This window comes from Electrophorus electricus, chromosome 8, assembly GCF_041902795.1.
Source record: "Electrophorus electricus isolate QZ-2024a chromosome 8, ASM4190279v1, whole genome shotgun sequence".
In the NCBI taxonomy this organism is placed as follows: Eukaryota; Metazoa; Chordata; class Actinopteri; order Gymnotiformes; family Gymnotidae; genus Electrophorus; species Electrophorus electricus.
The window spans coordinates 32,687,427-32,746,420 of record NC_137504.1 but is presented as its reverse complement, the minus strand read 5'-3'; the positions used below and the strand labels follow the sequence as shown (position 1 = coordinate 32,746,420).

Here is a 58,994-nt window from a genome sequence, read left to right as displayed (position 1 = left end):
AAAGTGATTAATAAAATTCATAAAATTCAAATTATTATTAGACTTAGTAGGAATAGAAATTGTAGATTATCCTGCAAGTTATTGTACCTTTAAACTAATAATTAATTAAACTGTGCAGAAAATTATTACATGGTTATTAATTTATGAACAATCATGTAAAACTGGTGTAGTTCAGTTATGTTGTCTCATGGATATTTTTTGCAAGTTAACAAATGTATCAATTTATTTATTCTGAAGGAGTCGCTTACACTCAAGAGTCTGCTGTTATACAACCTGACCATGCACAGAATGTACCAGACAGAAGAATGGTCATTATTTTTAACTTTTTTGTTTTATTTGTATGCATTTAGGATTAATGAAAGAATCTGCTGGTTTAAGTATGTAAGAGTAGTATTTTCCTACAGAAGGCTAGTGGGAAAGGAGGGAGGGATGGAGAGAGAGAAAGAGATAAGTATTCCTTTGAAATGTTTGTTTTTGCAAAACAAATTCAAACCTTTTTTTTTTCATTTTTAAGTGTCTTTGGTGAAAGCCCCCTGTTGTAGTATAACAGGTAGATCTAGATTCCCCATGGTTTCTATTTCCAAATCATGTCATTGAAAAATGAGTTGTTGTATTAGTTTTAAAAAGTATGTGTGGGAGTTAATTGAACTTCAACTTACTATCAGCACAGACGAAGGCGAGGCAGAGGGTGAACAATACAGAGCAGTAACCAAAAACCACAACAGAGCTTAATTGGAAAAGCAAACAAAGTAAACACATGTACAAAAATACAAAGCAAACACACATACACTCTATAAAAGACTAGGCTGAAAGTAACCTAATTTGGGTTATTTGGCAACCCAGCACTGGGTAAATACCGGATGGAACACATGCTGGGATTTTTTTAACACAACTATTTTAATGAATAATAATAATAACAACAATAATAACAAAACTACTAATAATTAGAATAATAAGAAGAAGAATGCTGATAATGTTGATAATACACTGAGTACATTAATGATGTACAGATGCCTGCAGTTTTTCTATTAATAACAATTACTTATTACATTATAAAATGATTGAATACATATGAAAAAATTGAAAAAAGCACATTTTGAAAATATTAAACGCATTTAAAAAACTAAACAAAACAGTCAGACTGGCAGTTGGTTCTCACAAACTGCCTTAAATGTATTATATTCACTCAGTTCACGTCTATGATCAATAAATTGAGGCCCATAAAAACAACACAGCCAGAGATTTTGGGCCAGGGAGATAGTATATGACCCCTTGAAAGAATTCTCAAGCAGGGGAACTCAGCCTAGGATAATAAACATCCCCAACTGGAGACTTAACTTTTTTTTAAATCTTCACCACGAGATTTAAGAAAATAACCCAACAACTTGTTCAGAATATTAATCTAAATGCTGGGTAACTGAGTATAGATGAAAAAAGGTGAGAAATCGATCAGTGTATAAATTAACAAATAAAACTACCTAGGTTACGAATATATTTATTTATTAACTAAAAATAAATAGATTACTGTTGGGCATAAAAGAAAATAAATATACTTGTGGTATTTTTTTAAAAGTGTGACAAAAATAAGTAAAATGTGGCATAGAAAGACAAATTAATTGTGTACTTAAATACTGATATAAATCAATGTTTTATTTATTTATAGTTTATTTGTAGATTTAATTATGGATTTTTTCCCCCTCTGGTCCATGTTAATGAAGTGTTAGAAATTCTAATTATTCTAATTTCCTCTTGCTGCAGTAATATGTAGCCCTATTTTAAATCTATGTAACCTTTTACACCAGACGTACAGCATGCAGATCCATAGTGGGAATGTTTGTGGCAAGCAGGAAATGTTGTGGGTCTATTTTTGCCACTTGTCACATTTTCTATGAAGAAGTAGCATAAAATTAAGCATTCTTGTTACATTGTGCAGTCTAAGACAATAATTAAAACAGAAAGTAGCTAGCATGGGCTGTTTTACTCGGCAGCATACTGACCTTGAGAAAGGTGTAGAGTTTTGTAATCTATTATTCATTAGTATTTGAACATTTTGAAGGAAACCTATCACAAAACTCAGAGCAGAAGCTGTTTAGATTGAACTAACAACAGAGGGGAAATTCAGTAGCTGTTAATAAGTTGTTAAGAGGGATTTTTGTTTTTGGACTAGGCTACAGTATTGCTCTTCCCCAATCCCTTTTATCAAAGCAAAGATTTTCTCATTGTGTCCCTGTACACAAAGATTAGGGCTTTCACTTGCTGTAACTTGCTGTGCTTGCCACACATCTTCTGGGGTATAGTGAAAAATAGGCCTAAATCCAAAAGCAGAATTTATATTTATCCAGAACGATTAAGCTCCTAGTTGAGGATTGTCCAGTAGGAAAGTGTCTCAACTCCTCTCCTATTGAACATTCTTGACTTTGGCCTGAAGTTGCCTGGCTAAACTGACAAATCCTGCTATGTGAACACACCCTTGGTATTAAAAGATTTAAGACGCTAACATGATTCACACTGCTTTCTGTAGGATTACCCAACAGTGTGTTGGTTTAGTTACCTTCATTGTAGCTGATAAAGAAATAGAAATATCCAAAAATGAATAAATAAATGCATTAATATATACATGTATAAATACATAAAGATATAAATAAACATGTTAATTCCATAAGTTCTACAAGTACATTTGTATGTCTAAAGGTCATCTGCATAAGGCAGGGCTTGTTCCTTATAGTATGCTTAGTACTGACCACATTCCCATGGCAAGTTCATTTGTAGTTTATCCCACAGTGTGCAACCTTAGTGTATGTATGTGAAATTTATACATAATGCTGTTAATGATGACAGCTCAGCTACTAACTGTATGCTTTCTCCTACCAGGTACATTTACATGCAATACAGATTCTCCTGGTTTAGGTGAACTATCACACACACATGCAAAAGCATACCCATTTTAGTATATACTGACATAAATTTATGTTTTGAATGTTATAGTGTGGACTTGGAACTAGAAGATATCAAATGGTACTCCAGTCTGAAGTGAGTACTGTTAAATTTAGTGTTCATTCACCATCATAGATTGCATATACAAGTGGACTGTACAATAGCAGTGACGCCCTCTGCTGGTTGGCTGTAATACAATTTTTAATCCTGCCCATTCCCATGTAAGTGAAGGGCTCAGACAAATTTTTATTTCAAATTACAGATCTAATCAATTTTTGTGGCAATTCTGTTAAATATATAAGGTCCCCTCATGTTAATATCTCTCCAAATATTTTTTTTTTTTACAATGAACGGGTTTTATAAGTTATTTGATCATACAGATGTGGCGAGGTCATTGACAGAGACAGTGTTGACTGACGGCCAATATTGACGATCAAACATAAAAGCTCAGACAGATGACTCGGCGTCAGCTATATTAAGCTGCATTTGACATCTTTTTTACTTTTCACCGTGTTAACGTTTACTGTTCGACTTGACATTTTTGAAGTAAAGCAATGTTTTGGGGTCCAGTTCTTTTCAGTTCGCTAAGGTAGCTAGCTAAGCTAGATAAGTGGCTAGCTGCTAGTGTTAAATTCCTTCGATGTTAGCAAACAAACTAGCTAGCTAGTTTGCTGAAATATCTCTGAAGGACATGGCATCAAATTTTACTTCGGGTTGAGTATATGAATCACATTGTTCACATATGGGAACGATATGTAATTAGCAAAAGGAAAAATAATAGGCGATTTAAATATCTCACCTTGAAAGACTGACTGTGGAAGTTAGGTTCAAGAAGCTTCTTGTAAACCTACTTAGATAAGAAGCTGCTATTTTGTTACCTTTGCTCCCAGAATGAGAGCGCGCATTCACTAGCAAATGTGGGTGGAGTTTGGGTGGCGATACTGCCCCTCCTACAATCTCTACTGCGCATGATATGACTCCAATTTTCATCTACTGTGCAAGCGATCCCCAGACGACAGCTCCAATATCGGCCATCCTGGTGGCTTCCAAAAAGTCACAATGGGAATCAATGGTGACGTGTTCACCATATATTTCCCCAGGACAACACATTCCAAATTCTTGGAATTCCTGTTTCTTATTTATTATGGTGTTACACCAATGGCCCGTGGCTTGTGCGATTGTTATTAATCAAGAGACATAACAGTAATTTTACAATAACATTAACATTTCACATTGTTTCATCCATTTTCCTGGATTTTTTTTTTATGTCATCAGGGAAAACGAACAGCACAAGACCAGGAGCATACTCTTCCCTCAGGTGTATGTACAACACAAACAACACACACACTGTTATCTAGCTACAGTAGCTTCTTGAAAAGCAAATCATCACCATGGCAACCACTGTTTGCGCTGGGGAAGTATGTACTTATGACAGAATGATGGTGTTTAAGAACCTTTTCTTGTGGACAGTGGTGTGTAACTAACTTTAATATTTAATGTTTGGGAAAATCATCTTTTCAGGCCAACATGACCAAATAAGTTGGTAATTATTGTATTAACAGTTACACTTTAGAAAAATGCAAACTAATATAGTCTATAGTTAACTATAAGTACAGTACGTTTTTATTGAGTAAAACCAGTTGCTGAACAGGCAAAACACTGGGGACTGAAATTATTAACATAATTAATGACAACACCTTTCCCCAATTCCTCAGACATGTTCAGTTCCTAAAAGACTTCCTGGAGTCAGCGGAGAAGCACTACATGCAGGGTTACCATGTGCATTATTACATCTTTACGGACCAGCCCGAGGCAGTTCCTATGGTAACACTGGGTGCCAATCATAGTTTGACTACACTGAAAATTTCAAGCTCAAACCACTTGCAGGAGATCTCATTACACAGGATGGAGAAGCTTGAGAAACCTTGAGAAGCTTGAGACCCAACTGACCAATGAGGTTGACTACATCTTCAGCCTTGATGTGTAAACCAAATTCTATGGTCACTGGGGGGCAGGGACTCTGGGCGAGCAGGCTAACCTGGGTGACTAGCATGGAGGCGGTGTCGTCGGATGAGGACACTCCTCCGCTTAAGGCGAAGAGCCCCAGAGCACATGTGCCTACGTCGAAGCCTCGTGAAGGCAAAAAGGCAGCGGCACCAGTACCCGCACCAGAACCGGTCAACACAGCTGGTGCGCTTCCTGACATGCATGCACCGAAACCAGGATAGTCGCCGCTACCTAAACTGGCGAGGGACACTCCCCGGCAGGCTGGTTGGTCTCCGACCCAGCCGATGAGTGGGGGACTGGCTGGAGTTCCTTCCACCTTCCCCGGACTATTGAATGTGTGTGGTGGTGTTCATGTGCCTGTCCCTGTTACCGTGTCTGTCCCGATTACACTAAATGTATCGGTCACTTTGTTCCCCTTTGTGTCTGTGCCTGTGCCTGTGCCTGTCATCGTCTTGGTCCCTGTCCTTCCCCCTTCTACCCTGCTTGCGCTGGCCCGTGGCAGGTTGTCGGGTCCTCCAACGTCACCTTTTGGAATTGGTCTCGGGGCCGCAGCCCGGGAGGCTGGTGCACCGGGAGTCGCTCCCTTGAGGGGGGGCTCTGTCACGGCACAGCCCCTCCCCCTCAAGTCTGTGTGTGTCGTCGAAGTTGTCGGTGTTTGACCCACGTAGTGTGTTTGTGTGTGTTGAGTCGTGCTTGTTACATTGACATTAAAACGTATGTTTTGTTTAACGTGCCTCGTCTTCGCATCCTCCTTAACCCATAAAACTTTACACTTTTCTTATTATTTCTTTATTACTGGGTTTTTATTTATTTCATAAAGGACCTTATGCAATAACCTCTTCATGTTCTTATATAAAATTTCTTCTTTTGTCATAAAATTAGTTTGTTTAACTGCCACGTAGAATTCAGTACATGCCTGTATCCCTGCAAGCACACAGCATTGTCAGAATGTGCATATCAGGTTTACATCATTGTAAGAATAAAATTCCTATTGTTATTCCTATTCTTGTAACAAAAATGCATAATTTTATAAATTATTTATGAGGAGATAAAGGAAATAAATCAAATAATAAACAAAATGACAAAAGGGCAGAACTGAAATCAGAGGGGTAGAACCTTTGTGCAAGCCAGAGAACTATATAGCTATGGTGTTAACTCAGCTAAAACTAGCTGACTAATGAGGGGAGGCGATATTAACCTGGACAGAATTGTCTCTATGAAATGCAACTCGCTACAGACATCCTGAGATAGCATATGAATGGAATATATGGATAGCTCCTACTTCTATTTCAAGGCACAGTTGTAGAAAAGGTCAGTCTGCCCACATAAGGGGTCAAAGGAGTTTAGTTGGGAATAACACCTGGTCCCGGATCTTCTCTGCACTCTCCACACCAAAGGTTGTGCCGAACTGATGAGCCTGAGCTTTACTGAGTGTATAGAGCTGAGATTGATGGCTCCTTGGCTTCGCAGGTGTCCATGTGAGAGCGTATCCTAGATATACTTTTGTAGAAATCTAAGGTTGGCTAATTAGCACTAATTATTGTTGGCCAAGCAGGATTTATTCTAATTTCACCAATGCTGCAAAAACAAAATTTGACGTTGGCAGACTAGTGGAAAGCAAATTAAATGGGTTACATTAGATTAAGACACTAGATACAAGACAGACATAAAATAAAACACTTGTCACGGAATGCTCACCTCCGGCGAGGCACGTGGTTTGGCCAGCCACGTGCAGTAGGAGGAATTTTGTTTGTGGCCACGCCTGCACACAACTGTACTTCGTTTTGTCTGTGTATATTTAAACTCACGTCAGGGTGTGCGGCGTTGTTGGTCATTGTTGGCGTAATGTCTGAATGTAACGTATTTATGTTAGATGTATTCTTGTGTATTGTGTTTGTTTAAATGTCAAATCATTTCATGTTTATCGTTTGTAATACATGTGAGTGCCGCTGTCATTTATGTAATAAATGTTCGTCCCTGTTGAGGAAGTCTGCGCATCCTGCTCCATGCCCTGCGGCACTCAGGCCACGCACGTTACAACACTATTCTAAGTACTTAATTCTTCTTGCGAGAGATTCCAACTTCACCTTTTCTGGATCCAAATTTAACTAAATTTTATTTCAACTTTTACCTCCTTTTTGTTTTTTCTTTAAATATATTTTTTATTGGTTTTAGGATTTAACAGTTATCACACAATGACAGTATTGTGCACATATCACAGAGTACATACACTGCACCTGCTAACATATCAAGGATAAATGTAAAGAGAAAGGGAAAAAACAGTACAAACTAAGATGCAACTGCATATTTTCTGCATACAAACTATGCAAAAGCTGCCACTGTAAAAACAAGTAAAGGAAAACAACACCACACTGAACAAACATACCCAGGAAGGGGCAGGGGTTAGGGGTGGAGAAAGGGGAAAAAAGAAAAATTCAGGGAAAAAGAAAAGGGGGGTCCTTTGAAATCTTAAATCTTACTACATAGTCAGTTAACAGATGAGTCAGAGGACAGCATAGCAGAGGGGAACTGCAGTAGCTTTGAGTACTCAAGAAGAGGATCCCATATAAAACATTTATGGGTGGAACCTTGTCGCTCTCATTTTTTCTTTCAACCAGTGAAAAACAGATGGTGGGGCAACTGACTTCCACTTGAGTAGAATGAGCCTTCTAGCTAACAAGGGGACAAAAGCTATAAAATCCACCTTGTAGCTCAACATCAAGAGGGTGGTTGGCAACACACCAAACAAGACGGTCACAGGGGTGGGATCAAGCGGTACTTCCAGAATCTTTGAAGGAACTTTGAATATGTGGAGCCAATATTTATGGAGGGAAGAGCAAGGTATAAACCTATGGATTAGAGAAGCTGGAGTTTGCTGACATCTATCGCATAGGGAACTAATATGTGGAAGTTTTCGAGAGCTTAACTTTATTTCAATTAGTGCTAAGTAAAATTTTGAATTGTATCAAGCTATGTCTAACACAGAAAGAGTAAGAGTATATGGTGTAATATTGCTACCCATATGTCATCTTCCCACTCCTCTCCCAGGTCCTTCTGCCACTAGCATTTTATAGAAGACAGGGTGGTTATACACAGAGAAAATTCTGGCACATGTTGGAAATCATACCATTCTTGTTTAAGGTCAGTTTCAGGAAGACTTCTGTCTGGGGGTGGAGCTTTCAGGTTCAGAGGGAAAATGGGGTGTGTGTGAATGGACAAAGCTACAGACTTGTAAATACTGGAAAAATGTATTGTTGGGTAACTGAAATTTATCCTTAAGCTGTTGAAATGACACAAATTTCCCTGAGTCAGACCATAGTGAAACAAACTGTGATTGTGATGTAGAAGGGCATGTAAAGAAAATTGCCTTGAAAGGTTCAAAGGGAATAACTCACCTTTGTCTAAATTTAATTTGTACCCTGAAATCGATCCAAAAGAGTCTAATATAGACAAAACCAATGGTAGTGATATCTTTAATTTGAAATTAAGAGCAAAAATCATTCGCGTAGAGCGACACTCTCTGATCAGTGTCATCTCTAACAACCCCAGATATCCTAGGATTGAAATGTAAAGCTATGGAGAATGGCTTAATGGCAGTGGCAAAAAGCTGAGGTGACAGGGAACAGCCTCGTCTAGTACCACGATCGGAGAGGTAAATAGTCAGAATGCACTATTGTTGGTTCTGACAGATGCACCTGGAGAAGAATATAGGAATCTTACCCATGAAATACAATTCTGACTAGGTCCGATCCTTTAAGGCAGTTAATCCACGCAAGGCACCTGATCCAGATGGTCTCCATAGTTGGGTACTTAGCTGGATACCAGAGCATGCACCAAACAGCTGGCTGAGGTTTTCACTGGCATCTTTATCCTCTCCCTAAGACTGTCAGTGATCCTCACATGCTTTAAGAGAGGCACCAGTGTTCCAGGTCCCAAGGAACCAACTATCACCTGCCTGAATGACCACAGCCCTGTTCCATTGTCCTCAACAGCCATGAAGTGCTTCGAACGGCTGGTCAAATATCACATCTGTTCCATGATTTGAGACAGCATGGAACCTCACCAATTTGCATATCGCCCAAATAGATGTCCAAATGATGCCGTTGCACTGAAATTACATACTGCCCTCACTCGGATAGGGAAAACATATGTGAGAATGCATATTCATTCAGCATTCAACACAATCATCTCCATTAAACTCATTCTAAAACTGACAGACTTGGGTCTGAAGACCCATCTCTTTAATTGGATACTGGACTTCCTGACAAGAAGAGTCCAGGTGGTGGATGTAGGAAACAGCATATCTATCAAATTGATTCTGAGCACAGGGGCTAACAAGGATTGTGTGATCAGCCTCATCCTGTACTCCCTGTTTATAGATGACTGTGTAGCTAAACACACATCAAACATCATCTTCAAGTTTGATGATGACACAAGCATCCTAGGCCTCATTACAAATGGGGACAAGTTAGCCTACAGAGATGAGGTCAGTGCTCTATCAAAGTGGTGCTATGACGACAATCTCCATCTCAATGTTGGTAAAACGAAGGAGATGATCGTGGACTACATAAGCGGCAAATGGGCGGTCACTCTCCCCTATACATCAATGGAGCCAAAGAGGAAAGAGTCATTAGTGTTAGGTTTTTCGGTGTACATCTCACCATTGATGTCTCCTGGTCCCTCCACAATATCACAGCAGTAAGATCAGCCTGTCAGTGTGTCTTCTTCCTAGGAGGGCTCAGGAAGTTTGATTTGCCCCCTGACATCCTCACCAACTTCTACGGATGCACAATAGAGAGCATCCTCACAGGCTGCATCGCTGTCTGCTATGGCAGCGACTGCAAGGTCCTCCAGAGAGTAGTGAGGACTGCAGAATCCATCATAGGCAACATACTTCCAGCCTGACAGGATACCTATCAGTCTATCTTTCCGCAGCTTGAGGAAAATCAAAAATATTTAGCTAGTCAGTAGCCATCTAGCCCACGGCCGGCTCACCATGCTGCCATCTGGCAGGAGGTTTCGCAGCATACAGGCCGGAACAAACCGGCTGATAAACAGTTTCTACCCTCCGGCTATCACGCTCTTAAACAGGATGTGAAACAGTTAGTCCTTCCCAGGATAAGTCTAATGTGGTACTTTATCACCATTACTATTAATATATTAAAACACACCACTACTTGAACATTTCCACATAGTCACTATTAATCTACAATGTATAGTTTATCTACAGATTACCCTTAAGAGCAGAAGGCTCCTCCTTAGGACCCTCCTGAGATCACATTGTTTATTTTGTTGATTCTATTATGTGTATATTATGTATATTTAGAATAGTCTGTATATTTTGTGTATATTTTGTATATTGTTGTCATCTTGTTATTCATTACGTACACTGTGTGCACAATTATTAGGCAAGTTGTATTTTTGAGGATTTTATTATTGAACAACTACAGTGCTCTCGGTCAATCAAAAATGTTAATAAACCTCAAACATGAAAATTTAAGAAAGTAAAAGTGGGGTTTTGTCTTTTTTAGGAGAATATCTATGTGTGCCTAATTATTGAACAACTTTATTGAACAAATTAGTGTGCAGAATTATTATGCAACTAAGTGAAAAATGGAAATTTTCCCATTTCACTTGTTTATTTTAATCTGTTAAAGTGAGAATAATAAACAAAAGAAAATCAGTGACCAGTATGGCCACCCTTCTTTTCAGTAACAGTCATAAGCCTTCCATTCATGGAGTCTGTTAGTTTTTAATCTGTTGACGAGCAACTTTTTGTGCAGCAGGAACCATGGCCTCCCAGACACTGTTCAGAGAGCTGTACTATTTTCCTTCACCTTACATCTACCATTTAAGGAGGGCCCATAATAGGGTTTAGGTCAGATGAGGAATGGAGCCTTGTCATTTTTCTTTCATCTTTAATCCCTTTACTGGCTAGCCACGCAGTGGAGTACTACGATGCATGTGTTGGAGCATTGTCCTGAATAAAAATCATGATCTTCTTGAAAGATGCAGACTTTTTCCTGTAACACTGTTTGAAGAAAGTGTCATCTAAAAACTGGCAGTACGTTTGGGAGTTGATTTTGAGTCCATCATCAACCCAAAAATGTCAACTAGTTCATATTTAATAATACAAGCCCATAGCAGTACCCCGCCTCCACCTTGCTGGCATCTGATTTAAAGTGGAGCTCTGTGCTTGTTACTGATCCAGCCACAGGCCCATCCAGCTGGTCCATTAAGATTCACACTGGACTCATCAGTCCATGAAACCTTTGGAAAATCTGTCTTCAGATATTTCTTGGCCCAGTCTTGACATTTCAATTTGTGTCTCCAGGGCACTCAAGGTAGGTTGCAGTTCTGGAATATGACAGCACTCAAGGATAATGGGTTCCTGGTCGCTTCACGTTTTGATTTTTCTCAAATCTTTGACAGTAATTTGCATCTTTTTTTGTCAACATGTTTCTTGCGACCCCACTGACTATTTGCAACAAAACATTTGATGGTTCTGTGATCACGCCCCAATATCTTTGCTTATACCTGAAAAGGTTGGTAACCACTGCTGTAAACAATCCCTTAAATTTAGGTTTGAATTCATCGCTGTTTTCTAATATTTCTTCCTTTTCATATTATTTCTTTTTTACTTGGTTTTTACATATTTAATAAAGGGCCTCATAAGGGCCTCCTCTTTGTGTTCTTATATAAAATTTCTCCTTTTGTCCTAAAATCAGGAGGGACATGCCCACTTCGGTTCGGGAAAACACCTGCCTCGCTCCAAATCACCCACTTATTGATTCACTCACCTGTTCCTTGTGTGTTTCTCATTATTTAAACCCACAGGTCCCTGGGGACAGTGCTGCGCATTTGCGGACTAAACCCGGAAGTATCGAGACAGAGTACTACGTTCATCTATCTTTATTGTTTTCCTTTAGTCATTGTACTGACTTTGTTTTTGCTATGGAGAATAAAGAGCTCTATTTTTCAGCCATGCTTCTTGCTCCCTCTGTGTTGCCAACATCACAATACAACTGTGCCACCTAGGATTCAGCACATGCCTGTAAACCAGCAGACACCCAGCATTGTCATAATGTGCATATCAAGTTGAAATCTTGTGTCCGGGTTTACATTATGTCACGGTGCACCAGACAGTGTGAGACACACGCACACACACACACACACACACACACACACACACACACACACACACACACACGCACACAGACACACACACCACACCTGACACAACTGTAATCATTAACAGATTTATGTATAAATGTTACATACATACAAAAAGGTTGCACACAGTGGAATGGACTATAAATTAACTTGACATGGGAATGTGGGCAGTACTAAGTAAACTATAAGTTGTGAGTCCTGTCTAATTCAGAAGCTCTTTTGACATAGAAATGTGCTTGCAGAAATTGTGGAATGAGGGACTCTAGTGCTCACTTTATCTGAATAAACAAAAGTTTGCTTTGTGGTGGAAGAGGTGTGGCAAGCACATCAAGTCAGGGCAAGTGCCACAGCACTAATCTGTGTGTATATACGGACACAATGAGAAATTATGGTAACATTTATGGTAGCATACTTCCATTGGAACAAAAATAAAATATCTATTAAAAACTCAGCAACAGTTACTGTGTTTCCCCTATGGCTTAATCTAACATTTTTTGATGTTAGTAATTTCACACAAACAAGCACAACAGATTGGAACACTACTCAAATGGTGCTATCCAGGCATCATCTTGGAAGTACACTTGAGTCCATCCTCACCTCCACCACATGCATTCAGTTTGGTTCCTCGTGAGGAGGAACAAGCCAAACTCCAGTGCATAATTAGTGCTACAGAGAAGATATAAACTGCCAACACACACAAATGCCTAGTATGTGTAACATATCTGGCTAATAAAAACAAATTCTGAGCACCTGACAGTGGTGGTTTTCTGCTGCCATTTATTGCTTCATGAGTTACCCTCTTTGCTATGAAAAAATATTTTTAACTTTAAAAGTTTCTGTGCTACCTTAACATTTTTAGATTACATTAATGGAAAAATAATGTTATTGTAAGGGTTCCCCCCTAAGTGGCGTCACTGTCATGTTACAGACTCTTTTATTTTCTTTTACTTAACTTGACATTACTCACGCTGCGGGTTTTGTTTTGTGTGGTTATCTCTCTGACTTGTTGCATGTTGTGTGTGTAATCCCTGCCAGTTATTGTATTCACCTGTGTCTTTTCATTGTTAATTACCTCTGTATTTAAACCTTATGTTCTTTTCTCTTAATTGTTGGTCATTTTTTTCCAGTGAAGGATGAAATGTGGTGAGTCAAAACAAAAAACAAATATAAAGAAATGAATAAATAAACAAATCTGCAACATAAAAGCTAAATAAATTAATACAGGACATAAAATATTGAATAGTTTTTTTATTGATACACTTGTATTTCTATGTGTAGGCTATATATTTATGCATTTATCTGTGGATATCTCTATTTATTAACTTTTTTCTTTCTTTCTCCACTATGTTAATGAAGTAAACTAAACCAACACATTTTTGGGTAATCATAGAGAAAGCACTTCTATTACATTCGTGTTGTTTTAGAATCACATTAGCACCTTAAGTCCATTTAACAGCAGGGGAGTATTTCACATAGCAGGATTTCTCAATTTAGTCATGACTTCAGCCAAAAGTCAAGACCGTCCAACAGGAGAGAAGATAACAGACCTTCCTATTGGACAGTGCTCAACTTTGATCTTAATTTATATAGATTAGCAAAAATCCTGCTTTGTGGAATTGGCCAATATCCCAGAAGAGGTGCAGCAAGCACTCCACTGTGACAATGGAACTGGGGATGAGCCTTACAGTAGACTATGTTGAAGACCAGAAGGCTTAAAAACAGAATAGAATTGGAGTAATAAAAAAGAATGCAGCCATATTTTTACTTTGTTTATTTTAATGTTATTTTTTCCTAAGTACTCATTACCTGATATTGCACCAAAATAAAGTCTGAGTGCGGTATCACGGTAGAATCACAAGAGGGCACTATTCACTGCAGTGATAGTGCAATGAGGTTCTGAAAGATCCTTCTCATAATTTAATACACTAATAACACTTTTCCACTGGCATGGTGCCGGTGCCAAAATCGCAAATGGTACCGTGCTTTTCAATCACAAAATCACAGGTTCTCGGCCAGAAAAATTGGTGCTGTGCTGGCCCTAGACAATACTCGATGTCAAAAACAAATATGGACAATCGTGCAATCTATCCCTGCATAATCATCCCAAACTTGCCGATTTTTAATGGAATAACGGGTTGTTATCAGTGATTATAATGAATTTAGAACCCAGCAAGTAACTGCTGAACTTTACAGCTGTTGCACATTTAAGTGCAAGGAGCTCCAGTTTTGTGCTACTGTACTTAATGTATTTCTTTCTCAAATGTCTGCTCGCATATGCAATGGCTCACTTAACAGCTCCTTGTTGCTGGTATAGAACAGCTCCAAGCCTGTTGTTACTTGCATCAGTCTCTGCTATGAAAGGCTGTATAAAATCAGACATACCATATTGATGACACACATTTAGAGAAAACAGCAGGTGAAATGCTGTGATACCTTTTAAGGACACAGACATATCTATATCATGGAAAAAAAAACCCCATAAAACTAGTTAGATGTGATTGTCCCATATTAAGACATTTAATTATATAGACTTCACACAATCTGATATAACATGACTCCTTGTGTTACTCAAAGCTAACAGACTACAGAGTGCTGGTGAAAATACAACATCTGAGACAAAGATGAAATCACTATCCATACTGATCATATGTCACATGAGTTCTCCAGAGGCCACATTAATATTTCTGCTGCTCGCAACTATGAAGCAGGTTAACAACTGAGCAGTAAGCTCTGGCAGTCTGTTCATGGTAAGTGTGATGTCTCAAGTGCTGCAGGGCGAGGAACAGGACATACGGACTCCATCGACGCAGACAGACATTTACTAGAGGACACGTATAATTGGCACTCACATGCAACATCAACGATAAACACAAACGCGGACAGTGACTGACAGACACTAACACGTTTAAAATCGATAATGCGAACAAACACTACACGACATGAACAAAGGCAATGACCAACAAAGATGCACACGCCAACAGGAGTTTAAATACATACCGACAATCACATTAAACCATGTGCAGGTGTGTGCGAACAAGGGAGGCGTGGTTACAAATAATACAAAGTGAAGCCTCACTGCACTCAGCGGACCGTACCACGTGACCAGTGGGACTGGGAGCAGTCCGTGACAGTGAGTGTGGTTTAATTTGTCTGTTCAGATTTCAAATACGTGCTTTGAGTTCAGGACATATAAGTAGTTTTGAATTAAAAAATCAACATCTTATAACAACATATAATGGAGTACAAACTATTGCACAAAAGCCTACATAAATAAATTTAATTTTTAATATACTGTCGTTTTACATTGAAACACTGCAAAACTCAAATGTCTTCACTAATCTGACACTGAAAATCCCACACTATCTTTAAATAAAATGAATAACAACAAAACAAAAGCCCTCATACCCAACAAAGACAAGAATACATATCTGGAATCATTTGTTGGTGTCTGTTTTTTTTCAAGACTTTTCAGTATCAGCAGAAGTGTCAAGTGTGGATATACAAATTTATTCATTCCAGTAGGCCATTACAAATACCTGACTGCATAGTGGTCCACTGTAACAGAGTGAATAATTTTTGTAACAACCTTGTCTAGGTAATTAGGTTGTAGCAAAAGTAGTGATGTAACACAGCTAACAAATGCATGTGGAGCAGAATAAAAACATAGTGTGTTTTCTATTGTGGATTTGTTATTACTAAGACTACCCAGAGAAAGAAATAAACACACAGGACTACACTAACTCCCTAACAGTCACAACACCTCAAACCCAACAAAAACATTAGCCACTCCCTCCTAACAGTACACCAAACCAAAACATTAAATATAGAAATTTAAAGCAATAGCCAGAGGTGCAAGTGAAACACAAGCTCAGTGTCCAGCTGGGAAGCAAAGTCATATGAGAAACAAAAAACAGCCAAAGTATCACAATCAGAATCCACTAACAGATCCACTAACACACAAACAGATATATTAGTTAGATATATTATTCACACCCGATTTACCCAGAACGTCATTGATTTTTGGCACCAGCTGAGTCCCAAAGTCCCAAACCCTGTAATCAATCATAAGGCTCTCCTTTCCTAGGCTTCCAAGTTCCACATCATTGAACTGCAACACTCTGGCCGTGTCTTTAGGAACATACAAAGTTTCACCATACTTCTGTAAGGCATAAAACACAGCACTCTGCTTAATTGCTCTTGGGTTCACAATCATCTTGGTAGACTTGAAATCATCTGGACTAATAGGTATTTTGTAAACATATTTAAGTATGTTAACTCCAGGCACAGACCTCCATTCTGGAAAATCAAATCTCCCTTCATCATCTGAAACCGATATGGGATGAATGTGGGTCTCAAAAAGAAATTCTGTAACATCAGAGTTCTGATTCTGGAGTTCTATCAGTAGCAATGGCAAGGTGGCATGTTTGTAAGGCAAAATGATCTGCTCCATGTCAGCCAGCAAAACATAACGGGACAAATCCATGTTTCTGTAGATACAGTCGTTCATGATCGTTAGCTGCCCATAGTTATGAACCTGACCCTTAAAAGACCATTCAATGTCACTCTCAATGTACTCATCTATTGGCCTTGATATAATATCTAGAGCATGTTCTTTTTGGTAGTACTGTAAGACTTTCTCCATCTCAGGGCCACAGCTATTGTTGTAGATGAGCATCTTCTGCACACCCAGATGTTTATAAATCTATGCTTTGGATTACAAACAGTAATGTCAAAAGGAAAGTCCAGGTCTCTAATTTCTTTGTTCTGAATTGGCAAAAAGGGGAGAACCGGCTTTCCACCTTGCACATATGGGATAACACTAACATGGGTTGCATTGCATGATGGTTGCTCTGGGCAAATTATGTTGGCTGCTCTGTATGGGAACCCATAATGCATGCTATGAAAAATGACCTCAGCTGCTATAGTTTGCACTGTGTCTTGAGTGCAACAGAACTTGCAGTGGAGTGGAGTTTGTAGAGTGAGGTTTATGATACTAATGACACATATCATCGCTCCTTCTCGGTGATCTCTGTAGGCTGAAATTATTAAACATCTTGCCTCCTTTATGAAAATTAGAGTCTCAGCAGATGTATGCATCGGACATTTATTGTGGTAATGATGAGTGTTTGGCTGCAGACCAAAATAAGTTTTTAAAACAATCCACAAAATAATAATATGTAGAAAGTACATAGCAAACATTTTCCAATTTTTCCTTTGAATTTGGTTTTCTTGGATGATATCATACATGTGTTTGTCTGATGCTTCCTTTCTATGGAAGTATGATGCTTCCTGTATGTGGTAGTCTGATGTTTCCTGCCTGTGGTGGTCTGATGCCTGAAGGGTATCTGAGGTGGTATTAAACTAAAAAGAGAAAAAGAGTTGCAAACTTCCTTAAGTGTGAAACATTGGGGTTTTGGTTCATGTTTCTTTTGTAGGTTATTATCATGGCTGGACTGGGAGCTACATTTCTGGAATAGCCCACTACAATTACAGTGAATCCTTACACCCAGGAAAAATATATACCCTCTACAAGCCATATTGTCAATTATACTGATTCAGAAATTTGATTAACTGAGACATGTATGAAGCCCTGTAAAAGAAAAAACTCGATAAGCAACAGTAATTACAAATTAAATTAATTACATAATAAAGCAATTATACAACCATTAAAACCAACCAACAGACAAGCTATTAAGCGCTCATAAAGCAGTTCCTATAATCTCTGACAGGTATATAAAGTGAATAAGGTGTGCATGGCCACCTGTCTGCCTGTCCTGTTAAACCACGCTGCTATATTACATGGGTTTCCAATTTTCTCAACGCTTACACGACAACGAGCAAGCAATCGCTTTTTTGGGTTGAAGACATATAAACCGAGATTCGTTCAATGCATATATGCAAGTGAAGGCGAACGTAAGGGCAAATATGCGAGGACGCATGCGGAATAACCAGTTTATGCGTTTTATGCGTGTGTATGAGTTTAGTTTTTTCATAGTTCATCAGAGCTTTCCAGTGAGTTTCAAACGTGCCCCTACTCCGCAGTTCACCCTCTGATTTTTTTTCTGAACCTAGGTTCAGACCAGCACAAGATGATGAAGGTCATAAAAGAAAAAATACATATGTGGAAAGTCACTAAAAACAAACAAAAAATGAAGTGTTTTCTTAAGATAATTTGTGTTAATGAGGATTAATCCTGTTTTAACGGTGTCTTCGTACGCATGCTTGGCAGATTGCGCGTTTCTATTCTTTTAAGGTATTCGGATAGTATTGTGAAAGTCCCAGCCTGTCAAAACTTTACTACGGAGGGTCTCCCCGCATCTGTCCCGCTAAAGAGAACTGTGTATGTGTCCTTTTCCCTCCGCATTCACGTTACAAAACGCTGACTATAGTGAAATATCAGATTTAACCTATATAGTATAATTAAACTCTAAATAGACTTATTGGTAAAAGAGTTGAGATTAGAATATTACATGTGCATAACAAAGTCTGCTGTTACTCTTACGAGTTCGTCGAATGAGATTGAAAAGACTGCAGTGCATCTGTCTTTCAAAACCCACATTCTTCGTCAAACGAGCGTTTATACTATTTTAGTCCAATTTGACATAAATAAATAGACCCTAGTCAAACTTGACTGGTTTGGCGCTTTGATCTACGCACTGACATTCACCCAGTGGTTCTTTCGGAATCATAAATTAACCATATGTGCGATCTTAAAATTATGTAATTATGCTTTTTTTTTTTAAATGACTGTCTCAAATTTTAGATTCTTCAAAGCAGCTCCTTAACCAGCTCCTGTGATGTTTTCTCTCATCCATGAAAACATTCTCACATATGCTAAATACTTGTAGGGTGATGGACTAAAGTTATGAATGAAAACTATTTGCTGAGGGAATATTTAAAATTAATTTTATGTTGTAACTTTTATGATCATTATACATATATATTTGTTTGGAAATGAATTCTTATATAAGATATCAACTTTTACTATTTATACTTCTCTTAAAAACAAATACAGTTATAAACCATTAGATGAGCCTACATTCAAACAGGTATGTCCAAGGTTTTGACAGTATATTTGAAAGTGTAGCGTTACTTACTGTCTTTGTTGTTTATTAGCAGAGCATAAAGAGCAGTGTTTCATCAACCGCGGTCACACCATATGCACTTAAGAAAAGCTCGGATATCCACATGGAAAGGTGGGGTGCGCGTCTACATCTCCCATTACGGTAGCCCGTTTTTGAAACGCCGTATCAAAAAGATGCTCCCGCTTTCGATGCAGAAACTGAAAATGTAAAAGAAACTTCCACATTCCTACACTAAAATGACAAATGAATATATACTGGGCCAAATAGACATTTCAGAAAATTGTAACATCCTATTACTCCAAATTCCTACAGTGAAAAAGGACTGAGGAGCGTTTCAAAGACAAAGTTTAAATCAAGACTGGAATATGCCTTATTAATCTGGAATAGCTAATCATGTCTTTAGGGATTTCCGAAACACAGATTAACTACTGATTACTAACACTTGGGCTATGAAGTCCTGAACTAAAGTAAACAATATTAATTTAAAACCACCTGTGCTAGTCTGAATTAGCCGAAGCAAAGTTGCCTATAAAACAATGGAGCTAGATTCTGAGATCCGGCAATCTTTGGAGAACATACAAGATGATGGATCCACACACCTACTTTAAGTAAATGAATTCATTTCGCCTTGCCATTACTTTTCACTCCTGTTTTAATTTACTGCTCTTTTGTAATTTAATCCCAGACAATTTGTTTAATTTGTGGAACTGTGCCCAGTCCTTTTGGATAAGTGTCATTTTCAATAACCATAACAGCACAAATTAATAGACATGAACATCTCTAAATAAATATACATATAAATATAAAGTGGGAGGTTACCAAAGTATAAAAACGGATTTTTTTTTCTGGGATGGACCTGCTACAGTTCTTCGCGTTACGAAGATTTTGAGAAAAGCACCACGGAATTATTCCACAGAACATCACGTATTAGTAGGGACATTCAAAACATATTTTTTTTTTTTCTTTTTCTTTTTGTCGCTATTTTCTCCTTTGGGATTCCAGTAACCTAATTTTGGGACAGTATAATTGCGCATTAAGAACTTTAAACAGTTTTAAGCAGATTTTTCCAAATTATCTGATCAGCGTCAAATAGATGTATCCAGAAAACGGATTATTATTAAATAACTCACAAATTTAGCGAGACTATACTGAAATAGCAGATCTTACTTATATAGTATAAATAAACGGTAAATACACTTAATGGTAAAGAATTGATATTAGATAATTACTTATGCATAACAAATAGCCAACTGTTACTCTTAGCACGAGAATGTAACGAGTTCGTCGAATGATGTCGTATCCTAAACGATCGAAAAGACTACGTTGTCTTTCAAAACCCACATCCTTCTTCAAACGAGCGTTTATAATAGTTTAATTTAATTGGAGATAAATAAACACTAGTCTCTGTGAACAGAATGACAGTGACACAAGTTCATGTTTCAGACATGATATGAGGTTGGTTCATGTCATATTGACTGGTTTGGCGCTTTGATCTACGCAGCGACGTTCACCCATTGGCTCTTTCTGAATAATAAATTATTCTGATTATCTAAACATCTGTGCTATATTAAGTAAATAATGCTATAACATCTGTAAAATAAAAAATAAAAAAAGGATCTAATTTAAAATGTTTATCAGTGAAAAAAAAAGACCTTTTGCGATATACACTACCTATCAAGAGTTTGGACACACCTACCGTTTTTGTTCATTTTCACTCATTTTTGGAAAACAGCAAATGTAACAAAAACAATGGCGCACATATATTTGTTTAACAAGCATTTGTAATTATGCTTGTTAAACAAATATTGGCTGTCTTAGATTTTAGATTTTTCAAAGCAGACAGGCTCTCTGCGTGCTCTGAACCAGCTCCTGTGATGTTTCTGTCAGCCATGAAAACATTCTCACATATGCCGAGCATGATGGTAACGATGACAGGGCAGCAGCACCTCGACTTGAACCAAAGTGTTTTTTGAAGGCACCAAACATGAGCTTTGTACACATATGAGCCAGGTGTAAGGCCTTTGCTCAGTTGTTGTTGGCTCCAAGTATGGCATAAACAAAAAATCCTCTGGCCGTATTTACTGTCACTAAACAATATACCATTGTTTACTTCTCTTTCAAACTAAGCATGCAGAGATGAGTTAAGGAAAATATGGTAATCATGAGTAACACCTTTGCAATGTGCAACAATGTTTGAAAACTGCAATTGGTGAGAGCATACACCCTGGACATTTATGGAAAACCAATCCATTCGTTTCCTGCATTCCTCAGAATCTGGAATAGATGGTTGTTTTATGAGAATATGGATCCCATCTATGCAGCCTAAGACTCCTGGAAAGTTCCCATTTTCATAAAATTGTTCCTTATTGTTCACCTGGATTGTTGCATCAGTGAAGTTTATGTACTGTTCTCTTAGTACACAAATGGCAAAATGTTGTAATGGGTCACTTTTGTCAGCAAGAATATGTCTAGCCACTGGCACTCATTGGTCTTCATTGACATTATCCAAATAATCAATTTGTCTTCTTTGACAAATAACATTAATCTGAAGTTAAACCTGCCTCCTGGGAGGAGGCTACGATAAACACAAAGGCATGGAGTACAAACTTAAATACATGGGCTTTCAAAAACATTCACCAAACACATAAATGCAAGCATTCAAATAAACAATGAACCTAAGACATAAAAGCATCAAACACAATGTACAGCCAAGACACAGGGCAGTCAGCAGGCTTTAAATACACGAATTCAACAAGGTAGAAATGAGGCACAGATGTAAGCAATCAAATGAGGGGTGGAGAAAATGAAATTATCGCATGGAACAAAAATACACAAGACAGGGAAAACAGGGAAAACATGGAACACGGAAGCTGGCAGGAACTAATTGTGACACTACGACTATTTCTAGCCATGACTAGCAAAGCAGATTTCTGTTAAATTGGGTTAAAAGGCCATTTTAATCAAGGACTAGGCTTAATCTCTGTCTAGGAAACCCTCCCTGAAAGTCATAAGTATGTCCACAGCACATTTGGCAGTGTGAAATCAACACCAAGTGTTAATTTAATACTTTCTCAGTGTATATATAGGTACAGAGTTAATTTTACACTATTAAGAGTTGGTATTTTACACTACCTTCAGTGTTTGGTCCTCTGGGCATCCCACTCCCTCATCACGTCTTGTTATTATAATCTCAGTCTGACTATCTCCACATTCTTTATATTTGGATCTTGCTGGAGCAAACCAACAATGGGCATGTTCATGCTGCTTTATGAAGAACAAAAATATATCAACATTACTTATGCCTAGACCATAGCATATAGCATATTGGTGGTTGCAGTTCAGTTTTAAGAGTTCGTTTTAAGAAATATGAGCATGTCAGTTAAAATGCTAGCTCTCTCCTGACTGATGGTGTCTCCTGCTGTGGACATCATCTGCTCTGATGGTGTAGAAGATGCCTGCATGCACATAACATTGTAGAAGATGCCTGTATGCACATATACTTGCATGCAAGGTCTGACATCAGCAGCAATTCCTTCTTTTCCCACTATGCATTGGTCTGATTTGCATGGTCACTATCCTTTTCTGCAAACAGCTCCTGTAAAGCCAGAGCTCAGTCAGGGAACACCTAAAAAGGTTTTTAAAAGCATCACAAAATGTTTGTCAACATGGGTAACTGTGTTCATCAATATAAACATTAGGTATTATGATAGACTGGGATTAAATACCATAGACTTAAATGATAAACTTACATTTGCAGTAGTTTTGTCATAATACTCCCCATCATTGTGATTTTCTTTTCTCCTCTCCTTGGTCTTCAACACGAGCCACTTCCACTGTATACTACACATAAAAAGAGAAAAATGTACATCTTAGATCTCTTTTATAAGGATAATGTTAACAATTATCACACCTGAATAGAGAATCTGTTACACACTTCCATTGTAGCCCATACTGTATGTGGTGCTTTACATTTACCTGACACTTTTATCCAAAGTAACTTATAATTAAGTATGACTTGAGCAATCTAGAGTTAAGTGGCTTGCTCAGGGGCCCAACAGTTGCATCTTAACAGTGGTGAGGCTTGAACCAGCAACCTTCCAAGAACAACGCAAGTAACTTAACTACTGAGCTACCACTGCTTTCTGAGCAACTTCCTACCACCTTAAAACAAATGATCTATCCCATGTATCCTACCTAAACCAGACAGAATCAACAATTGAAAAAGGCAGCAATGCTTTGACAATAAAATTGATTATTGCTCTGTGACATTCTTCCCTCCTCTCAACTGACACCCTCAGCTTTTCTGCAATAGAGAAAGGGGTTGTTTCTGCATGGACAACCACATTAGTTTGAACTGGCCCAGCACTGTCAAAGCCCTCACCTACAACATGAAAACAGCATGCAAGTAATTAATAGGGCTCACCTATGAAACCTACGGAATTTGAATTATAATTACCGATATGTTCACTTGACATCTGAATTGTAGCCAACTAACTAGAGAATACATGCTAGTTTTGGGCTAATGTTAGCTGGATCCTAACAGGCTTTTAATGATGACAAATGTAATAGTAATGTTAGTAGTGTTAGTATTCTTTGGCAAAGCCAGAAGTTAAACGTTAACAGTAAACTGTAAAAATACCTGATGATATTTTATCATTGGAACCGTTAGTGTCTGCGTGTGGTTGTAATATATATTAGCACATAATCTCCCATCTCTGTTAACGGCGTAGTCCTGTTCTAAAATTCTGCAGTTTTCTTGATGGAGATTAATTCAGTGTGTGATCAAATATTTAATCAGATTTGATGTATTACCCGTTTTGGAAACCTTTTTGAAGGAGGGCCAGACCTTCGACCTCATCCACTCTACTAGCTCTGTGCTCCCTGCGTTTCTGTGTGTCAGAGACCCAGTCATGTTCCTTTTTGTGCATTGGTAAGATTAATTACAATAATCCCTCATGATTTGCATTTTATGCCTAGTGTCCAAAATAGGCACCGATATTTTTTTAGACTTTTTAGTACTCTGTAGTACCGAGACGCTTCGATTGGTGCTTTAACGGTATCAAATTTCAGTACCCAGCCCTGTCTGTAATTGTCACGGCCCGAGTGCTGCAGGGCGTTGAGCAGGACGCACAGACTCCCTTGATGATGTGAAACATTGAATGACATAAAACAAAGGACACTCATGGCAATCACACAAAATAACACTAATAGACACATGACACTGAGACCCTGGTTCACACCCTCATCACCTCCTGTTTCACTACTGTAACTTCATTCATCTTCACTGGCATCCATAACAAAACCATCCACTCACCTCAATATGTTCAAAACTCAGCCGCAAGAATCCGCCTTCATATAAGGAAATCGGCCCACATCAACCCTAGTCCACATCAGCTACACTGGCTCCCCACCCCTCAACCCATTCAGTTTAAAACCCTCCTCCTTACACTCAAAGCTCTGCACGGTCTGTCACCTCCCTACCTAGCTGAACTCCTACACTCACACTGCCCCACCCGTACACGTCGATCCTCTATATGCAGGTATTCCTTTCCATCCCCAAGTTTATATTGGTCTCTATAGATGGAAGATCCTTTAGTGTCATGGACCCAAAATTATGGAACACTCTACCTCAATCTCTCCATCTCTGCTATTCACTTTCCTCTTTCAAATCTCAACTTAAAACATATATCTTTTCTCAACATTTTTCATAACTTTTCCTATCCATATCTGTTAAGGTGTTGATTGTGTCAATTATTGTCTTTTTTTCTCCATCTGTGTCATTGTAAAGCGACCTTGAGTCCATGAAAGGTGCTATATAAATTAAACGTATTATTATTATTATTATTATTATTAGTAGTAGTAGTAGTAGTAGTAGTAGTAGTGTCAACTAAAATGATGTTTATTATCTGGCAAAACACAGGCATTTGACTTTGGATATAACTGCAGTCATGGTGTGCTAGACACCCTGTTCTAGACACACACACACACACACCACTCACATTCTCCTAACTACCAGCACCTGTTCCTTGTTTATTTTCTCCACTATACTTTACCTCTGGTGCAGCGCATTGCTAGCCTGTGTCTCGCTATAAAGATGTCTACAATCTCCTGTATCCACGCATTGAATACTGACGGCCAGTGTGCTTTCTTTTCATTTCGTGCATTTTTAAAAAAAAAATTATTTAGTGGAATGGAGAAAAAGAGACTCCTTTTGTGTACTTACATCTTGCTTTCTCCCTCTCAGTGTCACAACTGCATAGAATAAATCCAACTGTGTATTCTGTCCCTTCAATGTTTACCCAGCTGGAACAACACAGGTCTCTCTGTGAATCCTTATTAAGCAAAGTCAGTTTTTTTGTATATGTTTTATATGTTTTAGAGGAGAGGTCTCTCCCATGGTAGGCAATTGCCATTTGATGTGTTTTAGTGAGACAGTCAGTTTTTAAAATCTTCCAGCATGTTCTAAAATAATTAATACACCTCATGCTCCACATATGTAGCAATGAACCAACTTTTTGTATTGCTGACAGGCAATGTACCATGAAGTGATGTTTTGGTATAAGATTTACATCAGGATACAGTTACTTGAAGCAATGATGTTTTTGTATAAAATGCTTTAGATAGATACAAAGGCCTAGATAGATGGTAAGATAGATCAGACAAGTAAGTCAGACAAGGGGAAAACACTATATTCATAAGGAATAGATTCTGAACAGATAATCACACTTTGAAATAACATTCTTTGTCAGACAACAGCGTCGGCTTTAACTGTGCATGATGTCAAAAGAATAATTCTGACAAAGACAGAAAAAACTGTATTCTATTAAAGGTTATAAACTCTTCTTAATGCAGTGACGGCATTATAACTGAATCAGCTGTGATTTTACAATACATTAGCTAAAGTTACTAGAATAATAGTTATTACCCATTGAACGTATCGTAATAATAATTAAATTGCTAATCTGACATCTCATGTGACTCACTAAAACAACTACAAACCTGTTTTTTAAATCATATTTCAGATTTAAATAGCCTTAGACCTCACTTGGATTTGCGAGAGGAGATGGCAAATATTTTGCAAAAATCCTGTTTATATCTTTTGTAACGGGTGTAGGACGTGCAGGAAAAGAAAGGAAGTAAATGCGAGTGTCCAATTGAATCATTTAATGAAATGTATGAAAACAAAACCAAACATAAACACGCAACAACTAGAAGAGAACAAAGCCAACGTAACGACCACAACCAACAAACAGTCGGTCAGAAGAACATAACAACCCCCAGTGGTTGTGGTGAATGAGGCACAACACTCACCACCTAGAAATAATTGTAACTGTTGGCTCGCAACGACATATGTCCGCCACCAAAGGAAAGCCACGATCCTAATCCCCCACAGGTGTCGTCGCTCGTATATAGCTGCTTAACAAAGACCGCTCTCCATGAAGCTTTGGTGTGTCAACGTGTACCCTTAGCTCGCACGCAAGCGGCAGTAGAAGATTCTCCTGTTGGCTTTCCTGCCTGTTCTATGAGGGACAGTTGTCCCTCATGTCTGTCTCTCACTGCTGGGGAAGTGTTCCTCTCTCTCTCTGTTTTTTAGGAGGACACATTCCTTTGCAGGCAGTGTCCCTGTGATTTTATAGTTTGTCTTACCATTGTTACAATTTAAAATGTGTCATTATTTACCATTTACTACTAAAGCTTGCCATGGGTCACCATGATGACATCTTTCCAGCTATTGCGTGCACACACGCGCATACATATAAACAAAAAACTAAATAAATAAATAAATTATATATATATATATATATATATACATACATACACACACACACACACACACACACACTATACGCACACAGACACCCCTCTTCCATATGTACTTACTCATGTAGCACACTACACTGCTTGTACATAAGAGTAATAAACATGAAAACCAATAAACTGTAGAAAAAGAAAACCTACATTAGAAGATTTAGTTACAAGGTGTAATATTTACAGAACTGGGTATATTGAAACTGCACGTTCTAAAACATTTGTCATACAAATTTCAACCGGAATCCTTTTATTTGTTTCCTTTAACTGTGGAGTTTCCCATTTAGACTCCTGTAATTCTTTCTGATAGTGACTCTGCATTAGCCATGACATGATCTTATGATCTTCAACAGTACACAGTCACACTTATTGCCCCCACATGTATTAGTGTAATTTGGTTACCCACATTTGATGAATTACTCTACAGTGCTATGTGGTTACGGCCATGATGAACCCTGTAGCTGCTGGTTATGGGAAAACAGGTGTCCAGCAGATGGCGCAAAAGTTCCAATCTCCAGCTGCTCCTTTAATAACTAAATAAGGAAAGCCATTATTTTTTAGAGGAGTTTAAGGATGAATTCCTGAGATAAAACCAGGTGTGAAATGGATGGGGTGAGACCTGTGGAGGAGTGTGGCAGGTGATTGAATTGAATTGAAAAAAACTATTCATGTCTCTGTGAGGGCAATTTGTTGCTTAGGTTGTCACATGTAAACTACATTAAAAGGTACACATATAATACAAACAGAATAAATATAGACATACATATGAACTGTTAAAAATGGATTAAGATAGAAGCAAATTACCTAGATTAACCTAATAAATCCAACTGCTGTATCCACTTGTTGGGTTTGTCCTCTCAGGATCCTGATGGCTGCAGGCATAAAAGAAGCTTCACTGATGCACATTTGAGACATCGCTATGCCAACTGTGCGGCAGTAATTCAAAAGTATAGTACAGTGGAACAGATAGGCCACCTGTGATTGAACACCATTTCCTAGCAATGTTTTCTTCATAAAAAGCAGCAAGAGACCTGAGTGGGAGGGCTGTATTTTAGAACATGTGGATAAATGACTTTAGAATGTGTACTACACTCTAAAGACCTATTTTGTTTTTTGGGGGGGTTACAAACTGAAGCCAGGAGGTTAATGAAAGTAATGCTCTCATATAAGAAACTTTAAAATGTCGACAGAATGCATGTATGAACAGAAAAAGATTGTAAGTGCTTACAATACAGTATAAACTTTGGAGAGGGTGAGTATTATAGGTAACATTATTATGGTTCAATGGTTAAAATACTATTATTCTAAACCCTATGCATAAGTCTACCCCTGTCTCAGCCTTCCTTTATAAGCCTATACTTGATGTTGAGCCTTGTGCTAGTCTTGCACAAAATCTCACCTCTGTCTTATCCTAATTCAAACCCTAAAGGGTTAGTCTTAAGAATTTGCTTAAGCTTAGACGTAGTTATCTGTCTAGCAATTTGTCAATGCCAAATCCTGGCAGCACTGGATTTGAGTTGCCTTCTCTAGAGCCTGGGCCTGAGAAGGGACTAGCTCAAATTGCTGGAAATCCTGGCATAGATCTCCCAGCTCTGGAAATCCTGGTATAGATGTCCCAGCTCAGCTTGTCTGACTGAACTATCTATCATACTCTCTATCTTAAGGAAAACATTCCTGAGTTTATTGGTCTGATGTGTGAGTCCTCCATGTTTGTGTTTCAGTCATGCTGCAACACTGATGAATATCTGCAAGGAATATAGTATATTGGCATAGGAGATTTTACAACTTATCCTGTTTGTAATTACAGTTAAGATGCTGATGTTTGTGATGGGAGTTACTTCTAGTTACAGCCACTGTTTTCAAAATATTTTGCAATGCTGATTCAGTTATATTAAGATGACTTCAAAACATGAATCCATTAGTGTCCAAACTTTGTATCCATTAGATAGTGAGCAAATTCCTGAGAACAAATTAGAGTTCACCTAAGATTAAATCTGTTGTGTTGAATATTCAGTTGATAGCACTTTTTCATTCACAAGTGTTACATACTGCTGTATGTATTGTTGGCTTTGTGCATGTCCAACTCTGTCCTCTGTCCAACCCGTACCTTCCAGTGATGGTGCCATTGTCCTGCATCATCGTCCTGCAAAAAAATCAACATCCTACAAAATACAGTGACTATAAAAGAGCTTATAGAGATGCTGTTTTGCTAGCCTACAGCTCACTTGCGTTACCTTTATTCACTTGCCTTGTTACTTTGTGTTCTGATTATTGGTTTGCTCCTTTTCACTTCTGCCCCTGTACACACAGAAAGACACATACCCACACATTTGTGTTCATATATGTTTTGAGGTTGGTTAGGGAGGGAGGTGAAAGGGTCTTGTTGTGCCTTTTTGTTTTCCACTTAGTGAGATCCTCCCTTGTACAGTTGGTGTGGTTTTTCTTGTTTGTTTGTTTCCTTTTTCAGCACTGGCCAACCTGACATCTTCCTTTCTGTGTGTTTGTCTTCTGTGTATACTGTGTCATACAACACGAGAGGGCGTGGACAACACGAGAGGGCGTGGCACCACAGACTAACGAACACACACACACACACACACAGGTGTTTGAGGAGGAGGGAGGGGCCGTATCATGACACAGAGTGAAACAGCTGAAGGCAGAGTAAGGAATAATGAATTTGTATGATTTTTACAAACATAAACACACACACACTTACACACTTGTATTAATCCCCACATTTTCTGTAATGTTTCATTTCTTAATTTCCATCACTATGAAAACACAGGAATTACATTGTAGTCATGTTATGCCCCAGAGTCAGAGTGGCCTATTTCTATGGGCTGTGAGACAACGTCAGCTGATGTGACCAGTGACGCCAGCCAGATGTCCGGAGGTGGACAGAGAGACAGAGAGAGACAGAGAGAGAGTGAGAGATAGAGAGATAGAGGTCTGTGCTGGAGACACCAGCTGCAGGTTCCTACTTCCCAAGCTCTTCTTCTTAGAAACAACTTTTAGTTCCCATCCAGACATGCACCTGGGTGCTAAGAACGCTCACATTACAAAACTACTGAATGAACAAACTGCCTTTGGTTGGCTAACACAGCCAGTAATTATCAGTGCAAATTTTTGAGTGAAGCTAAACATATGTGGTACTAATACTGTTGATGAGAATGGTGATGTCAGTCATGACACTGCTGTAGGCATCTTTCCTAATCAGTTCAATACAGTAATGGAAGATGTGTTCACTTGGGAATGTACACACTTTTTAGTTTGGCCATTTTTTCTACTCATAAATACAATCCCTCTGCAAATTGAAACTGTAGGATGTGTGTGTGTGTGTGTGTGTGTGTGTGTGTGTGTGTGTGTGTGTGTGTGTGTGTGTGTGTGTGTGTTCAAGGTCCACTGCCAGGATTTCCACCCTGATTGAGACTCCACTCTGTTCCTTGCCGGGTTTCCCATCCATCTGTGTCGGCTATTTAAAGGTCCTTCCCAGAAGAGAGGAAGAGAGAGAGGAAGGAGACTGTGTTATTTTGGAGTTGTTTCACTGCGACTGAAAATTTGTATGACGTTTTGTGTATGACCTTGTTTTTCCCCATTTTTGGACTCACACACACACAATTTTTTCCCCCTACACACACACACACACACCCCTCAGAAACTCCTTGTTTGAAGCACTACCATGTAATGCTTGGTAATACTGCAAAAAGATTTAATCCTGATTTTTTTCTCATGGACAATTCTCAATTGTTTTCATGTTTTGTTTTGTTTTTAATAATGGAAAATTCAAACAAAGATTATTTTTATTAGAGTGGACTTTGGCTGTTTCTTTTAATTATCCATAACAGACAAAAATGATGCAAGTACAACAAAACTGTGCAACTATAAAAGCAATATAAGAAACCTTTCCTAAATTAATTTTTATCTATATCCATTCAAGAATAAATTTGTCAATTATTTTTCTTAATGTGAAATGCCACTACATCAGTCATTTATTTAAGTCATATAAAACAGCACTAAAATTTAGCAGATAATAGTAAATATTCACTCTGTTACAGTGTGCCACTAAGCAATCAGGTTTTTGTAATGGTCTAGTTTAATTGAAGTTTGTATAAACACACTTGACACTTCTGCTGATACTGAAAATTCAGGCACCAAAAATGATTCCAGATATGTATTATCTTGTCTTTGTTGGGTATGAGGGCTTTTGTTTTGTTGTTATTATTCTTATTTAAACATTGTGTGATTTTCAGTGTCAGATTAGTGGTCAATTGAGTTTTGCAGTGTTTCAATGTAAAATGACTGTATATTTAAAATTTAATTTATTTATGTAGACTTTTGTGCAATAGTGTGTATACCATTATTTCCAAGATTTTGATTTTTTTATCCAAAACTACTTTTATGTCCTGAACTCAAAACATGTATTTGAAATCTGAATAGACAAATGAAACCAAACTTACCATGAACAGATCTTACTGCTCAGTTGTTAACCTGCTTCAGAGTTGTGAGCAGCAGAAATATTAATGTTGACTCTGGAGAACTCATGATTTGACACATGATCAGTATGGATTGTGATTTCATGTTTGTGTTTCAGATGTTATATTTAGACCAGTATTCTGTAGTCTGTTAGCTTTGATTAACAGAAGAAGTCATGTTGTTAATGTGAGTTTGTGTGAAGTCTATATATCTAGTTGTCTTAAGATGGAACTATCTAATCTAACTAGTTTTAGGGATTTTTTCATTATATAGATATGTCTGTCCTCATCAGAGAATTGCTGTTTTCTCTAAAGGCTTGTCAACAACATGGTATCTATGGTTTCTATGTCACATGATTTTTAAATTTGGTCTCATGAAAGATAATGATGCAAGCAATCCTATGTATTCCAGTTACCTTCCAAGTGTTTTGAGTGTTTTCTTTTTTATCTGTGTGGGCGTGGACCCCAGCAGATTGATTGACAGCCTCAGTGTTAAACGTAACCGCCCAGTTAGACAGTATGGAGTCAGTATGGATCAGGCTGGAAATCAGATAGCATCAGTGTGGCTTTACTTGTACCTTTACTTGTACAAATTCTTTCGTGAAATTAGAACACGGCACAGTTCATATTTTAAGAACTTATTTTTTATCTGTGCATTTCTTATATATTAATCACTTTTACATTAAAACTGTTGGCTAACGTTTGTTAGCTAGCTATCTTATATTTGGCTGGTTTACCAGGTCTAGCTAACAGGCTTTGATTATACACAACAGGAGCAAAACATGACTATTTGCAATTTCAAAATTACAAAATGACCAGTGTATCGTATCATGAAACATTATTGTTACGTGCCAGATGTGTTTTTGGGTTGGTTGTTTTTTTCCTCTTTTCCTTTGCTATATCTTATTGCAGGTATACCAGTGAGAAGCCTTGTTTGTGGAAATCAAATCTCTTTCTTTTATTCCTTCTGAATTGGTGTTGGTCATACAGTACGTGGACCCTTGAAGCTTTTGTAAGAGTCTTTTTTGGGTACTGATGTCAATGTGTTTCGTGAAAGGTTACATAAAGCGTGGGATTGTTGCTCAGTCAGCACAGAGCATGAAGGAAATGAAGGAAACTTTCGATAAAATGGCAGTGTCTTGTAGTTTTAACCAAGGAGTCTGTGTGTTGGCTGTAATGGAAAAATTACATTGCATTTGTGTTACAAGAATGTGGAGCAGTTCTTCTTTCTCCAAAATCTGTGCATATTGCTAGAACATCACAACTATACCTAGTATAATCTGCTAATTTGGTTTCTGAGAAGAATGCTCCAATGCGGGGCAGATAAACCAGCAGGGAGCAAAATGACCCCTTTTTAGGTTGAAAGGGTTGAGAGGGCAGAGAGTAGTATAAATAAGCACAAAGGAAAAGAGGATCCTGCCTCTCCCTTACTCAGATGCCCTCATGCTGAGACAAATAAGATTTGCTTTTGCTTTATCCAGTGGTGTCTGACTCATCTTTATTTTAGGATTTTAGATTTTCATCACATTGCCTTTACTGCCTGTGTCTGGTTTGTCTGTTGCAACTTATTCATCTGAACCGTATGTTGTAGAGACAAAGCTGAGTGATACAGATTATTGTTACAACTCTTGCTAGGCTCCAGAGCATGGGGGAAAAGGATATAATGAAGTACAAGTGGTATTTATTCGTAGAGGGTTGTACCTCGGGAGATGACAATGCCAAAATAACAAACAAACAGTTCTGAAACAAAAACAAATAATATAGCTTGCCTAATGAGAAAAAAAATAAACAGAAAGGATCAATAAAAATGTGCCCTAACTCCCTAAACCAAAACAGAGGAAAAAGAAAGTACCCAAAATAAATGGCGTCATCTCCCCACAGACATAACTGAACTGTACAGACATAACCGAACTAAACACAAAATCCTTGCATACTCACGACCCAAAAACAAAACTGTTCAGTAACAAAGGTACAAAATAGACACAATGCCAAGTATGCGAAGGTAGCGCTCCAGGCTCTTCTCCTCAAATGGCTGTATATGAGGTGGGGTAAGGTAGGATCACCAATCAGGCCAGACGTTGCAATCACCGTCAATCATCAGCACCTGGTGCGGCGATGGAAATTAGGACGACAAGACAACCTGCAACAAAATACATAGAAACAGACAAACAATATGACCCACCAAAGGTCGTAACATTATGTTATTAAGACTCCTGAACATCTGAAAAGTTCTTGTGTCTGTCACATCAACATGTTGAAATCATATAATTATAGAAATGTTCCAATAACTGATAGTGTGCCCAATTCAGTTTCTATGGGAGTTCTTGCAGCTTTGCTTGTGCCTGATACATGTAATACAGATGAGAACATGGACTGACTGACCTTTTGTAATAAATCCATTCCCACTGCCAGGATTCCTAATTCCGGGCTGTGTTACAGATATCTTCTCAAATTAGTCATTTGTCGGAAGAACAGCAGAAAGATATCATTGGTTTAATTGTTGAGTTTTGCACGATATTTGGTGATGTTCCATCTCAAACTCATGTGTTGCAACATGATGTTAAAGATACTGTTGGAAATCAGCACTCTTATCGTGTTAATGCTACCAAAAGGGCTCTCATAAAGCAAGAAGTGAAGTACCTAGTGGATCATAGCTTTGCTAAGCCCAACAATAGTCTGTGAGGTTCGCCTTGTTTGTTGGTTCCTAAGCCAGACAGAACATTTAGTCTCTGCACAGACTATTGGAAAGTAAATGCAGTCACCGTTTCTGGTTCATACCCTTTACCACATATGGATCATTGTGTTGATAATGTTGGTGCTGCTTGTTTTGTAAGTACGGTCGATATGCTGAAAGGGGTCAAAGATCCCTTTGACCCCTGAGGCTTCAGAGATTTCTGCTTTTGTCACTCCTGATGATTTTATGTAGTACACTTTATGGCTTTTGGACTAATAGTTTAACATAGGATATTTTTACTTCTTATCCTTTGTATATGTACGATGTACAATCCCTCAATTTATACCACTGAATTCTAAACATGCTTACAAAAGAAACAGTTTTTAGAAACCCTATTTTATATAGTTTACTTTTCTTTACCAGTAGCATATAAATTGTTTACAACTAGATTTTAAGCATTAAAAGCTGGTCAACTAATAATGGCTATCAATATTCTCTAAAGTTATTAAAAAAGAAAGAAAGGTGTTGCAACCTCATTTGAATGATGATGAAGTTATAAACAGATGAGTCACGAGGTTTTAATGACTTGCGGTTGCTGAATTCACTGTACGGGCTGGCCAGAATAACAGCAAAAATAAATAAATAAATAGATAGAGAGATAAATAAATAAATTACTGAGATTTTACACTTATGGGTTGTTCACTTATATCACCGCAAGGGGGAGACAGAGGCCCACATAAACCTAAAGTGAAAACATTACTTAGCTTTACATCAGTTATTGTTGAAGTATTATATAACCACTAATGCACATTAGACCAACTTAACAAAATGTTAACCAAAAGGACAGACAGACAGACAGACAGACAGACACACACACACACACACACACACACACACACACACACACACACACACACACACACTCTCTCTCTCTCTCTCTCTCTCGCTCTCTCTCTCTCGCTCTCTCTCTCTCTGCGCTTATTTGTTGAGTATTTATTGCTGTTGACTTTACTTTCTCTTTTGCATTTCATAGCCAGCTCACCACTGCGCTCTTGTTTTGTATTGTTTTTATGCACTGGCTTCTCGCTCCCTCCCTATCACTGTCGCAAAAATATAGCAATATTTGTAAAAAGATGAGCCTGTTCATTTTTAATTTGGGTTTTATGCAAGAACCACTACTAAGAACATATTTATTGAGCAATTTAGAAGAACTCACTGCATTCACCATTTTTCGTGCATTTAACTTTTTCTCTCGGCATGAACAACATTTACAAGTGGTCTAGACATGTTGTGGCTAACAAGTCATGTTGTCATAGGGTTAGCATTAAGTTTCAACAATGACGTTCGAGTACATCCTGACCCTAACAATAGAGTAGACATTAATTACAGCATCAAACGTTAGTGCTGTTTCAAAATAACATGATAACATGTCTGTACTGGATAACATTGTTCATTTACACCTGTCTAAAATTACTTCAGTTTAATATTGTTTATTCAGAATCTTTTTGTTTTTCTTCAAATGAGTCAAAGTTAACAACCTCATAGCTATCTAGCTAGCTTCATTCTCTACTACATGACAGCATATTTCGATATAATGGGCCTTGTCCACGTCCAGGTTTTAGTGAGTTTGTGCACCTCTTCCACTCGACCACCAATCACCGCACCGCCACAGTAATAATCTTCCATCCCCTGAGGAATGTAGGCCTGTGACTCAGGCCTCCTCTCATATGGGAACTCATCACTCATAACTGTAATAACCAGGGTGTATCACAGCAATAATATCACCCAGAGTCTCTGCCCCCAGTGACCAGAGAAATTCTATCTACATCGAGGCTGAAGATGTAGTCGACCTCAGTGGTCAGTTGGGTCTAATCGTAAAGAAAAATGTTGGGATAAATATTAACGTGAGTGTTACATTTATAGAATTTACAGACCAAGTGAGTGTTGTATTTATAGAACTGATAGAACACAATTGCCGAAGTGTCATTTGAAATGAAAGTTTATCGTCTGACCCGTTCACATACATGAGAATGGGCGGGATTAAAAGTTGTAGCGTTACTGCACACAGCCACTAGAGGGCATTAGAAACACAGTGGCTTCAATTTCCCCCACTGTCGTCCAGTCCACGAGTGTATACAGTCTATGATACAGTATGTTATCAGCACACTGAGCAGCCTCCTCTGTGTCAGGCAGTACGTAACGTATTTGCAGGTACCGTGAACGTTCAGATAGCTCCCTCTCTTTCAGCGAGTCAAATGCTAGCATGTCTAAACCGGTCATCTTTGAAACGCGCAATTACTGGTAGGAACAATTCTGTCCTCCCAAAATATTTGTAGGAACATGTCCATACCATATACAAACCTACGCTCAACTACATGTTTCATTTAAAAAACAATATATATATATTTTTTTCCTCACGTAAGTGTGTAATGGCCTCAGACTTTTCTGTCGAAGAGCTGGAACCCATTTCAAAACTTAAAAATGCGTTGTAAGTACATAGAAAGGTAAATGTGTAAAAGAGAATAGAAGAAAAATTAATGGAATAGAATAGAGTCTTCATTGTCATTATACTCAGGTAATAAGAAATCTAGCATGACTAAGTTATATTAAGGTATGTTTCATTTAAAAAAAGAATTCTAAAAAATGTTTTACCTCTCGTGAGTGTGTAATGGCCTCAGACTTTTCCCACTCCAAAACGACCAGTGCAATTTAAAACTGCGCTGTAAGTATCGGTAGATCGGTATATAAGTAAAGTAGAATAGATGAAAATGAAATGTCATAGAATGGAATAGAATCTTTATTGGCATTATACTCAGGTACAAATAAATTCTCCTGATATGAAGTTAGTTAAGGCAGACCGTATATGAGGTGATGAGTGATGTTTATTCATGGCAAATAAATTCTCATTAACCTACAGTCCATAGTCATATAATCATTACACAAAGATATTTAGCCAGAAAAAATAGGACAAAATAAAATGCATAGATATAAAGCGAAACACGGAGATAATTACAATGACCGACAACAGAAGAAAGGAAGACAAGAAGTGTAAACGGTGAATGGTGGGGGCATAAATAACACGAGAAAAGGGCGAAGACAGAAGCGAAACTAAAATAAGAGCAATGCCGCATGGGAACCACGACTAAAGATTGATCGATATGGACCTGGATTTTAAAGTCATATATGGAATAAATTATGTAAAGTGTAAGGAATGTCGAAAGACACTTACAACCAAAAGTCACAACATGATACATTTGTTTCAAGACATAAACTACGACACAAACAAAAATACAAGCTGCCCCTCAACTCCCAAAACCTCCACTGTAAGCGATTAGCTGCTTCGTTGTTAGTGCTGGTGTATTTGATTTGAAGAAATTACTGATGTAGTTATAGAAAAATGATCGACAAATTTATTCTTGAATGGATATAATTAAAAATTAATTTAGAAAAAGTTTCTTACATTGCTTTTATAGTTGTACAAGTTTTTCTTGCATAATGTTTGTCTGTTATGGATAATTAAAATTAACTCTTTCAAGATTGCCTATTATAGATTGAGCTGGTTGTTATTTTTGCACATACAAAGTACACTCTAATAAAAAGGATCTTTGTTTGAATTTTCCATTATGTAAGGACCAAAATACATGAAACCGTAATCGAGAATTGTCCGTTAGTTTGAAAAAAAAATCAAGATACTTTTTTTTTGCAATATTGCACGGCGTTACATAGTAGTGCTTCAAATAAGGTGTTACTGTGGTGTGTGTGTGTGTGTGTGTGTGTGTGTGTGTGTGTGTGTGTGTGTGTGTGTGTCTGTGTGTGTGTGCGCGTGCGTGCGTGCGTGTATCTTTGTGTGTGTGGCTGCACAGTGGCGCTTTTGGCCAGGATGCTTTCGATGGTGCTACTGTAGAACTTCACTAGCAGTAAATTAAAACATTCCTATTGTAATTGCTATTGTAAGCGAGTCACTACCAGACTGCTGATTTCTTGGTGTACTGAGTGGTTTATGAGTAAACCTCAGAAAAATGAGAAAAATAATCTTCATGTATCATGATATTGTGTGTTTGCCGTATCACCATTGCCTACTTCTGCTCAGCCTCCTTTGCTGGTCTTTTTGCATTTTTGAGAAAATTAATATTGTACTGGCTCAGGGAAGCACATGAGCATAGGCCTGTCACAAAAGCTCCTTTCATATGTTTCTGTCTTATGCATATACCCTGTCACATTCAAGCACAGCCACACCCACATGCTGTGGTCTCACACTGTATTTAAAATGCATTAGCAGCATCGGCCCTTGACTGAAATGTTGATGAAGCAGTTCTCCTTGCCTGGGGCAGATGTGCTCTCTGATACCACTGCCCTGATTCCTACTGTATACTGTCACACCAAGTTCTTCTACTAAATACAAGAATGTGAACTCAATTCATATAGCAAGTCTATCTATCTATCTATCTATCTATCTATCTATCTATCTATCTATCTATCTATCTATCTATCTATCTATCTATCTATCTATCTATCTATCTATCTAATTTGCAGCGGGATTATAATTACGAGAAAAAAAATGTGTGTACATTCCCATGAGAACAGATTTTCCATTACTGCACTGAACTGATTAGAAAAGATGCCTACAGCAGTGTCACTATTACTGGCATCATCATACTCATGAATTAGTACCACATATTCACTAAAAGATGAGTAATGATGATCACTGACTGTGTCACTGACTGTCAGTGTGTAGTCAACCAAAGGCAGTTTGTTCATTCAGTAGCTTTTGTAACGTGAGTGTTCTTAGCACCAAGCAGAAGAGCTTGGGAAGTAGGAACCTGAAGTTGGTATCTCCACCACAGACCTCTATCTCACTCACTCTTTCTCTCTCTGTGTCTCTCTCTCTGTCTCTCTCTGTCTCTCTGTGCACCTCCAGACATCTGGCTGGCGTCACTGGTCACACCAACTAACATTGTCTCAAAGCCCATAGAAATAGGCCACTCTGACTCTGGGGCATAACATGACTACAATGTAATTCCTGTGTTTTCATAATGATGGAAATTAAGAAATGAAACATTACAGGAAATGTGGGGATTAAGTGTGTGTGTGTGTTTCATTATTACTTACTCTGCGTTCAGCTATTTCACTCAGGGCTTCGATGTTGGCAGGGAGGGTGTGATATGTGAGTGTGGGAATGGAGTGTTTTAATATTCTATAATAGCACAAATTCATTCTTCTTCACTCTGCCTTCAGCTATTTCACTCAGGGCTGTGAAGTTGGCTGTCATGTCTTCCACAAGAACACAATACTCTAAGGACTACAATATCCATAAAGTTCCCAGTCACCTGATTTTTAGTAGCACCTGTATCTCATTAACCCTGATATATTTCCCTATATAAGCCCATACCGTTGATTGGGCTTGTTTGCCTTTTGATTGTGAGCTGTTGCTTGGATATTTTTACTTTGGCTTGTTTTCCTGGATTCTGCTCTCTTGTCTGCCCCATACTGGTTTTTGGATAGTACTATTGTATCTTGTTTTATGAACTCTGGCCATTTTACTATGTCTTTGGATACCCCTGTGCAATTAAAGCAAGCCTGTTTTACTGCATTCAACAGTGTCATTGTTCCACAATCTTTGACACAGGCAGGGAGGGAGGGAGATGTGAGTGTTTTAATTCTGCATAGTAGCACAAGTCAAGAAACAAAGCAGCACTAGCAGTAAGACTTGGGACATCTAAGTAGTAGCAGGACCACAGTGTTGAGTAACACACAGTACTGGACGTGTGTACCTGTGGGCTTAAATACAGGGAGAAACAAAGGATTCAAAACCAGGCACAGGTGGCCATGATTAGTAAACAGGTGATTTGGAGCAGGGAAAGTGTGTGTGTGTGTGTGTGTGAGAGAGAGAGAGAGAGAGAGAGAGAGAGAGGGCGAGGGCGAGGGCGAGGGCTTATCCCTCAGGCGGGGTGCTTGGCACACTGCCAAGACTGTTACTGCTGTCACTGCAATGTATTATGCAGTAGTGTTCGTGCTTGTGTGAGAGAGATGTGGAGTTGCAAGACACAACTAGTCACGCACCTGAGAGAGTAGAGTTAATCGTTAATGACACAACCAGTCACGCACCCGAGAGAGTAGAGTTAATCGTTAATGACACAACCAGTCACGCACCCTAGAGAGTAGAATTCATCTTTAATGACACAACCAGTCACTCACCCTAGAGAGTAGAATTCATCTTTAATGACACAACCAGTCACTCACCCTAGAGAGTAGAATTAATCGTTAATGACACAACCAGTCACTCACCCTAGAGAGTAGAATTCATCTTTAATGACACAACCAGTCACGCACCTGAGAGAGTAGAATTCATCTTTAATGACAGAACCAGTCACTCACCCTAGAGAGTAGAGTTAATCGTTAATGACACAACCAGTCACGCACCCTAGAGAGTAGAATTCATCTTTAATGTTCCACAGCAGCTCTCACAAAATGGGGCAGATCTTGACATTGGAATCTCATAGCCTTCTCCTATGTCAACAATGTAATGACAGCTGACATGCATGCATGTTTCACTGCATTTTTGTCTGTTCACCCAAACGTTACAGAAGACTTTGACAATCATGGAGTCGGTGGGTACAGGTATTTGTCGGGACACCTTAGCTGCTCAGGGCAGCTGTTAGGTCAGCATCATCAGCGACTGGAAACCTTGAGTAACATGGAAGGAGAGCTTACAAGGCAAATACAACCACATACTGCTTTGGTACCCGTGGTAACGGAATTAACGCATCATTTGGCTACCCTATCTACCAGTGAGATAAGAACTCCCAGTGCTGTCTCGCTTCCTCCAGCCGCAGCAAGCAACTCTCCTTTTCGTCTGGCTCTACCCAAAAGATACAATGGGGATCCTGCGGGCTGTAAAGATTTTTGCTACAGTGTTTGTTGTATTTTGCCCATCAGCCCCCTATGCACAGATAGAGCCCATATTGTTCTCGTCGTTTTTTTACTAAGTGGCAGGGCTTCAGACTGGGCTAACAATGCATGGACTGAGGATGCAGACCTTAATAGAGATTAAGACCTTTTTACCAGGCAGTTTTGGGCCATTTGCATTTCTGAATGATGGAGGACAACCTCCGTCTCAGCGCAGAAGAAAAGGAATACCGATACCATTTTGGGTTATGCATATATTGCGGAAAATCTGGGCATATTTTCTGTACTTGTACTGCCCGCACCCATAAAAAGTAAAAGGGAGAAGTCCCCTACATGTAATGTGGAGACATCACAATATAGAACAGTGAGTAGTCTGCCTTTCCTTACTACTCAAAAACTGTTAAAATAAAGATAAAGACTGAGCTACTCTATAAGAACTGCATTACCATTGTTCTAGAACTAAATGAGTCTGGAGGTGCTCATAGTTTTATCACAGAACAACTGGTAAGGAATTTGAAGATCAACACCGTCTCTCTGTCACCTGTATTAAGAGTAAGCTTCCTGGATGGCAAACCCATAGGATCTGGTCTCATCACTCACCAAACTGTTCCTGTTACCTTGCGTGCCAGTGCACTGCACACAGGGTCTATTTGTTTTTTTGTAGTTTCCAAGGCAATCCATTCCATGGTATTAGGCCAAGCATGGCTTCAGTCTCATTATCCCAGCATTTCCTGGAAGGATCCTGCAATTATCTCCTGGTCTACCTTTTGCAGAAAGTATGTATCAACATACCATGTCTAGTTGACGCTCAAGTGATGTGGAATGGTCTCGCTAATGTCCTGTCTGTATTCCAGAGCGTATTGAGAGACATGCTCAGTAGGTTTGTGGTTGCCTATATAGGTGACATACTAGTCTACTCCTCATCTCTTCCAGAACATGTAGCTCATGTCTGGAGGGATCTCCATCGACTACTAGAGAATCATCTATATGTCAAGGGAGAGAAATGTGCCTTCCGTCTCTAGAAGATGCCCTTCCTGGGGTATATTATAAGTGACATGGGAGTCACCATGGAGGATAAAATGGTAGACCCTGTGGTGAATTGGCCGGTGCCCCATACACCAAAAGAACTACAAAGGTTCTTGGGATTTGCACATTTTTTCAGGTGTTTCATCCAAATGGAGGACCCATGAAACAACACTGGACTCCCAAAGCAGAACAGGCCTTTCTGTCTCTAAAGAATGTATTTACTGAAGTTTCTGTGCTCAACATCCAGATCCAGAGGAACCATTTGTCATAGAAGTAGATGCTTCAGAGGTGGGAGTAGGAGCCATCCTCTCTCAAAAAAGTGGTAAGCCATTAAAGCTTCATCCAATTGTTTACTTTTCATGGAAATTGTCGCCAGCAGAGAGGAATTACGATGAGGGGAACAGGGAGCTACTGACAAGTTAAGCTGATGCTGGAGGAGAGGAGGCATTGATTGGAGGGGCTAAACATCTGTTCACTGTGTTGACGGATCACAAGAACTTAGACTATACAAAGAGTGCTAAAAGATTTGTCTTGTCAAGCCAGATGGTCATTATTCTTCACAAGATTCAATTTCCTGATTACCTTCAGACCAGGCTCAAAGAATGCTAACGCAGATGCCCTACCCCAGATCTATGATGTGAGTAATGAGAAAAAAGACATAGATCCCTTACCCATTTTATCTCAAAAGGAGCTTTATAGGAGCCATACAATGGGACTTTGATGAGGAACTGAGAGGCAAACTGTGGACAGCTAGCATATTGGTGGGAGACATACATGACTTCATAGCATCATGTGCAGAATCTAAGGCTCCCTGCACTCTACCTTCTTGTAAGCTCATGCCCTTTCCAGTACCAAAGAAACCTTGGTCTCATGCAGTGGTAGATTTTGTTACCTACTTCCCCATGTCTGATGGAAAAAATACTGTTCTAACCATTGTAGACCGTTTTTCCATGGTGGTGAGATTTGTACTGTTACCCTCTCTCCCCTTCACCTTCAAGACAGCAGAGATAATGCTCCAGCATGTGTTTAGGAATTATGGAATACCTAAGGATATCGTGTCAGACCAAGGTACCCAATTCACATCCCAGGTATGGAGAGCATTCATGGAGAAGCTGGGGGTAAACATTAGCTTGACTTCTGGTTACAACCCACAAAGCAATAGTCAGGTGGAACAAGTAAACCAAGAACTGGGAAGGTTTTTAAGATTATACTGCAGAGATCAGCAAGAGGATAATATGGGTGGAGATGGCACAAAACTCCATTATCAATTCTGATACTGGATTAACATTATTTCAGTGCATTCTAGGCTACCAACCATGCCATGGAATTCTGAGTCCTCAGCATCACCAGCAGTGGATAAATGGATGAAATGGAGTGAACAGGTATGGGAGAGCACGCACCAACAAATCCAGCAAGCCATATCTTGTTTCCAGCATCAGGCAGACCAAATAAGATCACCTGCGCCAGTCTATTTACCAGGAAAGAGTGTGGTTTTCCACTAGGGATATGTATCTTAATCTTAAAGGTAGCTGTAAGTTATAACCTTAGAGAGAGATCGTATATACTAACAGTCAAAATGATTTATTGCTTGACTTGATTGATTGATTTGACAGCTGTCAATCACCCCTCCCCCCACATATTTATATTTATTTATATTTATAAACATATTTATTGTAATAATGTTATATATATATATATATATATATATATATATATATATATATATATATATATATGATGTGACAATATTATATGAAAATAAAATAAAACACAATGAGGGATCCTCATTGACTTAAAAGAATCTTTAATTGAGAAATAATAAGGTGATTAATGTAAATAAAAGTTATCAGTCTTAAATGAATACGTAGCCCCCAGTCTTTAATGTCCGCTCTGCTCCGCTGCTGGTCATGTACTGATAATCAAACATGTGTATGGGTCTCAGTTGTCTCTCTCTCTCTCTCTCTCTCTCACTCACCCACTCACTCACCCATCCCACTCCCCTCCCATTGGCTAATTCTCTAAGAAGTCACACCTCTTCCCAAGTCATTCCCCCTACCCATGCAGGAATACACTTTCTAAGGGTGACAGTCCCCCTAAAACCAAACTCCTCCCAGGGTCAGAAATAGTCCAGAAAGTTCAGTTTATGCCGCCTTTTTTCTTTCTACCCAACCACCCAGTCTGACCAATCCTGTGCAGTGTGCAACTTCTCCCTCAACACCAGACCCTCGTACTCGCTCATTTAAGTTTAGTTGTACCCCCGATGTTTGAACAGGAATCATCAAATTAATTATTTAATAGTGAAATAATGTGATTAAAGTAAATAGATTCACCATTTATTTTTTAAAGTAAATAGATTCACTGACTTCGAAGTTAAAGTTTTTATATTTAGATAGCCATGAGAATAAGAATAGCTGTCGATCAAACGAGTTTTAGTCGATCAAAATGCTTCACGTACTCTTTGGCACAGCAGTCATATTACATATTGACCAATAATCATCAGAATAAAGACACTGACAATATCCTTTCCTAGATATCTCGCAAAAGAATCGTTACGATAGCTTGTACATAATACGTATTGATTGTTTGTTAAAATGTATGTTTTATCTAGACCTGAAATTAATTACAACACTAAGCCCCACCGAGATAAATCATACAATGCACTATAAAGTCTTTCAACCATTAGCTAAATAAATAGCTAAATACACGTCAGCCTTTTTAGTAACTTATACTAATATAAGGTATAGCATGAATTACTTAAGCATTACTGAATTGCTTACCTGTTGATAAAAAAAAAAACATATAATGGTTGATCCATTTCCATGTTTGTTCGGAGGTCTTGGCAGAATTTTCAAATGTATAGCTTACAGTTAGGGCTGTGAACTAAAGGAGTGAAGTACTGAAAACACGGCTTTAAGAAAAAGTCGATGGGGAAAGAAATGGTTTTCGGATAAAAGTTGTAAATTACGTCCCGCCCTCCTGCAACACTACTCTCAGTTGTAGAATGCATTGAAAGTGGTAAGGGTACAACGTATGATGACGGACAAAAACCTTGTGTGATAAAACTTATAGAGTAACCACATTCGTTAGAGAACAGATAAAAAATAAATAAATGAAAACTTTGTGATGTTTTCTGAAAAGTTTGCTTATTGCCCTGTTTGAGTACATCTGGCAAATAAGATGTGAAGAGGTGTCTGTGTGTGTGTGTGTGTGTGTGTGTGTGTGTGTGTCAGTCAATGACCTCTGACTGCAGAGTGTGTGTCAGAGAGGACACTGAACAGACAGAGAAAGTGGAGAAAAACTGGTGTAGTATGAGACTGAAAAGTTTAATTTTCTTTATTTCACATTATTTCACTATTAAATAATTAATTTGATGATTTCTACTTAAACATCGGGGGTACAACTAAACTTAAATGAGCGAGTACGAGGGTCTGGTGTTGAGGGAGGACCACGTGTCACTTTTGAAGCCCTTTGTGGTAGGACCGTTAATGGCTCCTGGATCTGAGAATGCTCCCCCACCGCTGGAGATTGATGGTTCCCCTGCTTACACCCAAAGACAGATACTGGAATCCAGGAGATGTGGCAATGAGATACAATATCTCATAAACTAGGAGGGTCTATAGGTAAAGAGTTCATTTTGATACTTTATTAAGTGTCGGTATTTTACACTTGTTTTAGTGTACATGCCTGATACCACCAGTGTGGAGGTAGAGATTTCTCACTGCACTGATTCTACTTGTTCACAGTTAGTTATACTCTATGAAATACAAAAACAAGGACGATGTCGCTATGCCCAGTGCTGAAAAAGGAAACAAACACAAGAAAAACCACACTAACTACACAAGGGAGGATCTCACTAAACTGGAAAAGAAAAAGGCAAAAGAAGACCTTTTCAGCTCCCTTACTAACCTCAAACCATACATGAACAAAACCCAACAGAAACAGCCACCAACCCTACACATGGGGTGATATGTATAACATAAAAAAACAAACTATGTATGGAACTAAAAAAGCTATTTGCATGGATCTATGTATATATGTACTCTGGCAGAAGTACAAAAGGGCAAAGCAAAGCTCATTCAAAATACTGAATGGGATAGGATAATCAGAAAGTAACAATCACCAAAGTAACAGTTACAAATACAAATTGTTACAAAGTAACAATCAGTGAAAATGCAAGTGAATAATGGTAACACAAGTGAGCTTTAGTGTTTCATAGAACTGCACGGGTTGGACAGAGGACAGAGTTCCAGGTCTGATGCTGTAATCATGAACAAGCAGAACATACATAAAGTCCACAACACATACAGCAGAATGTAACATGTGTGAATGAAAAAGTGCTACCAAATGAATATTCAACACAACAGATTTAATCTTAGGTTAACTCTACTTTGTTCTCAGAAATTTGCTTACTATCTTATTGTGATTTTGGATCATTTTGAAGTCATCTTAATATAACTGAATTGGAAATGCAAAATGTTGTTAATTTCCATCACAAAAATCAACAAATTAACTGTAATTACACACAGGATAAGATGTAAAATATCCTATGCCAAACCATTACTCCTTGTAGATATTCGTCACTGTTGCAGCATGACTGAAACACAAACATAGAGGACTCACATCAGACCAATAAACTCAATAAAACCAATAAAATTCAATAAAATTCATTAAAACTAAGTTGCTTTATTGAAAGCATCACATTTTCATTCACCTCCTAGCTTTAGGTCGTAGCCCACAAAAAACAAAATAGGTCTTCAGAGTGTGGTACACATTCTAAAGTCGCATGTCCACATGTCATATTTCTACATGTTCTAAAGTCGTGTTCACTTGTTCTTTTTTATTGAGGAGTCAAAGAAATTGAATGACAACAAGGCAGCAAACAATAACAATGAATGTTGTCAATAGCCCTAATCAAGAGTGATCAACAGAGCGAATGGACAACATAACATTAAATATTAACAGTGGTACAAGTAGAAAAACTAAACAGAACAATGACCACCTTAAGTAAATCAGCTTGAATTAAAGATATAACGTTTTCAGAATAGGGGGATCAGATAGTAATCAGTCGGAGATAAAACGTTCAACTTTCTGGGCATTATTTGGTTCAGCAAATAAGTTTTTCAGAAAAAAGAATTATGAAGAACAGTCTCCTTATCCAAACAGGAAAATTACTTGTGTAACGTAACATCAACATTCTTGGCCTCCTCAGGTGAAGTGCAGACACGGTACTTGCCGGCGAGTGTTATCTGGAGATGCACTGGGTAGAATTTACCATATTTAACAACTTTACTAGCGCAAACCTGTTTATGAACGCTGTTGGAGGCAGCGCGAGTTCTCGCTGTCTTGGCAGTAAATTCAAGGAAGACCAAGAGCAGCATACCAGAAACAAAGATCTAAGCAGAATACCAGAAACAATTATCTTTGCTAGTTGCCATCTAGTTCATTTGAGGATATCACTGCAGTCTTCATAATAATGCAGTCTCGCTATAATAGGGCACCATGATTTGCTGAGCTTTGGCTTGGGTGTGTGGTGGAAATCTCCAGTCCTATAATAAAAATGAGCCAGACACCAATGGGTAAACCAAAACAAATCTTATTTATTATTAATATTATTTATTATTATTATTTTTGCATCTCAGTTACACACATACAAAAAGTCTGTAAGGGAGACACAGGATCCTCTTATCCTCTGTGCTTATATATACTACTCTTGGCCCTCTCAAGCAAGCGAAAAACAACACCAAAAAAGGTTTGTTTCAATGCATTTCTACCTAAAAGGGGATTGTTTTCTCCCTGCCAGTTTATCTGCCCCACAACAGAGCATTCTTCTCAGAAACCAAATTAGCAGATTATATTAGACATAGTTGTTGTGATGTTCTATCAATGCGCACCATGTTTAGAGAAAGAGGAAATGTCTGTTCCATATTCTTGTAACACAAATTCAATGTAGTTTTTTCATTGCAGGTGCAAGGGAGTGATGGGCCCTATCTACCAGCAGACTTTTATCCAGTGAAAATGCCTCTTTCAGGAACTTAGATATGGTACAAGTAGTCAGCAAAAATTAGTCGCTTTCCGGGACTCTCACAATTCGAAGATTTTGGCGGCGAGATCTGGACTCTTAAGTCCTTATAATTAGCATCAAGCATGTTGAGCTCTTTAGTAAGAAACTCAACTTTAGCTTGTAGCACAACCACCTCATCAGTACATAACAACAAGGAGTGTTCGATGTCCATGACTGTAGTCTTCATACTAGCATACTCAGACCTCAATTTTGCAAAGTCTCGAGTAAGCTCAGTCTTCATGTCATAGAGCTCCTCTTTAATGTTGGAATGGTATTCTTTCAAAACAACTTGGAGCTCCAACAGCAAGAACTAGCTCGGATCTCTATGCCGCAGTGTCTGTAGTAGGGGCCAGTGTAACGCATGCCTCTAGTTCAGTTTGGAGGTATTGCAATGAAGATGGTCGACTTGTCAGAATTAAACAAGCGACATTAAAGACTAATGGTGTTAACAAAAGCTGTAGGAGTTTCAATAGATTAAATGTTTGTTTCACTCTGCGGGAACCACCAAACACACGTTTACTCCATGCCGAAGTTGTTCACTTGTTCTAAAATACACTCCTCCCACTCTGGCCTCTTGCTGCTGTTAATAATGAACAAACTGCTAGGAAATGATGTTCAATTACAGGTGACCTGCCTCCTCATCTGCACTATGCTTTAGAATTACTACTTTTCTTCCAGTTAGTGCATGTTTATATTCAGATTTGCTTTCATTCGTTTCATTAAATTATAATGTCTTGTAAAATGAATGCACTTTGAAACAGACGTGTTCATGAGATAGGGAGCAAAGTCCTGAGAACACAGTAGAGCACCTAAGATTAACTGCTATGTTGAATATTCAGTTGGTAGCACTTTTTCATTCACAACACTTGAAAAAAATACTTTTGATCGTATTTTAGAGCCTCTAATAACTAAAGATCTGGAGAGCCATGGTAATGACATGCCCTTTTCTGATGGTCGGGTTTATAAGACATTTCTCAGATAACTTCTGGTAAAAATTAAAAATTAAGCGTTCACTCTATTCTTGCATTGAATAAATAATTTAACTACTTTTGTCATTATTGTTTGATTGAAAAAGCAGAAGTTCAGAATGCGTTCAGTGAGAGCACTACACACAGTTACAGTCAGAACAGTGTAGATTTGACTCAAAGTTGTAGTTGTTTTTATAGCGAGGCCCAGGCTAGCAACGCGCAACACTGAAGGGGAGGTCCTGTGGGTTACCAATAGGGGAGAAAACAAACAAGGAACAGGTGCTGGCAGTTAGGAGTTAGGAGAATGTGAGGGGTGGTGGGAAGGGAAACAGTGTGCGTGTCCCTAGTCGCACTGTGATAGCTGTTATATCCAAAGTCAAATGCCTGTATTTTGTGAGATAATAAATAGAATTTTAGTTGACAATAATGTGTAAAATTTGATTACACAAGAATTTAATGAACATTATCATGCTGTTTGAGTTTTTGAACATGTGGAAAAAAATTTACTCTTTGAAGCATTACAGAAAACGTGACTTGCAAATTGCCTATTCTGGCCATTACACCATGACTGTGACAGGTACACATGTCTGTTAAAAAGGAATCCAAGTTCTCACTAATGGAAGTTTCATTGTTGTTTTCTTATATTCATTAATTTGCGGTGAAGGTAGGAGTTAATGATGTTTATAAACACTGCAATTAACCCCACTGCAGAGAAGTGGTGTTAACTAACCTGTATGGTAACTGGTGTTAACTAACCAGTTATGTGAGTTGGTGTTAACTAACTGTGACCAAGTAAAATTAATGCAGTGAGAAATCTCCCTACATTATGTACATTATATACATTAGTGCTACACTATACAGTTCTAACTATAATGTGCAGTAACATAGTGGCAGTGTCATTAGTGGCACTGACAGCAGTGGAAAATCAACTCTATACCAATATACACACTGAGAAAGTGTTGCATTTTACCCTCACAGTGCTGATTTTACACTGCCAAATTTGTTGTGGATATACCTGGGCTATGACTTTCGGTCCTTTTTAGGAATCTCGAGTAATGGGATGTTAAAAGTTTTCCTAAATGACTATCTGGATCTGTATATATTCATTTGTCATTTTAATATAGGAATGATGATGGGTTTTTTTTTCTATTTTCAGTTCCTGTATTGAAAGGGCGAGCGGCTTTTCACATTTTTGCCGTTTCAAAAACTGACTACCGTATACCGTAGCATGTAGACGCGCACCAAACTTTCAATGTAGATGAGGATTCGAAAGTGCACATGACGTGACCGCGGTGGGGGAAACTGCTCTTGAAGCTCTGCTAATAAACAACACAGACAGTAAGTACAGTTCCCAATATACTGTCAAAATCTAATCGTTTATACCAGTATTTTTAAGAGAAGTATACTTGGTTAAAGTTCACAATTTATATTGATTTCAGAAACAAACAAACATATAATTTTCCCTCAGCAAATAGTGTTTATTCCATCACCCTACAAGTGTTCAGAATATGTGAGAATTTTTTCAAGACTGATAGAAAGGAGCTGGTTAAGAGAACGCAAACACGCAAGAATCTAAAATCTAATACAGTCAATATTTGTTTAACAAGCATAATTAAATATGTTTATATGGTTTTCGGGTTTTTTTCCTCACTTTTTTGTTACATTAGCTGTTTTCTCAAAATGTAGAAAACAGTAAAAATAAAACGAGTAGATGTGTCCAAACTTTTGATAGGTAGTGTATATTGCAAAATGCATATTTTCATTTATCAGGTTTTTAAAATGGGATCCTAATTTTTGAATTTACAATAGTTGTAGCCTTATTTACTTAGGTTTGCGCAGATATTTGGTTAATGAGAATAATTTATTATTTAAAGGTAGCCACTGGTGAACGTCGGTGCGTAGCGCCAAACCAGTAAATATGACATGAACCCTCCTCATATCATGTCTAAAACATGAACATGTCATTGCCATTCTGTTCACAAAGAATAAGGTTTATTTATGTATGTCCAGTTAGACTAAAATATTATAAACGCTCGTTTGAAGAAGAAAGTGGGTTTTGAAAGTCTCTTCAATCGTGTGGGATACGGCATAACACGCTCGACGAACTCGTTAAATTCTCATGCTGAGAGTTAACAGTAGAATTTGTTACATAAGTAATGTTCTAATGTGAATTCTAATTATTATATTCCGAGTTTACTTATAAGAAAAAGAATAAGAAAAAGAAAAAAATATTTTGAATCGCTGTAGTAATACGTAATGTTCCATGTAACTATTCTGGTGGCGCGTTTCCCAAAGGCTCCGGAATACGAAGAATTGTAGGAAGGTCCTTCCTCGGGGGGAAAAACCGTTTTCGTACTTCGATAATCTGCCACTTAATATTTATATATGTATATTTGTTTACAGATATTCATGTCAATTATTGGTGCTGGTGTGTTTTTTCAAAATGAAATTCACTTATTTACTCACTTGTACTTAATAACATAAAATTAAATAAGATGCTATGGTATCACAAGTCACATCTAGCTAGCGAGGTGAAAGGCTAAATAACTGGACTCCTGGATGGCTACTAACATTACCGGGTACTGATGGGAATGTGAACCGAATGCATAAGGCAACGTTTGGAAGAAACCAATGAGAAACGGGGTGTGTTATCTATACCATCATTAGAATACCTGTGATTTATAATTTAAAATGCCCATACCTCGTATTATAAAAAACAATAGGAATAAAATAAATTAAAACATAATTATAAAAATACAGATATCAAAAATCTGGCTGGGCACGTGTCCCAAATTTGAATGGGCATGATGTCCTTAACTAACACGACCCATTCATTATTCACAAAGTGCTTCTTTATTTGGGCCTGGATCGGACTTCTGCAGCAAAAAGGCAAAGACGCCTTGCTTGTTCTATGCATGAAAACACAGCAGCAGCAGCAGCAGCAGCAGCAGCAATAAAAATAATAACAACATTGATCATTTATTTATATAGCGCGTTTTACAACAGATATTGTCACAAAGCAGCTTTACGAATGTCCAAGTCCGAGCCCCCAGTGAGCAAGCCAAGGGCTACAATGGCAAGAAAATTTCCCTAGGGCATGAGGAACAAACTTTGAGAGGAATCAAGACTCAATATGTATGCTCTTAGGCTGTTTGCAATGCGTGTCTAAGGAATAGTACTCATTCATTAAATTTCGGATTATGAAGATTTACGAGGACCTTTGTTTGTTGTTTGTTTTATCATTTTGAGGAAATGCTTCCCAGACCAGTCTAAGAGAACATTTATGTAGTTCAAATTTTCCTACGCAGACATGAAGAAATTAGTGAAAAAAACATTTGAAACATACCACATGTGTGCCCTTCAGGGAATACAAATACAAGGTAGCTGTAACCAGAGACAGTAAAAACAGAACAAAGGGATAAATTAAACTGAGATAAACAATTAAACAATTTAGACATAGCAGGGGTGAACCCGGGGTGGGCTAACCATAGGGAGGACTGGAGCAGGTCACTTTCGAGTCGCTGTAATTGTAGTGGGCTGGTCTAGAAATTTAGCTCCCAGTCCAGCCCTGGTAATAACCTACAAAAGAAACATGAAAAATAACCATAATGCTTTACATTTATGAAACTCTTTTTCTCTTTTTGCTTTTATAAAACCTCAGCCATCCTTCAGGCATCAGACCACCACAGGCAGGAAACATCAGACCACCACTAACAGGAAACATCAGACAACCACTGGCAGGAGGCAACAAACCACCACATGGAGGAGGGAACAGACCACGATAGGCAGGGGTGAACAGACCACCACCGACAGGAGGTTTCAGACCACTACAGGAAACATCAGACCAACACAGGCAGGAGGCCTCATACCACCACACACAGGAAACATCAGACTACCACAGGAGGCATCAGACCAGCACAGGCAGAAGGCATGAGATCACCACAGGATGCATCAGGCCACCACATACAGGAAGTACCAGACCACCACATGCACGATGTCATCCAAGAAAACCAAATTCAAAGAAGGAATTGGAAAACCTTTGTTAAGGTTTTTCTACATATCATTATTGTGTGGATTGTTGTAAGAATTTATTTTGCTCTGCAGCCAAATACTCATTACCACAATAAATGCCCAATGCATACATCTACTGAGACTCTAACTTTCTTAAAGGAGGCAAGATGTTTAATAGTTTCCGCTTACAGAGATCACCGAGAAGGAGCGATGATACGTGTCATTAGTATCATAAACCTCACTCTACAAACTTCACTCCACTGCAAGTTCTGTTGCACTAAAGACACAGTGCAAACTATAGCAGCCGAGGTCATTTTTCATAGCGTGCATTATGGGTTCCCATACAGAGCAGCCAACATAATTTGCCCAGAGCAACCATCATGCAATGCAACCCATGTTAGTGTTATCCCATATGTGCAAGGTGGAATTCTGGATCTCCCCTTTTTGCCAATTCAGAACAAAGAGATTAGAGACCTGCACTTTCCTTTTGACATTACTGTTTGTTTTTCCAATGTACTTGCTGGTGAAAATAACAATATTCTTCAGATAATCCAAAGCATAGAGATTTATAAACGTCTGGGTGTGCAGAAGATGGTCATCTACAACAATAGCTGTGGCCCTGAGATGGAGAAAGTCTTGCAGTACTACCAAAAAGAACATGCTCTAGATATTATATCATGGCCAATAGATGAGTACATTGAGAGTGACATTGAATGGTCTTTTAAGGGTCAGGTTCATAACTATGGGCAGCTAACAATCATGAACGACTGCATCTACAGAAACATGGATCTGTCCCGTTATGTTTTGCTGGCTGACATGGAGCAGATCATTGTACCTTACAAACATGCCACCTTGCCATTGCTACTGATAGAACTCCAGAATCAGAATCCTGATGTTACAGAATTTCTTTTTGAGACCCACTTTCATCCCATATCAGTTTCAGATGATGAAGGGAGATTTGATTTTCCAGAATGGAAGTCTGTGCCCGGAGTTAACATACTTAAGCATGTTTACACAATACCTGTTGGGCCAGATGATTTCAAGTCTACCAAGATGATTGTGAACCCAAGAGCAATTAAGCAGAGTGCTGTGTTTTATGCCTTACACAAGTATGGTGAAACTTTGTATGTTCCTAACAACATAGCCAGAGTGTGGCAGTTCAGTGATGTGCAACTTGGAGGCTTAGGAAAGGAGAACCTTACGATTGATTACAGGGTTTGGGACTTTGGAAACCAGCTGGTGACGAAAGTCAATGAAGTTCTTGGAAAATCTGTTGTGAATGGTTAACTAATAGACCTGTTTGTGTGTTAGTGGATCTGTTAGTGGATTCTGATTGTGATACTTACTTTGGCTGTTTTTTGTTCCACGGATGATTTTGCTTTCCATCTGGATGCTGAGCTTGCGTTTCCCTTGTACCTCTGGCTGTTGTACATTTGTATATAGTGTTGTTTTAGGTTGGTGTACTAGTAGTAGGGCGTGTTTATGTTGGGCTTGGGGTGTTGTTACTGTTGTGTGTTAGGGAGTTAGTGTAGTTCTGTGTGTTTCTTTATTTCCCTGGGTAGTCTTGGTGTGTTTTTCCAGTGTGGATTTGTTTATTACTATGTTTTTTTTAATTCTGCTCCACATACATTTGTAAAAATTCTTGAAAAACAGACACCAAAAATGATTCCATATATATATTCTTGTATTTGTTGGGTATGGGGGCTTTTTTTTTCATCATTATTATTTTTATTTAAACATTGTGTGGAATTTTCATTGTCAGATTAATGAATTAAGTTGAGTCTTGCAGTTTTTTAATGTTAAATAAAATGAAAAAAAGGTTATTTATAATTGGTGGTTAGCAGGTTTGCCTCTCAGTGCTAGGGTCTTGGGTTTGAGTTCCTATCTGGGTGGAGTTTCCATGTTCTCATTGTGTCTGCACGGGTTTATTCCGGGGTTCTTCTGCTTGGATACTATAAATTGTTCTGTATGAATGTGACCTATGTACGTATGTAGATATATGTGTGTATGTATGTCCAGTAATGGTTGGTGCTCTGTCCTGGTCTTAACCCCCCCTTCCCCTGCACCTGGTGCAGTCTCCCAGGGGGCTGTGGTTTGTGATAAAGAGTATGTTGTGTGCAAATTAGCTGCTGCTTCTCATTGGGTTGTGAGTGATTTGAATGTACTTTGATTTCTGTCTGTAAAATGTCCTTGAGTTTTAGAAAGGTGCTATATAAATGTGACTAACAATAATAACCAGAATATAGTCTCAGCACATTCTGTAAAATACCTGCAAATAAACTGGAGTCCATTTGACCTGGCAAATTATGAGTGTAATAATGATAATTTACTTTAAAGTATAATATAGTGTTACGGTTGGTCGGCCATCCAGCAGGTGGGACACGCCCACTCCTGCTAGTGATCACACCACTCACCCGCACCGCTCTCAATCACCCGCCTATTAATTGGTTATTCTCTATAGATAACATACAGCATGAAAGGAACTTTCGTGACTTTCATGACTATGCCCATCAAAAGGCTTCTTTGTGCTGTTACAATATTCAATTACTCAAAAATGCAGAAAGACCAGCAAAGGAAGCTGATCAGAGGTAGGCAATGGTGATACGGCAAACACACAATATCACATACTTGAAGATGTTCACGATGCACAATATGCATCATGATATTTAGATTTGGATTGGATTGAATTAGATTTTTATTTCACACTCACATAGCAGTTTTACAGAACCAAATTAGCTTATAGCCATTTATACTGTATTACAGACTTAGAGAGTTTCAAGTAAAGTGTTACGACCCTTGGTGGGTCATTTTCTTTGTCTGTTTCTTTGTATTTTGTTGCAGGTTGTCATGTTGTCCTCGTTTCCATCGTCATACCAGGTGCTGACGATTGACGGTGATTGCAACGTGTGGCCTGATTGGTTATCCTACCTCACACCACCTCACATATAGCCGTTCGAGGAGGAGAGCCCAGATCCCTACCTTCGCATACTTGGCATTGTGTATTTTTGTACCTTTGTTACTGAACAGTTTTGTTTTTGGGTTGTGATTTGGGAGATGACGCCATTTATTTTGGATACTTTCTTTATCCTCTGTTTTGATTTAAGTAGTTAAGGCACATTTTTGTTGATCCTTTATGTTTATTCTTTTTCTTGTTAGGCAAGTTATTTAATCCATTTTTGTTCCAGACCTGTTTATTTGTTATTTTGGCATTGTAATCTCCTGAGGTACACCCCTCTACGAATAAATACCACTTTTACTTTGTTATATCCTTTTCCCCATCTCTCCTTTTTTCTGTTACAGTCTGGAGCCTAGACCGGGTCGTAACAGAATTGGGTGGTGGCGGTGGGATCTGAACCCATGCCTGAAACAACACCTGAACCCACGCCCACAGAGTCTCCATTTCATCAATAGATTATCAATGATAGATAGATATATATTGTAACCCAGTTATAAGAACTTGTATTTGTGAGCCCTGATATCCCTCTGTTCGCATTTTTCTGAGGTTTAGTCATAAAGCATTTACAGTGCACTGGCACATGAGCAGACGAGTATTGTCCAACTTACAAAAGGAATCAGTGCAAAAGGTTTTTAATTTACTGATGGTGAAGTTTTACAGGAGCAGCATCAAAAGCATCCTGGCCAACAGCGCCACAGTGCGGTACAGCACAGCACAGTCACCAAGCGAGAGGATCTGCATGATGTTGGGAAGTCAGTAGATTACATTGCAGCCTTTGGATACTATTTATACTAGACTGAAGAAGAAGGTTAGCAGAGTCAAAGACATCACCACATAACCCACACATGGACACACACACACACACCACACGTCACACATGCACACACACGCACACACACACACACACACACACACACACACACACACACACACACACACACACACACACACACACACACAAAATACTTGGCAATACTGCAAAAAAAAATGTATCTTGATTTTTTATTCTTATGGACAATTCCTGATTATTTTCATGTTTTTTTTTAAATAATGGAAAATTCAAACAAAGATTATTTTTTATTAGAGTGGACTTTGGAAGTTTCTTTCAAATATCCATAACAGACAGAAATGGTGCAAGTACAACAAAACTGTGCAACTATAAAATTAATTTTTATTTGTCTATCATTTTACTTAATGTGAAATGCCACTACATCAGTAATGTATTCAAGTCATATAGAACAACACTAAAATGAAGCAGCTAATCACTTATAGTGGGGTTTTTGGGAGTTGCTCACATTACCTGCAAATACGTTACGTACTGCCTGACACGGAGAAGGCTGATCAGTGTGCTGATAACATACTGTATCATAGATTGTATACACTCGTGGACTGGACGACAGTGGGGTAAATTGAAGCCACTGTGTTTCTAATGCCCTCTAGTGGCTGAGGGTAGTACAACTTTTAATCCCGCCCATAACCATGTACCTGAATGTGAATTTACACCTTTTTTGGCAATTGTGTTTTGTAATTGAATAATATAACACTGACGTTAATATTTCCCCCAACATTTTTCTTTGCGATTAACTGGCTTTATTTAAGGCAATGAGGTGACAGCTAATACTGACAGTCAAGTGTGAATGTACAGGTAGCTGACTCGACATTAGCTATATGAAACTTCACTTGACCTTTTTTGTACTTTTCACTGTGTTAATAACGTTGACAGTTCAATTTGACATTTTGGAAGTAAAGCAAGTTCTTGTTCAAGTTCTTTTCAGTTTGCTAAAGTAGCTAGCTAAGTGGCTAGCTACTAGCATTAACTTTCTCTAATGCTACTTGAATGTCAAGTGAATCCTGTTACATTCACATAGCAGTTTACATTTACGATGTACAATCATGGCTCCCTGGAGTAACATAGGGGCCACTAATAGGGGCCACTTGTTATGGTTGAGTATGGTGTCAAACCAGTGGGCCCTGATGAAGAAAAGTCATTGAATTATTGTTATTAGAGCTGGAATACTAACTTTTATTAACATCAATATTTCATTTCAGTTTGTCAGCTTTCCTGGGTTCTTAAGAACACTACAAAAGCAGGGACTTACTCACCGTTAACTAATTACTATTTATATATATTTTAATTTGATCATTTGTAATTCATTGGCAATCATGTAAACTGAATGCTATATCTCTGTACATTTTCTTTTCAAGTTTCAAGTTTCAAGTTTGGTTTATTCGTCACATACATAGTCATACACAGTATAACTTGCAGTGAAATGGTGGAGAGTGCTCTGTCCAAACTGAGGAAATGAAACAGGGGTGCATAGAGAAATATAGATATTCTCTATATGTGAAATATATATATGCAAGATAAATATATATATTCTATGTATGTACAAAATATATTAACAATGTATGCACAATATATGTATATCATGATTATATACACAATGTACAATGTATATGGTTGGGTATATATGTACACAATCTACAGAATGTACAGATCCATTTCATATAATAACATATCTACAGTTGTTGTGTAACAAGGTAATTGAATATAAATATACAGATATACAGTTATGTTACATGGTGGTGGTGGTCCCCACAGTTTATCAGTTTCCCTGATTCAGGGCCCGAATGGCCTGTGGGAAGAAGCTCCTCTTCAGCCTCTCTGTCTTGGTCTTCAGGGAGCGAAAGCGCCTCCCTGACCTCAACAGAGAGAAGAGTCTATTGTTGGGATGGGTGGGGTCCTTCACAATTCTGCTGGCCTTAGTCTGGCACCGCTTGTAGTAGATGGTCTGCAGGTCAGGAAGTTCCGTGCGAGTGATGCACTCTGCTGAACGCACTACCCTTTGGAGTGCTTGTCTGTCCTGCTTGGTGCTATTCCCAAACCAGACTGTGATGTTCCCCGTGAGGAT

At 38.4% G+C, this 58,994-nt stretch overlaps 1 long non-coding RNA gene across 1 annotated transcript; it reads right to left on the bottom strand.

Annotated features, from left to right (window-relative positions):
• Positions 1-32,961: 32,961 nt before the first annotated feature.
• On the bottom strand, positions 32,962-45,112 carry LOC145659010 (uncharacterized). Its single transcript, XR_014124968.1, has 2 exons — positions 44,864-45,112; positions 32,962-33,620 (listed from the first exon to the last, which is right to left on the bottom strand). It is a non-coding gene; the product is annotated as an uncharacterized LOC145659010 (long non-coding RNA).
• Positions 45,113-58,994: the final 13,882 nt, after the last annotated feature.